Genomic DNA, 72,089 nt, shown 5'->3' with positions numbered 1-72,089 from the left:
CAAGACTTGATTTTAAACCTTACTTGATAATAGCATGGATTTAAAGGATGGTTATAATTGCATAAACCAAAGTGATGATGATATAAATGCAGATTTGAGTTTGAGGTAAATTTCTGAGATATATGATGCTAACTCGATTGGTTAGATGATCAACTATTTGGGGTCATATTGGGGGACCCAATAGACTGAACCATATTTCGAGGTCAATTAGAAAAAGAGAAATATCTCAGTTCCCCATTAAGCTGCATTTAAGAATGATTGAGGTAAGTAATATCTTGAATTGAAATTTTGCATAGTATAAATTAATATGGATGATATGATTTACGTATTCGAGGTTTAAAGAATTAAAGAGTACTTTCTACTTTATACATAGAAAGGATTAGCCCGGATTTATGTTAAATGATTTTCTAATGGAATGAAACTTCGGATTAACTACGGACAGTCTTTTAATTGAGATGTTGGACTTGGAATAAGATTTTTCCCTAGGTTTGGGAGGTGGAATTTCAATAACATAAGATGAAATGTTAACAATAGAAGATAAGATGAAATTCCAGTATATTACTTGAGGTATTTGAAAATAAAATGATCTAATCAGGTACTGCTAACACGGATGAACAAAGTAGATGAAGGTCTACGATAAGAGCAGACCTTTACATTGAAGCAAAGAAATGGAAATGGAAATCATGTGGATAGTGAAAGTCAAATAGAAGATCATATAAGTTAAGGTGTTATAGCAAGATTATAGAAAGAAAATATACATTATTTTCCTATGTCATTAGACTTAGGATTTAGTAATCTTAAATCTTCCCTTAATATAAACTTTGTGCGATATAAGTTTTATGAATTTCGAATTCCGTTAAGGGGGGAGGGATGTAATACCCCGTATTTTAAGATATTGAATAAAATATCTTAAATTATGATTGCAGGCCTAATAATAGGAATAACATACATATGAATATTTGTGGAATAAATATTTATCAAGATAGGTATATATATATTTAAGAGATTAAATATTTATTAGAAATATATGTATAAGTGTATTGGAGTTAAAATAGATTAGAAATTAGACCAAGTCTAAATCGATCGATCGATTGTTTAATGTATTAAAATAGATTGTGCGATTAAGAAATCAAACCCTTATTAGAAGCCGAAATCAATGGATTAATTTAAATAATTGATCGAGCGATTTAGTTATATAGGTGCTAAAACGGATGAAAATTTGGCTAAGTATAATAGATCGATCGATTATTTTATAGTGTAAAAAAATATCGATCGACATACTGTTCAAGTAGATCGATTGACTTAGAGATCAATCGATCAACTTTCTGCAGAAAACATATTCATGTACTGGATCACCTGAAATCCAATTTTTAATACCAAATCTAACCGAATCTTCGTCCCAACCTTTGGATACGATTATTTTATAGTGATCTAAGCCGTCCATTTTAGTATATAAGGAACCCACCCCTCCCTTCAATTGGACAACATCTCCCTCTCAAATTCTCTCCCAATCTCTCTAAAATTATGTCTCTCTCTCAGTTTTGGGTCCAGCAGCAAAGGCAAAAGAAATCCGAAGCTCTCTCTCTCCCGTGGGTAATTCTCTCTTTCTCTCGTTCTTCATCTCTCTATTTCGTGGGTACCTGCAGTAGATCAAAGTGAAGAAGGAAGAAAAATAAGGTAGAAGAAGAAGGAAAAATAAGAGAAGAAGAAAAGAAAAAGAAAAAGAAAAAGAAAACAAAATGATATTTAGTTTAATAAAGTTTTGTTTTAATATTGTAATTTTTATGAGTTGTTTGTTAAAGTAAATCTAACGTTTTTAAGTTATATTTTAAACAGGATATTCAAAACGGAGTTATTAAATATAAAAATACGCCGTTATAATGCCCGAATAAAAAGAAACTATTTTATGAAAGTGCCATTACGCTGTCCAAATACTTTAAAGTATTTTTATGCATTCAATATATTAATGCCGTTATTCTGCCCCAATTTTATAAAAGGATAAAATAAGGATTATTTTATAACTATGACAATTAGTTATATTAATTGCTATGTCTAAAAAGAAATATTATACTAATATGATTTAAAAGTAAAAATAATAACTTTTATTAAAGAGGGGTATTTTGATAAATGCTATTATAATGCCCGCATGAAATATGTGGCATTATAATTAATCCATTTTTATATGCCGTTATAATATCCAAAGGACATTATATTATTTAGAGATCAAAAGCGATAAAAAGAATATCAATATTTTATACCATTTTGCCGTCCATTTTTATTAAAATGAAAAGGGTTATGTTATCAGTTAGTACAAAACATAACAGTAATATTATATTTATATATATAACTGAAAATAATTATTGACTTCTAATTTAAACCAAGTGCGTGTTTGTGTGCAAACAAATATCTTAAATGCGGAATTTAAATGAGACAAGATACTTGTTACGAAGTGGAAACTCTATGAAGAGAAAAAACCACTCTGGGGCAGCCAAACCTAGGAAATCCACTATCCAAAAATAAAGCTAGTTACAAGACACTCGTACTCACATAACCCTATGCAGTAGTCATACCTTTAACTCTGGCGTATAACCCAACACGGACGCTTCCAACCAGATCTTCCACCTGAAGGGGTTTTTTATGGATTCCTTTACCCTAGGACCAACCCCTAAGATAGACTTCACACAAACAACAAGCACACACTGGCATCAGCTTGAGAGCTAGTGGATCTTCGATTCTCCCTAAACATCCTCTCAAAGCACTATGGAGTTCACCACCAAATTCTGTACAAAAGACATACCTAGAGCCCCCTATTTATAGGCTTAAAGAGACCTCAAAAGCTGCTGAGATTCGGACTCTGTCTGTTAAACGTCCGGACGGAAGTTAGCCACGTTCGGACAGTTTTCTGCGATATACTTCAGAAACAGCGCCCTAAATCTGCTCAAAATTGGACTCTGACTGCGGACCGTCCGGACGGAAGTTAGCCTCGTCCAGAAGGTCTTCTACGACCGCCTTTCAGAAACAGCACAATTCTCGAGGCCGTCTTGATACTATTCTCTTTCTGTCCGGATGTGTAAGTTGTAGGATTTCCCTTAGCTTTCCAACGACACCAATTTCGTCTCAATCCGATACTCGAGCAAAGAGTTATGGTAAAAACACTGAGACGTGCGCAGAAAACTTCTTGGAAGCCTGAAATACGTCTGGACAGTGTTGCCCTTTCGTCCGAACCGTTGCTGTTTCCTGATCCGTGTCTAACATGAAATCCAACTCCGTGTAGAAACTGGAGAAGCTTGACCTAGCGTCCGGACAGTGTTGCCCTTCGGTCCGGGCGTCTTCAACGCTGAAGCTTCTAGACACTGTAGGGAGTCCGGACGCCTTCAAAGGCCCGTCTAGACGGTTGCATAGGAAACGACTGTTTTGACTTGGAAATTTCATGGACTCTTCATGGACATCTTCTTAGAAACTTTTGACCATACACTTGGCATGAAATGAGACACTGTCCATATTACTTGAAGACTCTGAATAGAACTGATAATCCTGTTAAAAAGCAATCGTTACATAAAGTGTTTTTGTCAACGAGAATGTTGCCAATATAAAATACTAACAAACTCCCCCTTTGGCCATTCTGGGACAAAAAAACACTTGACCTGTTTGGAAATACATTCCCGATCCAAAACAAAAAATACTCCCCCTTTTTGTCTCAAAAGGGCAAAAGGTAAACAGAGTATAAGAGAAAACCACAATTACTAAAATTCAAAACAACAAGAATAATAGTAAAGTGTTTCATCAAAAGCTCAAATCAACAAGAGAAAACCAAAACCTCAAGATATCATATTTCCTAAAATTTGAGCCACTTAGGCTTCTTACTCCTGAAGCCGGGAAACCATAGACTAAAAATTTTCAGTCACTTGAGTCTTCTAGCTTGAAACTGATCATCCGCAGAAAGAAATCCTCTAGACAAGTGGTCTGCAAGATAAGAAGATTCACCACTGAATCTCTAGTTGGTGCAGATCTTAGAGGAAAAGGTTACGGAAGACTCTGTATGAGCAGGGGGAATGAGCTCATTTAAAATTTGAGATCTCTGGAACATATGATTTCAACACTAGTCTGTTTTCCAAAGAGCCCTCTGTCTGACATTATGCTAGAAGCCACCAGACAACATATTCCTGAAAATATTTAAATAGAAATCAATCCAAAAATAACACCACAAGGAAATATTAGATCCTGTTAGTTTCAAAAAGAATGTGGTATTATGATGGCTATGAATTGGATGCATAAAGAATTACAAAAGTAGATATAGCAATCCAAAAGACACAGATTAGTAATATCCATCCAGTATAAAGACAGAAAAAGATATTCATGCACAATCTCTCAAATCATAATCAATTAAAGATTTCAATATTCTAAAAAGAACCAAAGCTCAAGAGAAAAAGGAAAGTCAAAGGTAATACTTGGGAATGAGAAAAGATGTGCAGAGAATGCCAAAATCTCGGGATCAGTCCCAAAGAAAACACACACAACACAACACAACATGATAGAACAGGCAAAAAGTAGTGTGTGTGTTTGGCAGAGAAAGCAAAAAGCTCACTTCTGGACATGGCACATACTCGTCCGGACGGCATGCAGTCAGATAAGAGATCAACAGAGCCGAGCACGTCCAGATGCAAGAACATGTCCTTCCGGACGCTTTACACTAGAAGCTGAAAAGTAGAGGGAAATATGCATAACAAAAATTTCCTAACGTTAGCTTTAGAACACGCATGTATAAATAACTGATAAAACAGTCAAATAGCATTTCAAAAATATATCAAGATATAATTGAGAGTTAAGAGTCAATAAGCACAAAAATTTCCCTGCAGATGGAAATTTTTCAATAGTAAACTTAACTCATGCAATGCATGTGTGTGTGAAAGCTTTCTCAATAAGGTATGAAGTTCACTGATATGACTTAAAGCAATCAGATTTTCAAAATAAGAGAGAAAATCAATATTTGATCAGTCAAAAGTCAAACCTTATTTTACTAGGGCCTAGCCACCCTCTTCTGATATACTCCCCCTAAGCTGCAACACTTTTCTTTTACTTCGTCCTTTAGTGACCGTCTATTTCCGCAATGATTTGGTCACTGATTGTTTCTATAGGGACAAGTTCAAGAACAAATTTATAGCACAAAAGCAGTGGATCTTTTTATTTATCCATATTTATTCAGTTTTGAATGCTTTTTATCATGTTGTGCTGTAACCTAGAAAGAATGCCAGAATTTATGGGTTCTAGGTTCAACTAGCCAGTTGGTCAATTTGACCATCTTAGCAAAAAAATTTCTCATTTAAAATTTCCAGAAGCTAAAAGTCAAAGGAGAGAAAAAAATACCTTAGGGGAGCTTTGGATAGTGCACAATTTTTCATCGTATGAGAAAAGCAACTATCTAGCATTTAGATGCACAGGAAAACTTAGCAGATATCAGACATAAACTTTCAATCTTATATAAGCATATTCAATTAATGCACAATGAACTGAGATATCATGCAAAAACACATACAATATCTGAAAAGCTATCAAAAATAAAATAAAATTCTGCATCTTCTCACCCAATTATTTTTTTTTTGGTTGAAAAATAAAAGACAAAAACAACAAAGACATGCTTAATAAGGAAAAGAACATATGTCTACACAAAGCATGTAGGTAAGAGCAAACATGTCCTCAGGGAGAGAGGTTTGACTATACCAAGATAGAAAAGCAGTGACATGCTTTCTCTGTCATCCCTAGAAAGTACCTGCAGAAAATTCTCAAAGCAACCAAGAGAAAATCTAGGGATAGAAAAAAAATTGTTCCATTGCATCCACAAGATATGACAATAGAAAAGATGCAATGCAAGTGTACCAGACATGCACTAGGATTTAGGAACCACAATCCTAGGCATGGGAGACCTCACCTACTAGGTGAGTCCACTCCCTTTCAAGGGGTGAATGGTCTCATCCTTCCTTTCCCATACCTGCTTGACCCATGGCGGTGGTTTGCAGGTCTTGTTCATGCTGTCCATTCTTCTTAGCATACATTGCATTAGGCTCAGCAACCCTTCATAGCCATGGTTGCTAATGGACTTTTACGGCTTTCTCTTGTAGTGCCTTGATTTGTTCTTCTTTGAGTTGCCACTCTGATTGGCAGAAACAAACTTCAGTTGTCGCTACTAATGCCGTGGAGCCTGAAATGCAGTCGGAGGTAGAGTGCCTGATGTAGCTCTTATGGGCAGCTCCTTCTGAACCTTCGACTTATGAGCCTGAAGATGTGGACATTTGGGTCTGATGTGACCAGTGATGCTGCAGTGATGACAGGTGGGTAGGCTTCTTTTGTTGGAATGCTGTTTGACTTTCTCTGCAAAAATATGGTTAGCATTCTTACAAACAATATTGCTTTTACCTTTTATATGTCTCCTATGCGGAGGGACATATTTTGATAAGAAAGAATCTTCAACTTTACTTTTTCTCAGAGCATCCTGTTTAATCCAAGGCCTGTGGGATTTCAACAACTAACAATTTGGCCTAATATGACCAATCTTCCCACAATTATGACACTTAGGAATAAACTCACCTTGTATTACTGATTCCTTGGAGTTAGGCATCACATGATTAGTTAAGCAAGAATTATCTAAACAAGTTGTATCTTCTATTACAGGCTTAAAATCAATAGAATCTAATTTAGAATCAGAAGCATGTGAAGTAGAAGTACTTAAATTATTAAGAATTAAATCACTCTTATTAGAAATATATGTATGAATACAAAGCATGCTTTTCAAATTATTACTAGAGAATTTTTTCAAGATATCCTCAGATTCTTTTAATTTATTTTCTAGTGCATCAACAATATCAAAAAGCACGGTATTCTCAGATTTCAAAGAGTCAATCAAAACATGTGATTCAGATAATTGTAAAATCAAAGACTCTTTTTCTTGCTTAATCTTCTTGAGTTCTTTATTGGATTTCTTAAAGAGTTTACCTATCAAAAGGGTATCTTTAGAGAAATCATAAAAATCATCTTCAGAGAACTCAGGAAGATTTATGTTAGAAGAAGTCATGGATCACACTTAAGAAATAAATCTAAAACACAAGTGTAACCTGCTCTGATACCAATTGAAAATAATTATGGACTTCTAATTTAAACCAAGTGTGTGTTTGTGTGCAAACAAATATCTTAAATGCGGAATTTAAATGAGAAATATATTTTTTACAAAGTGGAAACTCTATGAAGAGAAAAAACCACTCCGAGGCAGCCAAACCCAGGAAATCCACTATCCAAAAACAAATCTAGTTACAAGATACTCGTACTCACATAACCCTATGCAGTAGTCATACCTTTAACTCTGATGTGTAACCCAACGCGAACGTTTCCCAAGCAGATCTTCCACTTGAAGGGATTTTTTATGGATTCCTTTACCTTAGGGCCGACCCCTAAGATAGACTTCAAACAAACAACGAGCACACATTGGCACCGGCTTGAGAGCTAGCGGATCTTCGATTCTCCCTAAACACCCTCTCAAAGCACTATGGAATTCACCACCGAATTCTGTACAAAACACAGACTTAGAGCCCCATATTTATAGGCTTAAAGAGACCTCAAAAGCTGCTGAGATTTGGACTCTGTCTGTCGAGTGTTCGGACGGAAGTTAGCCACGTCCGGATGGTTTTCTGCGATATACTTCAGAAACAGCACCCTAAATCTGCTCAAAATTGGACTCTGACTGCGGACCATCCGGACGGAAGTTAGCCTCGTCTGGACGGTCTTCTGCGACCGCCTTTCAGAAACAGCACAATTCTGGTGGCCTTCTGTGCTTTAAAGTTGTATGATTTTTCCTTAGCTTTCCAATGACACCAATTTTGTCTCAATCCGATATTCGAGCAGAAAGTTATGATAAAAACACTGAGACGTGCGCAGAAAACTTCCTAGAAACCTAAAATGCGTCCGGACGGTGTTGCCCTTCCGTCCAGACGGTTGCTGTTTCCCGATTCATGTCTAACATGAAATCAAACTCCATGTAGAAATTGGAAAAGCTTGACCTAGCGTCCGGACGGTGTTGCTCTTCTATCCAGACGTCTTTAACGCTAAAGCTTATAGACACTATAGGGAGTCCGGACACCTTCAAAGGCCCGTCCGGACGGTTGCATAGGAATCGACTGTTCTGATTTGGAAATTTCATGAAATCTTCATGGACATCTTCTTAGAAATTTGTGACCATACACATGGCATGAAATGAGACACTATCCATATTACTTGAAGACTCTGAATATAACCGATAATCCTATTAAAAAGTAACCGTTACATAAAGTGTTTTTGTCAACCAGAATGTTGCCAATATAAAATACTAACAATAATAATAATATTTTAGGTGTAGCCGATGTAATAAGGAATGATCTCTTAATAAAAATAAAGAGTAGGTAAATTCACCTAGTATTATTTGCTAATCTATTAATGCATGGATATAATTATGCAGTTTCTGTGGATAATCTTTGAAGCGTAAACTGTAAGTATCTCTATACTTACTGAGGGTGAAGCTGGTGGATTTTTCCTATAATATTGTGTCTACTGCTTTATTTACTTGTTTACGCATGTGACTTTGTATATTTTATTATTTTAATAATCTGTTTAATAACAAGCTGGGGCTCTAGATCCACAGTTGGTACATGGGGCTTCACTAGAGTTCCTAGGTTCTCGATGAATGAAGAAGTACCCAAAAAGAGAATAATAAATACAAAAATTGGTGTACCTAGGTCACCAGGGAAGACCCAGGTTTCTAGGAGCCTAGGCTCCCAAAGATTATAATTAAAAGTTAAATGTGAGGAGGCCTAGGATTTAAATAAGACGCTAACCGTGCTTAGGCCAACAGAGGAGTGGAAAAAGGGAAATACCTAAAACTATTCATTTAAAACTGTCATATTATTGCTTTATGGTTATGTTTATATTCAATCTATGACAATGATTAGCTACCATGGATCATATATTGCGTATACATGTGATTATAAAGTCATATTTGCATTATATTGCATTTATTAAATAAATCAGCATTCATATTATTATTGGAAACAGCAGACTCACTTAGGTATATTATTTTTGTGTTACTTTTTCTCTCTATATTATTTATTAATGTAGGTATAAGAAGGAGGAGTATCAGGATTAACTAGACTCTTAGGTGGATCCTGATGACAGTGTTTGAGGCTAGGTTGCCTCCCTTTTTGTGGACTACTATGTTATGGTTCTTTATGTTAATATTCAGAAACAATATTTATATTTCTATTGGTTTGTAATAATGGTACTAGAAATATGTTAGCTATAGATTATCTATGTTTTATGTGGCACAAGTACTACTTTCTGTGTAATTATTCATTTACACTCTTTAATCCATTTCGAGGTATTTCAATTAGAAGCTCTGATGTGTTATTTAATTCCAAGTCTGTTGGATATATTTATATTCCGCTGCCAAATCTTAACTGTGATAATGTCGTAATGTCACGTGAAAATTTGTAATTTTTACTTACACCTTTTTGTAAAAGGCGAGGCGTTTCAGTTAGTTACTTGATGCTAAAATGAAAGGATGGAGACTAAAAGGTTAAACTTAAAAATGTACTGCAATATGTATTGGTTTTGAAACTTTTAATGGTCTGTAAGTTTGAACTTAAATGTGCTCGCCTTCTAAAAAAAAATGTATCTTTAAAAAGGGGTACAACATGGTCACACTAGTCATATAATCAGACCGTGTGCAATAAACAAGCTTCTATCTGCTGCATCAATGTCCCATGTAGGTCTTTGTGTTTCATAGAAATCTTTTTGAAGACATGATTTAAAAGAGAGAGAGGCAATTCAATATCCATGATTCCCATTAAACCAGTCCCTCATACATATAAAAGATCTTTTTTATTTTTTATTTATTTAGCTCATCAAACAGTAGTAGAAAAAAAAATATAAGCAAACATTTTGGTGAGGTTTACGAGCTATTAACCCCAGCCACATGTCATGACACATTGTATTCTGGTATGTCCCCATGAAACTTGCGCTTGCTTGTGATTGATGAGGTCGTTGTCCAGGTGATACATACAATACTCCTAGCATATCAACGCATTGTGAGACATTGATCCAAGATTCATCATACATCTCTTGTAGAGCATGTCTAAATAATGGATCATTGTCTCCACAATTGTTGCGGATTAAGTTATGGATTGTGCAACATGCAATCACAATTAAGCGTTGGTTTGAGATATCGTATGGTGGCATATTTTCCAAAATCGGGAACTAATTCTTCCAAATCCCGAAAGTTCGTTCCACCACTAATCGCAGTGAATAGTGTCTATGGTTAAACATCTCTTTCCTACTCTGAGGTTGGGCTTGACTACCATGAAAGTTTTCCAATTGGTATCATTCGTTGTGATACGGGGGCATGAACCCCTTGTAGCAACCTTATCTAGAATCCACTAAATAAAAATAATCTACAAAATTAGACACTATTGAATCTAAATATCTCATTCTATAAAGAGTACACTTGTATATAATCAAAAACATGATCGTCGTTGTAATAGTATGTTCGGCCGATGTTGGGAAGCGTATCCCAAGATCGTTTATAGTCTCAATAAAAATTTGTGGATCGTTCGCACTGCCCTCCGACCCATTACAAACATACATGAAGCAAAGGTCAAAGTCTATCACACACATAACATTCTGTGTCAGGATTGATTTGCGACCCCGATAAGTTTGCGCGTTGTGATTGGTCACACGTTCCTTTATATGTGTGCCATCAATGGCACCTATGTAGTTTTGAAATAATTTAAAAGTGAAAATATGAATAATATAATGACAAGCATATATAAATATATATTTACCAAGAGTAATAACAAAGTGGCCTACCTTAAACCACGGGTAATATCACCTATCACGGGTGATGTAGGGGTGAGGTATCTCTATGGCACACGGTTGTATGAGCATCTTTCCCAATCTATAAATGGCTCTGCACACGATTTGAACATATATGCTAATAGTGTGAGTCGATCGTTGCAGCCTGTCAGCCACACTCCTCTGTGAGTCGGCCTGTGCAACAACTAAGCAAAAGGCTACTACCTGCTATGTGTTCTTAACAAAGCGGCTACTTCCCAGATAGCTATTATTTTTTAATGTGCTGCATAGTTTCAGGAAGGTGCCGGGAAACATTTGAAAGCGCTCGTAACATGTATTGGGGTTAGGATTCATCAACACCCAATGGATCCATATCCTACCGATAAATATCGATGTACATTAAATTGAATGTCTTCAAGCACTCTAAACAGTCTCTCTAGTAGCGTCAAAACAGACTCATCACAGGTCGGATTTGTGTTCGTTTCCTCATCGCCCTCAGTGTCGAGCACCTCATAGTCAAAATCTTGATAGCTATCAATAATATCAACCCAGTTTACAAAGTTAGAGTTAGAATCAAACGTTCCAGTGCCATCCATGTTGAGTACAATAAATGAATAATATCACCTGCATAAGGGTTTTAAAAACCAATTACAATGGAAAAAAAGATCGTTGCAATGCAAATACCGATATAAAATATCCTCCATGAAAACACGATCAGTTTGGGCATATCTAAATTACACACATATATAAATTTAAAGATGTCTAGTGAACTTGCAACATAAACACAATCAAGGGTTTCAATTGGACTCAGAAGCAAGGAAAGCCAAGAGCCAGTCTCTCTGACAAGCATCAGTCATGTGGATGAACACATTCGCCGTATTGGCGGTTGTCATGGCTCCACATGCTTTACACTGCGCACGAACAGGCAATGCCATCTCACCGGCTATTGTTTTTATTATGCCAATTGCCTCGATTACCTAATCTCGAGGATGGCCGGTGTTGGGACATACGTTCCCCACGGACATGGATGTTCCGCTCTTGATCATCATACGATCTAGTTGGTTCCTAACCTTGTAGTAATCTTTTGTTAGTTCTTCAAAAATCTCATCCCCTTTGGACGACCGGTTGCTGGCCTATGGCGATTGGCTTGTTGGGGAAGATAGCCTCTTACCTTTATTCTTGTGAATCCGCGGGGGAGGACATTGTGGCTCTGTCAGGTCAATTATTGTCAGTGCGTTATTGAGGTCCAACCCAGCAAGGACATCGCTGTCATCGTCCGGGTGGTCCTGTGTGCTAGCATGCCTATACTGCCCCGCTGCGCGTGACCCCGTGAAGATGAAATGCAAGTTGGCATAGTTTGGAGGTCCACCCTTTTTTAATCTGAAATATTTTTTTGGCCTGAATTGCTGCAAAACATTATAAATGAGGTTGTGAATGATTCAATTTGTCAAAGACATACTATTGACGTATAAAATATTGTTGAGAGATCTACCGATTTCAGTTGTTCCCATTGACGTTCATGTAGTGAGACCATATTGTTCACATCGTCCCAACCCACCCAGTTGACAATGTGGCCGTCGAGGATGTTAGTATTTTATTGGCTACATTCTGGATAAAACAAAAACACTTTATGTAATAGTTGCGTTTTAACAGGATGGTCAGTTTTTCAATTCAGAATCAGACAATGATTAAATCAAAGACAATAACTTATCACAAGCTGCTAAAAGATGTCCATGAAGAATCCTTGCAAAATCGAAGACAAAAACAATAGGTTCCTGTGCAACCGTCCGGACGGGCCTTTGAAGGCGTCTAGACGCCCTGCAGTGTCTCACAGATAAACGTTGCAGACGTCCGGACGTCAGAGCAACACCGTCCGGACGCTAGGTCAATTAGTATTCAACAAGGAGTCTGATTTCAGAAGTCGACATTGTTTAGGAAGTCTCTGCAAGCCGGCCGGACGACGTGGCAACACGTCCGGACAATGTCCAGTAGTTCAGAATATTCCAGAGTTCCGTTCGAACGTGGAAAGGATTTTAGCGAAGACCATCCCGACCCTCGGTCAAGCCGTCCGGACGTGAACCTAATAAAGATAAAATTGCGCTGTTTCTGGAAGGATATCGCATAAAACCGTCAGGACGAGGCTATTTTCCATCCAGACGCTCGCCAGCCAGAGTCCGAATCTCAGCAGTTTTTGTGGTCTCTTAAAGCCTATAAATAGGGGGCTCTAGGCTAGTGTTTTGTACAGAATTCGGTGGTGAATTTCATAGTGCTTTGAAAGGGTGTTTAGGGGGAATCGAAGATCCTCTAGCTCTCATGCTGGTGCCAGTGTGTGCTCAAGTGTTCGTGTGAAGTCTATCTTAGGGGTCGGCCCTAGGGTAAAGGAATCCATCAATAACCCCTTCAGGTGAAAGATCTGGTTGGGAAGCGTTCGTGTTGGATTACATGTTAGACTTAAAGGTATGACTACTACATAGGGTTATGTGAGTACGAGTGTCTTGTAACTAGCTTTGTTTTTGGATAATGGATTTCCTGGGTTTGCTTGCCCCGGAGTGGTTTTTTCTCTTCATAGAGTTTCCACTTCGTAACAAATATCTTGTCTTATTTAAATTTGGCATTTAAGATATTTGTTTGCACACAAACACACACACTTGATTTAAATTAGAAGTCAATAATTGTTTTCAATTGGTATCAGAGCAGGTTACACTTGTGTTTTAGATTTATTTCTTTAGTGTAATCCATGACTTCTTCTAACATAAATCTTCATGAGTTCTCAGAAGATGATTTTTATGATTTCTCTAAAAAAATTCTTTTTCGTTGCCAAACAGACCATTAAGTTTAAGTCTTGATCATTAAGCTCTTAAACTTTTTTGTTTGTTTCCTTATACCAAGGCTAAGGGATAAGATATCCCTAGGCCAACCACTAAGTGACAAGTGACCTTTCTAGTTTTAAGGTCAAATCTCTTATAAATTAATCTATATCCCCACCAACTATTAAATCTATCTTTTATTATTTGATCCCATCTATTTAAATTCAACTATAACTTATCCTTACATTTAATCGTTTATTACCCTATGACTTATTATTAGTATTTTAACATTCTAATTCCTTTACTTCACTTTAAAAACATTTTGTTACAATTGTATAAATATAATCACTCAAAATCTAATATAGGTTCCATCTAATTTAATAAATATAATTTACTAATGCTTAATTCCTTATTTACTTTATTGGGCATTACAAAAAACACATTTACTGTCCAAATTCTGTGATGACACATTTTTTTTTTTTTTGAAAACATACAAATAAGTCATCACAGTGGTATGACTACGTGCCACTGAGCCAACTCACAGTACACATTCCTTAACATGTACCCGATATATCAGAGTAATAGAATTCAAGCAATGGAATACAAAATCTAACTACGGAAGTCAACATCATAAATATAAACTGTTCATTTACACAAAAGAGCCAATTAATGTCTATCTATTTAAGGCTTATGCATAGATTATTCATAACAAAAGAATGGCTACCATCAAAGTGTTACAAGTCACACCAGCCATATACAAAATATATATCAAAAGAGACTATTCAAGTCTGACCCCCCTACGATTCAAGCAACAAGCTTTAGTCGTAGTACTCCAAGTAGTTTGCAACGGAGTCATCCTTTGCATCACCAATACCTGCATCCGAAGAATATCCATCTATACAGTTGTGGTGATAGCCACATCCGTATAGGTGAAAGTGTGAGTTCACTGCCTCAATAAAAATTATTGAGGCCTTAGTGGTTTAAGACTCACTAAATAAACAATGCACACAAATATATATGCATGCAAGATTCAATAATGTTATTCTCAAATCGTTAAGTCCACACAATAACACATCATCAATTACAAGTCACACCGTTCATCACACTCTTATACATTATCACAATTTCCAATAACAATATATCACACATTCCATAAGCAATACCTCAGACTTACCAACACTGCAGCTAGGAACAACAACCCTAGGCTTACGCATAGAACTCAAGAATATGAACACACATATGCTAGAGCTACGACTCTAGGCTTCCCATTAACACCGCCCGTAAAGCTATAACCCGCAGGGCACACATCTCACGAGTGCTAGAGCTACGAGTCTAGGCTTACTATTAACACCGCCCGTAAAGCTACAACCCACAGGGCACACATCTCACGAGTGCTAGAGCTACGAGTCTAGGCTTACCATTAACACTGCCCGTAAAGCTACAACCCGCAGGGCACACATCCCAGCCAAGAGCTACAACCCTCTGGCCTACCAACTCACAAATGCTAGGAGCTACAACTCTAGACTTACCTTGTCACACCCGTAAGGCTACAACCCCAGGGCACACCATTCAACCAAGAGCCACAACTCTATGGTCTACCACTGTACCAGATGCTACAACACTGGATTCACCCTCTATCAACTACCGAGTTCTCATTATACCAAAGTAGCCACATTATATCGATATTATTACACATGTATTCCCAAACATCTTTCTTTCAAAACATACCACATTCCACAACAAAATCACATTTAACACATAATCTCATACTACTCAACCCATCAATCCAACTTCATGTTATTCAACCCCAAGCAATTTCAAGCATATCAATATAAACTTATCATCACAAATTCTCCAACCAATATCTCACAACACAATCACATATATTTTATCAATAATTTCCACAATTATAAATATAACCAAATATCATCAACATCAACTTATCATCACAAATTCTCCAACCGATATCTGACAACATAATCACATATATTTTATCAACAATTTCCATAATTATAAATATAACCAAATATTATCAAAATGTAAATCTATGTTCCTAGGGTTCCTCAGTGGGTAGAATACTCACCTTCTTGCAAGATCCGCGGCTTTATGGGAATATCCTCACCCAAGGTTGCGCAATGTATAGCTGCATTAGATTGTACCTTACATTAGTACTCATACTCCTAAACTCATGCTTCCCTTTATACATGTTCAAAAGTTGAGCCCATAAAGTTTTAAGGTTTCATTTAACATTTTATTATCTACAATTACTAACACATAAAATTATAGAGCTTACTTTATTACCCATTAATTAATTAAACCTATACATAGAAATATTCTTAGGTTTATAATTAAAATTTCCAATTTATACAAATTACTAACAATAGGACCTAACCCCATAAATACCTATTTTTTATGGAAGCCATAGATAATTTGGGATTAATCAACACTCTAAGTGCAATTAATTCACAAATTAACAATCTAGGGTTTAAGCACCTAAAAATCTCAAATTTAATTCAACCCATCAAATTTAAGGTTCCTTACCTACACTTCAACAACCCTAAAATTGAAGTTTAGTCCAACAAAAAATCAACCCAAAGCTTGAATTTTATGTAGGAATTTATTGTAAATAAAGACCCCATGCCAATTCCAAGAATTTCATTACTTTTCCAAAATTAACCTAACTTTAAGAAATATTAGGGTTTTGAAATTACCTTGGAATAATCGGTAGATGGGAGGTCTTAATACCCAAAAATCGTTACCCAAAGCTCAAAAATGATGGAGGACTTGATTTGAAGCAAAACGTAAGCCAAACCTATGATTTACACTCAAAAGGGTGTGAGAGAGAGGGCTGGAAATTCCAAAAATTACTGCCCTAGTGCTCAGTAATATGTGCCTCCATGGTTAATATAGAGTGTGCAATTTCATTCTCAAATCCCAACCCATGTGAAAGAGAATGAGAGTGAAGAGAGTTTGAGATCATTACCTAAGATTTCAACCCTTCAAACCCTTGTTCTTTGCCTTCTCCACAAAATCCAGCCTATACCCATGCCAAGCCAAACATCCACCGTGAAGGTGAGAAGAGAGGAGAGAGCAAGGGAGGAGAAAAGAAGAAAATGGAAGTGTAGACTGCTGTTTTGGTGGAGACCGATTATGTATGTGTGGGGAGAGGAGAGGAAAATCTGAATGGGGAAGGAGTGTGCCGTGAGCCACACATGAGGGATAAGGTGCTTTTAAGTGTAAAATTCCAGAAATTCCCTTCCACTTAAGTGATTTTTAGGGCTTTAGTGGAAATTCCTAGTTTGGGCCTAAAAGACATCATTCTTTTTCTCTTTTCTTGGGGTACCATTTACAAGTTCATAGAATAAAAATAAAACACTTTGTTTTATTTTACCACACTAAATAGACTTATTTTTATTTAATCCTAATAAACCCATTAAATAATTTCTTGGAAATTAAAAAATTTATAAATAAAATGTCAACAAAAAGTGTCATTTGGTAACCAGATAGTCAACTTTAAGTCTAAAAAGTCAAGTAGTTGATTTTTTATAAAAATCACATGATAGATATTTCTACTGTGAGTATAATGGGCTTTGAATTGACTAAATCAGAGTTCGTTTGACCTGTTTTTGGTCCAGTCAAAGTTTTATGTTGAAATGTCAACTTTAAGTTTTTAATGCTATTTTTGGATGCAAGCAGAAAAAGTTTTCAAGTTGCTATAGTGTTCGGATTTCTTTGAAAATTCAGAAGGTCTCACATGTCATATATCAGTCCGAATAAATGATTGTGCTTTTCCATTCAAAAAAAATAAAATAAAATAAATACTTGCTTTTGCAGGTTCAAGCGTTAGTCATTAGACGTGTGAACCTTGAGTGAAAACGGAGAGTGTAAAACAATCACACCCAAACAGAAAAATGTCGGAGATCGCACTGTTGGGCAAATGGTTGGTACATGCATTCCCATCTAAACCGTCATTTTCAGTTGTACAGGTTACATGTTCCCACACCCAAGAAATTCATAATAGCATGGTAAACCAGGCAGTCAGATTTAGATTTTGGTTGTGTGCTGTGTGTACATAATGTAAAGGTCAAACTCCAAGGACAACCATTGGATGAAACTTTTCTCTGATCCAAAGGTTGTTGATGGACAAAATCAATCAAAAGACTGAGCTTACCGTCAGCAGCGTGCACTAGATTATTTGGTTGTACATATTTTTATTTTTATTTTCAACTTTCCCACCAAGACCCACACAGAACCCAAAAAACAATTATATACAATAAAAAATCAGAAAAACGATATCAAAAATTCACGAAAATTCGGCAAAAAAAAAAAAAAGAAATAGAAAGAAATGTTTGTTTGAAGGTTGGTGGTAGATTTTGGTTTATTAGTTACACATGTTATAATATTATATAATATAATAATAAGATACCACAAAACAATGGTTGAAATGCCAAAAAAAATTAATTTTTTTTTTAATAAAAACGTATTTATCTTGGATTAAAAAAACAGATTTATTTATATTAAACAATAAATTAAATATTTATAATTGATTCATATTAATTATTATTAAACAAAAATTGTTTCAATCATTATTCCATCCTAATTTTCATAACTCCAATCATTCTACACAACTTTTCATACCCCCAATTATTTCATACCATGGTTTTTCGTGAAAAAAATACTCTCATACTACTATCACCCAAACAACTTACTCAAATGCCCTATTTGAAATTCCCCTTCACCTCATATTGGGCGAGAAATTTTTTTTGAGTGATTGTAAAATATGATTGATGTGATATAAAGTTGAAATAGTTTAAATCAAAAAATGAAAAAAAAAAAAATTATATTGTAGTGGGTTTTTTATTTAAATAGTAATAAAAAGGTGTTGATGTCATATAAAAAGTAAAAAGAGTTAATAATGTTTTGATGTTGATTTTTTTGGGAGAAGTGAAAATAGGGGAAGGGGTGGGGAAGGTGTAACGCCTCCAACCTGCTAAGGGTTAGGTTCGTCCTTGGACTTACTCCAAGGAACAAAGAATCATAAGGTCTGCCAAACACGCAACTAACATGCAGGATTTCTAAAGTGAACAGAATAGTTTAATTTAAAAAAAAAAACTTTAATACATGCGGAAAATCAAAGAGATAACGTTCAAGTTTGGTAACATGAATAAAGCCCAAACATAAGTTACTGCTAGAGCACTAATGATAACAAAAGTCATGCAATGCTCCTATTGCTAGCCTAATCCCCATCCCGGCTGCCTAGGCATCACTGCTCAAAACCTGAAAACAAAAAACAAGGTAAGGGTGAGCGAGAAATGCTCAGTCAGGGAATCCTCAACTATGAAATGGTTGAATTAAATTCATTTTCTTTAAAAACCTTTACTTAAAACAATGAATTTCTTAAAAACCCTTCCAGAACTTCTTTGTCTCACATCGCTAATTAAGTACAATACAATTCTTAATAAAACTAAGTTAAAGCATATGCAATTCTTAATAAGACTAAGTTAAAGCATATTCTCTTTTCTGGAACATATAATTATACTAATATGTTCAAAACTAATTTCTCATAATACACTATTATGCCCTGTGTTCGTAGGGTTGCGCGGTCTTTGCTATGACCATGGCAAGTAATTGTGGCCGCAGGCCTGCTTCGTCAGCTAATTAATCAAAGTGCACTTAGCATGACCTAGAGACGGATTTCTGTCGTCTCAACATACTTCAGCGGGTGCGCTTCCATCTCAAGCAAGGGTATCGTGCTAAATCCTCTGTGAATATCTCTGGGGCCAAAATAATAGTCTCCGCCACACACGTGCCTCATTTATAAAAAAAATCTTTCTCCTTCTTATGATGTATTCTTATTCTTTCACTATGCTTGGTAACTCCTAAGACAACGTATGGGAGGGGTTTTTACACTTCTCTTTCCATTACTTTCGAAAGTAGCGACTTCCCATCTCGGGAGTAAAATAAGCAATTTTCTATAATTGGAAAGTCCTTTAGAACTGAGGTTTTCTCAAAATCGCTGCTTTCAAAAATATCATTTCCACCAAATAATTTTCACATCAAAACTAATTTAAAACAATCTTTCATGCATCAAAATAAATTTAAACACATAATGAGAAAAAAATATTCACAAATATGCTAGAATAAATGGATAAAAATATGACATAAAATAATTTTAGAAGGGGTAAAGGGTTCCCTTACATCTCTAAACGCCACTACTAAAATTTCTGGCAGCTAGCTAGCCACCTAAGTACAGGTTCAAACAATCATTATTACAAGCTCGTCACTAGACAACATACTGACATACCTATAGTTTGGTTTGCTAGCCTATTGAGAATGGATTCCAAGATATATATATGTTGTTGCCTATTTAATGGTTTGAATATTATTTCGTTATATAACGAAATTTGGTGAGGTTAGTCAAATAAGAAAAGAGGCTATAGAGAAGGAAAAGAAACAAAAGAAATAATAGATGGGTCCCATGTATTGCTGACCAATAAATAAAGAGATGAGAAGACAAGGAACATGAAGGGTCCACAAGGCTACAGCTAAAGGCAGAGGGAAGAGAAAAAACAAAGAAAAAAGAAACAAACTAATATTTCTGAAATTGACAGTCGAACGGTCCAACAAGAAAAATAAAAGAAAAAAAAATAAAAAGGTGAATAACCAAAAGGTCCAGCAAGAAAAGAAAAAGTAAAGAAACAAAAACAATAAAAAAAAAATAAAAAAACCCAAGGCAAATCTCGGTTCAGACAAAAGCAAAGGAGAAGAATTAATGCAGGCCTTCAAGTACATCATGAAAGAATGAGATAGAAAAATATAATATAAAAAGCAAGAAGTAAAGTTTGAAATGTAGGTCTCTTTTCTCGTACAACAAAAGGAGAGGAAAAGAATAACAAGCATCAAAAAGTAAAGAAGGGTCCCACGTTGAATTAATAAATGGGATGATCAGAAAACAATAAATTATACACCAAATAATGACCGAAAATGAAGGAAGAAAAAGTGAAGAGAACAAGTCATGGGTACGGTGCATATAAGTCCAGATCTGCACTTGAAGAAGAAGACAACAAGAAAAAAAAAAAAAAAGTTATAAGGAATGCTCCACAATCGGGACAGGAAATTTTAAAATAAAGGAGAGACACAACCAAAAGTAAAAGTACTGCAAGGTGAGTAAAACAATAAGGCAGGGAAAACAAAATCAGTAGCAGAGGACAAGGAAGTACCCGGTCACACACAATTGTACAACAGACCAAAAAGGAATGAACCTAAAAAGGAAAACAATAAGACCATTAAATAATATCATTTCTGTAGCAAAAGAAAAAGTCTAGGTATATAAGGAAAAGGAAAAAAAAAATATGTAAAGATGGTTCCTGAATGTCAACTAGTAAAATAAGGAAAGAAAGAGACAATGGATTACTTTCTTGTCTGCAGGTACCAAAAGTTTAGCAAGGGGAGTGTGGCGTGTGGCTGGTAGGGTTGTGAAAGGGAGGATGGGTTGACTAAAGTACATATTTATAGGGGTAGGGTTTTATAGACCACAATAGTTGATAGAGCTTATAGACCAAACAGCTGATAGGGTTTATAAAATAAATAAATGAAATATAGGCATTTTAGTAGTAAATAAAAATATCATTAAAATAAAGTATCTGTTATTTGAAAATATTAAACCCCCCCCCCCCTTTTTTAACCGATTCTCATTGCTAAGTCAAACCTACAATTTACTAACTTATCCCCAAAGGGAGGTCTAGGTTATTACAGGAGGAGAATTTCAAAAAGAGCCAAATATAATTTAAACTCTATCAATCATCCAAACATCTTTATTTGCCTTGGAATTCGTGCACCAAATAATAGTTTAATTCAGATTTAAAAAATTGAACACCCAAACAAACTCTAAGGGTTTTAAGTATTAATCATTAAGCTCTTACATTTTTTTGTTTGTTTCCTTATACCAAAGTTAAGGGATAAGATAATATCCCATAAGCCAACCACAAAGTGACAAGTAGCAATGGATAAGATCCCTTTTTATTTTAAGATCTAATATCTTATAAATTACTCTATAACCCCACCACCTGCTAATTCTATCTATTGTTATTTAACCCTATCTATTTAAATTCAACTACATTTTGTCCTTACATTTAATCATATATTACCTTAGGACTTATTAAGACAAAAATTTCCTACAAACCGGTTTATAGGAAATTTCCTACAATCCACATATAAAAGTAACAAGTGTCCTTTAAGCATGTGGAAATCACATGGTTTTTATTAATGCTATTAAAAAAGCATGTGAGAAGTACATGTTATTAAAAAAACATGTGATTCTCACATGCTTAAAGGACATATGTCATTTTTATATGTGGGCTGTAGGAAATTTCCTACAAACCGGTTTGTAGGAAATTTCTGTCCGACTTATTATTAGTATTTTATCATTCTAATTCCATTACTCTACTATAAACCCATTTTATTACAATTCCATAATTATAATCAATCAAAATCTAATATATGTTCCATCTTATTTAATAAATATAATTTTCTAATGCTAAATTCTTTATTTAATTTATTAAACGTTACAAAAAACATATTTATTATGTCCAAATTTAGGCCTTGTTTGAAACCCTCTTCCCCTTCCCCCAATTTTTCCCTCCTTTTTTCTCCCTCTCCCGGGCCCACTCAACAGTCCTTGCCAGAAAAAATCTGGACAATTTTTGCCGGAAAATGATAGAGAGGGGACATTCATCCGTCTCCTCTCTCCCTTTTATTATTAAAAGTAAAATTGTTTTTAATTTTTTTTCTATTGAAATTGGTTTTTTTAATAATAAAAGGGACAGAGGGGACGGATGAATGTCCCCTCTCTATCATTTCCCATTTTTGCCCACTCAAAGAAAAGTTGGATGCACAAGTAAAGGGGCAAAAAATGTCCAAATTTTTTCTGGCAAGGTCTCTTGAGTGGGCCCGGAAGAGGGGGAAAAAAGGAGGAAAAAATTGGGGGAGGGGGAAGGGGGTTTTCAAACAAGGCCTTAAAAATAAAACGTCAGCATCAGCAAAAAGTTTCATTTGGTAAATAGATAGTCAACTCTAAGTCTAAAAAGTCAACCAGTGGACTTTTCACAAAAATTCACCATTTGATAGATATTTCTATTGTGAGTATAATGGGCTTTGATTTGACTAAATTTGAGTTCGTTTGACCTGTTTTTGGTCCAGTCAAAGTTTTAAACTCAAATGTCTACTTTAAGTTTTTAATGGTCCGTCTGAGTGTTCAATTTTTTAAATCAAAATTGAATTCCTATTTGGTTTGCAAATTTCGAGGAAAAGAAAATGCGTTTGGGTAATGAATAGAATTTAAATTCTGGCCCTGTTTGGAAATTCCCCCACCCACTTCTTGCCCTCCTCGTGCATTGTGCACTATCCTTGTGCACAGTGCGTAGGTAAAAAAAGTACAACTCTAGAAAAAATAAAATTTTCACTTTTTAGTTTTACCTTAAGCAAGAAAAAAATGGAAATCGTTGAAGTTAAGAAATATGCGTCTTGCTAGGGGTAAAAAATGAAAAAAAAAAGAAAAAAAAAAAAAGAAAAAAAAAAAGAAAAGAATATCATACATTTCTGACCTGTACAGTGCCCAGGGAGGGGGAGAAGTGGGTGGAGGAATTTTCAAACAGGGCCTCTATTTGAAATTTTGTTTGGGTGAGAGTTGTTTGAGATTGTTTTCTCGCGAATAACATGGTAGGAAATGATTGGAGGTATGAAAAGTTTTGTATAATGAAAAGTAGTATGGAATAATGATTGAAATAATAGTTATATATTATAATATATATATATATATATATGAAAAATTATTATTTAATTTAAATAATTATTTTACAATTATTAATGGTTTGAATGATTGTACACATGGATTGCTTTTGCAATCGATGTTTCTCAGTGCGTCAGTCCAAGTGGGTCCCCCTTGGAGTCCTGTAGTTTTTGAAATAAGAGGGGTATCTGGATTGAAACTGGATTGTTATTCAAATATCTGGTTTTGAAAAAAAAAAAAAAAAAAAAAACCGGATAGAAAACAAATTCTTTTTCGCTACCAAACGGACCATAAAGGTTTAAGTCTTGATCATTAAGCTCTTAAAATTTTTTGTTTGTTTCCTTATACCAATGCTAAGGGAGAAGATATCCCTAAGCCAAGCACTAAGTGACAAGTGACCCATTATGTTTTAAGGTCAAATCTCTTATAAATTACTTTATAACCCCACAGCCGTTTAAATCTATCTTTTATTATTTGACCCCATCTATTTAAATTCAACTACAACTTATCCTTATATTTAATCATTTATTACCCTAGCACTTATTATTACTAGTTTATCATTCTAATTCATTTACTCTACTTTAAACACATTTTGTTACAATTGTATAAATATAATCACTCAAAATCTAATATATGTTCCATCTAATTTAATAAGTATAATTTACTAATGCTAAATTCCTTATTTTCTTTATTAGGCATTACAAAAAACATATTTATTATGTCCAAATTTAAAAATAAAATGTCAACAAAATGTGTCAATTGGTAACAGATAGTCAACTTTAAGTCTAAAAAGTCAACTAGTGGACTTTTCACAAAAATTCCTCATATGATAGATATTTCTACTGTGAGTATCATGGACTTTGATTTGATTAAATTTGAGTTCGTTTAACCTGTTTTTGGTCCAGTCAAAGTTTTAAACTCAAATGTCAAATTTAAGTTTTTAACGGTCAATTTGGATGCAAGCCAAAAAAGTTTTCAAGTTGCTATAGTGTTCAAGTTTTTTTTGAAAATTTGGATACTTGAATACAATTCTGATTTAATCTATGTTTAACCCGAATTCACCCTCAATTCACGCTTTAAATTTTGAACTCCTACACTCATAATTCGTCAGTCAGAATCGGTCCCACACATTATATATCAGTCCGAATAAATGCTTGTGCTTTTCCATTCAAAAAATAATAATAATAATTGCTTGCTTTTGCAGGTTTAGGCGTCAGTCATTAGACGCGTGAACCTTGAGTGAAAACAAAGGGTGTAAAACATTCACTCCCAAACTGAAAAATGTAGAAGATTGTACTGTTGGGAAAATGTTCGGTACATGCGTTCCCATCTACACTATCGAGTTCATTTGTACAGGTTACATGTTTTTACACCCAGTAAATTCATAATAGCACGGTAAACCAGGCGGTCAAATTTTGATTTTGGTTGTGTGTTGTGTGTAATTATTAAACAAAAATTATTTCAATCATTTTTCCACACTAATTTTCATAACTCCAATCATTCTACACACTTTTCATACTTCCAATCATTTCCTACCATGGTTTTCCATGAAAAAAATACTCTCGTACATCTATCACCCAAACAACTTATTCAAATGCTTGTTTGAAATTCCCCTTCCCCTCATATTGGGGGATGAATGTTTTTTGAGTGATTGTAAAATATGATTGATGTGATATAAAGTTGAAATAATTTCTATGGAAAAACGAAAAAAATAAAATTGTATTGTAGTAGGTTTTTTATTTAAATAGTAGTATAAAAATATAGATATCAAATAAAAAGTGAAAAAAGTTAAGAATGTTTTGATGTTGATGTTTTTTGGGAGAAGTGAAAATAAGGGAAGGGGTGGGGAAGGGGAATTTCAAACAAGGCCAAATATAATTTAAACTCTATCAATCATCCAAACATCTTTAATTGCCTTGGAATTCGTCCACTAAATAATAGTATAATTCAGATTCAAAAAATCGAACACCCAAACAAACTCTAAGGGTTTAAGTCTTGATCATTAAGCTCTTACATTTTTTTGTTTCTTTTCTTATACCAAAGATAAGTGTTAGTTTTTTAATTGGCTACATTCTGGATAAAACAAAAACACTTTATGTAATGATTGCGTTTTAACAGGATGGTCGGTTTTCAATTCAGAATCTTCATGTATTCAGACAATGTATTTGATCACAAGCTTCTAAAAAGATTTCCGTCAAGAGTCCTTGAAAAATCCAAGACAAAACAGTCGGTTCCTGTGCAACCATCCGAACGGGCATTTGAAGGCGTCTGGACGCCCTTCAGTGTCCACTAGATAATGATGAAGACGTCTGGACGTCAGAGCAACACCGTCCGGACGCTAGGTCAATCAATATTCAACAAGGAGTTGAATTTCAGAAGTCAACACTGTTTAGGAAGTCTCTGCAACAACGTCCGGACGATGTCCAATATTTCAAAATATTCCAAAGTTCTGTTGGAACATGGAAAGGATTTTAGCGAAGACCGTCAGGATGGTCGGTCAAGCCATCCGGACGTAAACCTATTAAAGATAGAATTGCGCTGTTTCTGAAAGGACATCGTAGAAAACCGTTCGGACGAGGCTGACTTCCATTCGGATGCTCGCCAACCAGAGCCCCGATCTCAGTAGTTTTAGGTTTCCTGTAAGCCTATAAATAGAGGGCCTTAGGCTTTTGTTTTGTACAGAATTCGAAAGTGAATTCCATAGTGCTTAGAGAGGGTGTTTAGGGAGAATTGAAGATCCGCTAGCTCTCAAGCCGTTGCCGGTGTGTGCTCAACTGTTCGTGTGAAGTCTATCTTAGGGGTTGACCCTAAGGTAAAGGAATCCATCAAAAACCCCTTTTAGGTGGAAAATCTGGTTGGGAAGCGTTCACGATGGGCTTCGTGTCAGACTTAAAGGTATGACTACTGCATAGGGTTATGTGAGTACGGGTGTCTTGTAACTAGCTTTGTTTTTGGATAGTGGATTTCTTGAGTTTGGCTGCCCCGGAGTGGTTTTTCTCTTCACAGAGTTTCCACTTCGTAACAAATATCTTGTCTTATTTAAATTCTACTTTTAAGATATAAGTTTGCACACAAACACACACATTTGGTTTAAATTATGAGTCAATAATTATTTTCAATTGGTATCAGAGCTTAGTACACTCTGGTTAAGATTTATTTCTCGAGTGTGATCTTTTATTGACTTCTTTGTTTCTAATGGTAAAATCTTGTGATATGAGTAATAATAATACTACTTCTTCTTCACATACTATGCCTACTCATAGAACTAAGTTTGTTAAGCCTGGCATGTCTACTCATTATTTGTCTAGTAGGAATCGAAATAAAAGGTACAAATCTATCCCTACTTGTCATTATTCTGGTATTATTGGTCATTATTGTCCTAACTGCTTTCAAATATGCTCTCAGAAGCCATGGGTTAAAAAGCATGTTCTTAGGGATAATGAGCCTGGTATTAGAAATCAGATCAATAATCTGTGTGATTAAGTAAAACTCATTAGTGAAAAATTAGAGAATCCTACCCTTTTTAAGAAAAATTCTGTTATGTCTAAAAAGGAAAAAGATGTCTCAAATAAACATGTTTGGGTTAAGAAAAGTGACAATCTATGTTTAGTTTCTCATACTGCTTTAAAAGTCCTAGATACTTGCTTGTGGTATTTGGATAGTGCTTGCTCCAAACATATGACAGGTGACAGGGCACTCCTCAAAGATATTCAAATGGCCAGAGGAGGAAGAATTACTTTTGGAGATGGAAGCTAGGCCAAAGTGATTGGAAATGGGCAGATTAACATTCCAGGGATAGAAGTATCTCAAAAAGCCCTATATGTGGAAGGTCTCAAGGAAAATCTTCTCAATATCAGCCAATTGTGTGATGATGACGTGTTGTCCAATTCTCTAAAAAGGAATGCAAAATCTTTGACAGCAATTGAAAGTCGCTAATGGGAGCAGAGAGGACTAGTGACAACTGTTATGGCATTCCAAATCTCTCTTCAGATTCTCAAATCATCTGCAATAAAGCTACCATTGATGAAAGTGAGCTATGGCATCAACGGTTGGGTCATTTAAACTTCACCAACATGTTCAAAATTGCAAGCAAGGAAGTTGTCAAAGATCTTCCTAAAATGAAAGATACTGGGAAAGGAGTTTGTGGTCCATGCCAGCTTGGAAAATAGACTCGTACTGCTCATAAGAAGACATCAGGTATCGTTACTTCCCGTAATTTAGAATTGTTGCATATGGATCTCATGGGTCCCACCCGAATCTTTAGTCTTAGTGGGAAGAAATGTATTCTTGTTATTGTAGATGACTATTCCCGGTACACTTGGGTTCTTCTTCTTAAGGAAAAATCTAATGCCTTTGAAGCCGCTCTGCAGTTGTTCAAAAAAATTCAGATAGAGCAAAATTGTCCTATCATGAGGATTCGCAATGACCATGGCAAAGAATTTGAGAATGCTAGGTTTGAAGAATATTGTCACTCATATGGCATTCAGCAGGAGTTTTCTTCTCCTATTTCTCCTCAACAAAATGGGGTTGTAGAGCGGAAAAAATAGAGCATTACAAGAAATGGCTCGAGTAATGATTTACTCTCCAAATCTTGCTCAACATTTTTGGGGAGAAGCTATCAATACTGCATGTCATATCATCAATAGAGTCTACCTGAGGCTAGAAACTAGCAAGACTCCATACGAGATTTGGTGAGGTAAGAAACCCACTGTTAAATATTTCTGGACTTTTGGTAGTATATGCTATATTCTATGAGACAGTTAAAATCTGGGAAAGTTTGATCCCAAAAGTGATGAAGGCATATTCTTGGGATACTCCACCAACAGTCGTGCCTATAGAGTCTATAACACCAGAACAAAAACAGTGATGGAGTCCATAAATGTGGTCATTGATTATGAGATTAGGGCACATAGCAAGGGGGAGATTTCTCAGTCCACCCTAAAGACACAACCTTCTCTTACAGGTAATGTAAGTGAGACTTCCTCTGTAGCAGTAGAGCTTGTATCTATTCGTCCTATCTTTCCTACAGCAGTAGATGTTCTTCCTGACTCAACTGATGTTGTACGTATTGAGGAAACTGATCCTACATCAGATCAAGATTCAAAGTCGATAAATCCTCCGATTGAACCCGAATCTTGGGTCAAGCTCAATCATCCTTCCAGGCAGCTTCTTGGGAATCTCAATGAAGGTAGACGGTTGAGAAGCAGAATAATCAACCCCTTTACTGAGGTTGCTGAAAAATGAAATTGACTTCTAAAATAAAGCAAATGTGTGTGTTCACAATGTGTTAACAAAATAATGTGGAAAATAAATAACACAAGATTTTTGTTAACAAAGTGGAAACTCAAGATGAGAAAAACCACTCCGAGGTAGCCAAACTCAGGATATCCACTATTCAGAAGACAAGACTAGTTACAAGATAGTAGCACTCACATACCCCTGATGCAGTGGTCGTACCTTGCACTCTAACGTGTAGCCTAACACGAACGCCTCCCAACCAGGTCTCTTACCTGAAAGGGTCTTCAATAGAATCCTTTACCTTAGGGCCGACCCCTAAGATAGACTTCAGTTTAAGCGCAACAACAGCACACACAGCAACGGCTTTAGAGAGAACAATTCAGCTCAATAACCTCACAAAATAACTCTCTAAGCACTAGTGGAATTCAATACCGAATTCTTGCAATTCTCAAGCACAGGGGCCTCTATTTATAGGCTGAGGGCTCAAATAAGCGTCTGGCTTGATAAAGCTGGGCGGCGTCCGGACGGTGGTCATAGGCCGTCCGGACGGACAACTGTACGACCGAAATTCCAAAAATTTCACTGAAGATCCTTCCTATTTGAGAGACGCATCCGGACGGTGAGGTACTGTCGTCCGAACGGTTGCACATCCGCTACAAGTAATTTCCTTATAAAGGCTTCATGCATCCAGACCAAGAGGATGGCCATTCGGACGGGTGATCTGCTGCACGCAATTTCCATATCTATCATACGCATGTCTAACCATGGTAGATTGGCGTCTGAACGGTTGAGTTTGAATTGCGAACTTGCCTTAAGGGGTAGCGCGTCCAAACAGGAATCCACGTCGTCCAGACGGTTGCGGCAATCTTCCCGTATCTGATTTTGGAAAGAAAATCTGAAGCTTGGTCGAACATTGAGAGTCGTTCGGACGGGCTGCTGAAACGTCTAGATGGATGCAAGCTGGAGCAGTTCAAAGCTTCTCAACACAGGGGAAGGTCTGGATGGGAATCCACGTCGTCCGGACGGATGATGCTTTTGTCTGAAGAGCATACGGACGGTTTGTCATGTCGTCTGAACGGCTGATGCATTGGACAGCTGGGCATCCGGACGGTATGACACGTCGTCCGGACGGCTGGCAGGGAACCAAATTTTCTGACTGGTAAAATGTGCAGAATCTTCTAGAACACTTCTGAATAGCGGAATCCCTGATAAAAAGCATCTTTACAATGAGGTGATTTTGTCCAACAGAATGCGGCCAATTACAAACTAACAGTTGCTAATAAAGTGACTTACAATTGCTATCTGGCTTAATTTGAACCAAAGAAAGTGGAGGAAGCCTTACAAGATGACAGCTGGGTTACTACTATGCATGATAAGTTGCATCAGTTCTCTCGTAATGATGTTTGGACCCTGGTTTCCAGACCATTTGATCAAAATATCATCGGCACAAAGTGGATTTTCAAGAACAAATCAGACGAACATGGCACGGTAATCTAAAATAAAGAACGGCTTGTTGCTCAAGGGTACACTTAGATTGAAGGGGTAGATTTTGATGAAACCGTTGCTCTAGTTGCCCGCCTTGAATCTATCTTGTCATCTAGGCTTCATGCTTTATCAAATGGATGTCAAGAGTGCTTTTCTGAATGGCATTCTTCAGGAAGAAGTTTATGTAGAGCAACCAAAAGGATTTATGGATCCTCACTATCCTCAACATGTCTACAAACTGAAGAAATCCTTGTATGGTTTCAAACAAGCTCCACAAGCATGGTATGAGAGATTAACCACTTATCTTCTGGAAAAATGGTTCACAAGAGGACAGGCAGATCGGACCCTCTTCATCAGAAATCAAGGAAATCTCAAACTCATTGCACAAATCTATGTAGATGATATCATCTTCGGTGCAACCTTAAATTCTCAAGCTCATGAGTTTGCTAAAGAAATGAAACAAGAATTTGAGATGAGTATGATAGGTGAGTTGACCTATTTTCTGGGGATGCAAGTCAAACAAACTTCTGAAGGGATATTTGTTTCTCAAGCTAAATATGCAAAAGATCTGGTGAAACGGTTCGGTCTGGATCGAAAAAGCCATGCTCGTATTCCCATGAGCACAAATGTCAAGATTAGTGCTGATCTAACAAGTAAACAAGTAGATCCTGCTCTTTACAGAAGTATGATTGGTAGTCTTCTCTATCTTATGGCAAGCCGACCAGATATTGCTTTCAGTGTCGGAGTTTGTGCTCGATTTCAAGCCAATCCTAAGGAATCTCATCTTACTGCTGTCAAGAGTATCATTAGGTACGTAAATGCCACTGTTAATTATGGTATATGTTTTTCAAGAGAAACAAATCTTGTGCTTGCAAGATACTTTGATGCAGATTGGGCTGGAAATGCTGATGATAGAAGAAGCACCTCTGGTGGTTGTTTTTATGTTGGTACAAATCTGATAGCTTGGATGAGTAGGAAACATGCCTCAATTTCTCTTTCCACTGCAGAAGCTGAGTATATTGCTGCTGGAAGTTGTTGTAACCAGTTATTGTGGTTGAAGAAATTACTCTGTGATTATGGCTTCACTCAAGACACTATGGTCATTCACTGTGACAATACCAGTGCCATAAATATTTCAAAGAATCTAGTTCAGCATTCTCGGACCAAGCACATCGACATCCAGCATCGTTTCATCTGTGACCTTGTCGAATCCAAGGAAGTAGCTCTTATGTTTATTCCCACAAAAAATCAATTGGCTGATATCCTCACCAAACCTCTTGATGGAAGCAGTTTGAATATCTTAGAAAAGCCATTGGTATTTGTGACATGTCCTAGACATGTCTTTGATTCATGCTCGGATAAGACTCTTCTTTTCCTCTTAGTCTCTTATGTAGGTTGCATGATATTTTTTTTATTATAAATAAAATAAAATAAAAAAATTTGGGGGAATTTGGTGCAAGGGTTCTACTACAACATCTTTCAGCTATCTCATGTATATTTATCTGTGTTGACAATTCACTGTGCTTTGATAAAATATAAATTCATATGGTTAAGTTTCTAAATCTCTGAATTTTCCTGCTGCATCTTTACTAGATTAGTTGCTTTTCTCATGCGATAAAAACTGTGCACTATCCAAGGCTCCCCTAAGATATTTTTTTTCTCTCCTCTGACTTCTAGCTTCTGGATATTTTTAATGAGAGAGATTTTTTTTGTTAAGAGGGTCAAATTAACCAACTCACTAGTTGAACCTAGAACCCATAAATTCTGGCATTCTCTCTAGGTTGCAGTACCAAGTGATAAAAGGCATTCAAAACTGAATAAAAATGGATCAATAAAAAGATCCACCGCTTATGCTGTAAATCTGTTCTTGATCTTGTCCCTAAAGAAACAGTCAGTGACCACATCATTGCGGAAATAGACGGTCACAAAAGGACGATGTAAAAGAAACTATGTTGCAGCTTAAGGAAAGTGTATCAGATGAGGGTAGTCAGGCCCTAGTAAAATAAGGTTTGACTTTTGACTGATCTAACATTGATTTTCTCTCTTGTTTAGAATATTTGGGTGTTTTTAGATAATATCAATGAACTTCATACCTTCTTGAGAAAGCTTTCACACACACACGCATTACATGAGTTAAGTTTACTGTTGAAAAAGTTCTGTCTGCAGAAAATTTTTGCTTATGGATTACTTAACTCTTTTCTATATGGTTGCATATTTTTTACTGGCTCTCTGACTGTTTTCCCAGGTTTTGTTCCATGTGTGTGCTGATTTCTCGTTGACGACCTAACCTTGTTCTTTTCTCCAATTTTTGTTTTTGGTTATGGTTTTAACTAATACTCTGTTTACCCTTTGTCATTGTGTGACAAAAAGGGGGAGTATTTTTTGGTTTTTAGACCGCAAATGTATTTCCAAACCAGTCAAGTGTTTTTATCCCAAAATGGCCAAAGGGGGAGTTTGTTAGTTTTTTAATTGGCTACATTCTGGATAAAACAAAAACACTTTATGTAATGGTTGCGTTTTAACAGGATGGTCGGTTTTCAATTCAGAATCTTCATGTATTTGATCACAAGCTTCTAAAAAGATGTCCATGAAGAGTCCTTCCAAAATCCAAGACAAAACAGTTGGTTCCTGTGCAACCGTCCGGACGGGCCTTTGAAGGCGTCCGGACGCCCCTCAGTGTCCAGCAGATAACAATGAAGACGTCCGGATGTCAGAACAAGACCATCTGGATGCTAGATCAATCAGTATTCAACAAGGAGTTGGATTTCAAAAGTCGACACAGTTTGGGAAGTCTATGCAAGACGTCCGGACGACGTAGCAACACGTCTGGACGATGTCCAATAATTTAGAATATTCTAGAGTTCCGTTGGAATGCAGAAAGGATTTTAGCGAAGACCGTCCGGACACTCGGTCAAGCCGTCCGGACGTGAACCTGATAGAGATAGAATTGCACTATTTCTGAAAGGATATCGCAAAAAACCATCCGGATTTGGCTAACTTCCGTCTGGACGCTCGCTAGCCAGAGCCTGAATCTCAGCAGTTTTAGGTTTCCCGTAAGCCTATAAATAGAGGGCCCTAGGCTTGTGTTCTGTACAGAATTCGACAGTGAATTCCATAGTACTTAAAGAGGATGTTTAGGGAGAATTGAAGATCCACTAGCTCTCAAGTCGTTGCTGGTGTGTGCTCAACTGTTCATGTGAAGTTTATCTTAGGGGTCGGCTATAATACCCGGGAAAAACACTATGCTTAAGATGTTGACGCATAAATAAATAAATAAAAATGTGCGTATGCATGCATAAGTATAAAGCTAAATTATTATTATGGTTAGTTTAAATAGAATTGTATATATGTATATAAGTAGAGAAATTGGATTAGTAAAGAAATTACTAACCAAAGTCGATCGAGCGACTCTACAGTCGATTGAGCGACTTTGGAAGCGAAGTCGATCGATCGGATATTAGAATCGATTGAGCGACTTAAAATTTGCAGGTAAATAGGATCGATCCAGTGACTTTATGGTCGATCGAGCGATTCTGGGTCGAAGTCGATCGAGGGACTTTATTATCCAGTGCTACGCAGTGTTCGTGTAAGCTATAAGTGGCAAATTTTCTAGCTTAGATTCTTGAACCCACACCATGTTCTCGGTTCCAGACGATCATAACCTCTTTTAGTTAGTCTAGTTTGTAAATTTTGGCTCCAAACCAACTAGATTTTTATAGATATTATATAATCATTACCTAAAGATGTGGAATAGTAGCCTAGGGGATTTGGGCTACGATTTTGGGTGATTGGTTGGCTCAAATCTGGCCATTGAAGTGTCTTTTTGCTGGCTTGATCTCAACCATCCAAGGTCATTATATAGAGTATGCACGGATGATCAATTTCCATGAAGAGAAGCCAAATTTCAGCTCAAACACTCTCTCTAGCATGCTGTCTTCTTCTTTGTTTTAGTGCAGCAACTTGGAGCACGAAAATATCCTTATTTTACCATGTTTTCAAGCTCCTTGTAAGCCAAAACTAAGCCTTAGATTGCTCCCCTTTTACCCCAAATCAGTAGAAATTAAGTTAGAACAAACTCCTACCTCTAGATCCAAAAACCAGCAAGCACAACTCACTTCTAGGAAGTTTATCTTGGACAGCAACTCTTCCTTCCTCCTTTGATTTGTCCAAAAGTTGGTGAGTAATCCTTTTTCTATTTTAAAACTATGATTTGTTCTTGCTTTGGTGAAATAATGATTATGTACTTATATATGTATATTGTGTAAGAGTTGTTGATATGTGTATATGGCTAACATGTTTGTGTGTGTTTACTACAAGAGGAAAATGAGTTGGAGTGAGTGAATTGTGTTTAAAGCGAATCAAGAAAATATAAGTGTAAGAATGTGTGTTGAGGTTTCGATATGTGATATATATATAGTAAGGAAATGGGTGTGTGACTTTGTAGGAATATATGTGTTTGGGTTTATTAACTTATAATATATAAATATATAGAGATTTATATCTGTGTGTTATATAGATGTGCAAATAATAAGTAGGGAAAACGAGATTGAAATAGAGAAGTAGAGTGATAGAAAGAAATATAATCATGTGGAGAGACAATGAACGTGTGTGAGATTTCAAAGAAAGTGGAATGTATGCGTGAGTATATCGTTTTACAAATATATATATATATATATATATATATATATATATATATGTATATATACGAGCTTTTTTAATTAATGGTTTATATATATAGAACTAACCTAATTATGATAATGATATTACATTACTATTTTAAATTGATAAGTGACATTCAATACCATAGTCAAAAGGACAAAATAGAAATCTCGTTATGACATTCACTTTTATATGGAAAATGATTTCCTAAGAATAAGAGTAGTGATAATAATAAAAAATATATTCGTGAGAGTCATTTTCACTAATTTAGTATTACTACATGATTGTAATTATGCAGTTGTAGAGGAAAACTTTAGAGGAGAAACTAGTAAGTATCTCTATACTTACTAAGGACGAAGCTGGTTGATTTTTCCTATAATATTATATTTACTTGTTTGCGCGTGTGGTTTTGCATGTTTTATTATTTTTAATAATCTGTCTAATAACAAGTTGTTGGATCAAGATCCATAGTGGGTACATGAGGCTTCACTTGAGTTCCTAGGTTCTCAGTGAATGAGGAGGTACCCGAAAAGAGAATGATAAATAAAAAAACTGGTGTACCACGGTCACCAGGGAAACCAAGGTTTTCAGGAGCCAAGGCTCCCAAAGAATATAATTAAAAGTTAAAGTGAGGAAGTCAAGGCTTCAAATAAAATGTTAACCGTGCCAAGGCCAACAGAGTAGTGGAAAAAAGGCAATACCTAAAACTCTGCACTTAAAACTGTCATTGCTTTATGATTATGTTTATGTTCATTTTATGTCTATGATTCGCGATCATAGATTACATTTTGCATATACATGTGACTATAAGGCCATTGCATTATGTTGCATCTATTAAATAAATCAGCACTCATATTACTATAGGAAACAGTGGACTCACTTTGGTATTTTATGTTGTTGTCTTCTCCTTGTATTGTGTGATAATTCAGGTTATGAAGAAGAAGAATATCAGGACTATCCAGACTCTTAGATGGTTCCTGATGCTGGTTTTGTGAGGCTATACTGCCTTTCTTTTTGGGAACTACCCTGTTGTAGTTCATTAGCCAAGCTCCAGACAATAATTATAATTCTACAATTATGTAGATATTTTGGCTTGTATGACTATCTTGCCCTGTGAGGCATGACTACTACTGCTTTGTATAATTATACTGACTGGCTTACTATATCTATTTTAATGTATTTCAGTAGAAGCTCTGAAGTGTCATTCCCAAGTCTTTATTATATTTATATATAATCCGTTTCCAATAATTAACTCTGATAAGTTAGTAATGTCACGTGAAAATTAAAAAAAAAATTACTTACGCTTTTGTAAAAGCGGGGCGTTACATCGGCCCTAAGGTAAAGAATCCATCAAAATCCCCTTCAGGTGGAAGATCTGGTTGGGAAGCGTTCACGATGGACTTTGTGTCAGAGTTAAAGGTATGACTACTGCATAGGGTTATATGAGTACGAGTGTCTTGTAACTAGCTTTGTTTTTTGATAGTGGATTTCTAGGGTTTGGCTGCCCCAGAGTGGTTTTTCTCTTCTCAGAGTTTCCACTTCAAAACAAATATCTTGTCTTATTTAAATTTCGCATTTAAGATATTTGTTTGCACACAAACACACACACTTGGTTTAAATTAGAAGTCAATAATTATTTTCAATAAGGAATAAGATATCCCATAAGCCAACCACAAAGTGACAAGTGACAATGGATAAGATCTCTTTTTATTTTAAGGTTCAATCTCTTATAAATTACTCTATAACCCCACCACTTATTAATTTTATCTATTGTTATTTGACCCCATCTATTTAAATTCAACTACATTTTATCCTCATATTTAACCATTTATTACCGTAGGACTTATTATTAGTATTTTATCATTCTAATTCCAGTACTCTACTTTAAACCCATTTTATTACAATTGTATAATTATAATCAATCAAAATCTAATATATGTTCCATCTTATTTAATAAATATAATTTTCTAATGCTAAATTATTTATTTAATTTATTGGGTGCTACAAAAAACATATTTATGATGTACAAATTTAAAAATAAAATGTCAGTAATAAGTGTCATTTGGTAAATAGATAGTCAACTCTAAGTCTAAAAAGTCAACTAGTGAACTTTTTGCAAAAATTCACAATATGATAGATATTTCTATTATGAGTATAATGGGCTTTGATTTGACTAAATTTGAGTTCGTTTGACCTATTTTTAGTCCAGTCAAAGTTTTAAGCTCAAATGTTAACTTTAAGTTTTTAATGGTCCGTTTGAGTGTTCGATTTTTGAAATCAGAATTGAATTCTTATTTCGTTTGCGAATTTCGAGGCAAAGAAAATGTGTTTGGGTAGGTAGTAGAGTTTAAATTCTATTTGAAATTGTGTTTAGGTGGGAGTTGTATGAGATTATTTTCTCGCGGATAACCATGGTAGGAAATGATTAGAGATATGAAAAGTTTTGTGTAATGATTGGTGTTACGAAAAGTAGTGTGGAATAATTATTGAAATAATAGTTATATATTATTAAAAAAAATTGAAAAAGTATTATTTAATTTAAATAATTATTAATGGGTTGAATGATTGTACACAAGGGTTGCTTTTGCAATCAATGTTTCTCCGTAAGTCAGCCCAAGTAGGTCCCCCTTGGAGTCCTATAGTTTTTTGAAATAAGAGGGGTATCCGGGTTGAAACTGGGTTGTTGTTCAAAAACTTGGTTTTTAAAAAAAAAAACCCGGATAGAAAACAAATTCTTTTTCGTTGCCAAACGGGCCTTAAAGGTTTAAGTCTTGATCATTAAATTCTTAAACTTTTTTGTTTATTTTCTTATACCAAGGCTAAGGGATAAGATATCCCTAAGCCAAGGACTAAGTGACAAGTGACCCTTTTTGTTTTAAGGTCAAATCTCTTATAAATTACTCTATAACCCCACCGCCTATTAAATCTATCTTTTATTATTTGACCCCATCTATTTAAATTCAACTACAACTTATCCTTATATTTAATCATTTATTACTGTAGCACTTATTATTATTATTTTGTCATTCTAATTCATTTACACTACTTTAAACACATTTTGTTACAATTGTATAAATATAATCACTCAAAATCTAATATATGTTCCATCTAATTTAATAAGTATAATTTACTAATGCTAAATTCCTTATTTACTTTATTGAGCATTACAAAAAACATATTTATTATGTCCAAATTTAGAAATAAAACTTCAACAAAAAGTTTCATTTGGTAAATAGATAGTCAACTCTAATTCTAAAATGTCAACTAATGGACTTTTTACAAAAATTCACCATATGATAGATATTTCCATTGTGAATATAATGGGCTATAATTTGACTAAATTTGAGTTCGTTTGGCCTGTTTTTTTATCCAGTCAAATTTTTAAGCTGAAAAGTCAACTTTAAGTTTTTAATAGTTTGTTTGGACGCAAGCAGAAAAAATTTTCAAATTGCTATAGTTTTCGGGTTTTTTTAAAAATTCGAATGCTTGAATACAATTCTGATTTAATCTGTGTTTAACCCGAATTTACCTTTAATTCACGCTTGAAATTCTGTATTCCTACACTGATAATATGTAAGTCAGAATCGGTCCCACGCGTCATATATCAGTCCCAATAAATGCTTGTGCTTTTCCATTCAAAAATAAAATAAAATAATTGCTTGCTTTTGCAGGTTCAGGTGTCAGTCATCAGATACGTGAACCTTGAGTGAAAACGAAGGGTGTAAAACATTCACTCCCAAACTGAAAAATGTAGAAGATTGCACCGTTGGGCAAATGGTCAGTACATGCGTTCCCATCTACACTGTCGATTTCATTTGTACAGGTTACATTTTCTCACACCCAATAAATTCATAATAGCATGGTAAACCAGGCGGTCAGATTTGGGTTTTGGTTGTGTGTTGTGTTTAATTATTAAACAAAAATTGTTTCAATCATTATTCCACACTAATTTTCATAACTCCAATCATTCTACTTACTTTTCATACTTCCAATCATTTCCTACTATGGTTTCCGTGAAAAAAATACTCTCATACAACTATTACCGAAACAACTCATTCAAAGGCCTATTTGAAATTTCCCTTCCCCTCATATTGGGGGAGGAATTTGTTTTGAGTTATTGTAAAATATGATTGATGTGATATAAAGTTGAAATAATTTATATGGAAAAAGGAAAAATAAAATAAAATAAAATTGTATTTTAGTGGGTTTTTTATTTAAATAGTAATAAAAAAATGTAGATGTCATATAAAAAGTGAAAAAAGTTAAGAATGTTTTGATGTTGATGCTTATTGGGAGAAGTAAAAATGAGAGAAGGGGTGGTGCAGGAGAATTTTAAACAGGACCAAATATAATTTAAACTCTGTCAATCATCCAAACATCTTTATTTGCCTTGGAACTCGAGCACCAAATAATAGTATAATTCAGATTAAAAAAATCGAACATCCAAACGAACTCTAAGGGTTTAAGTCTTGATCATTAAATTTTTACACTTTTTTGTTTGTTTCCTTATGCCAAAGCTAAGGGATAAGATATCCCCTAAGCCAAAAATAAAGTGACAAGTGGCAATGGATAAGATCTCTTTTTATTTTAAGGTCCAATCTCTTATAAATTACTCTATAACCCCACCACTTATTAAATCTATCAATTGTTATTTTACCCCATCTATTTAAATTCAACTACATTTTATCCTTATATTTAATCATTTATTACCCTAGGACTTGTTATTAGTATTTTATCATTCTAATTTCATTACTCTACTTTAAACCCGTTTTTATTACAATTGTATAATTATAATCAATCAAAATCTAATGTATGTTCCAACTTATTTAATAAATATAATTTACTAATGCTAAATTCCTTATTTAATTTATTGGGCGTTACAAAAAACATATTTATCATGTCCAAATTTAGAAATAAAACGGTAGCAAAAAGTACCATTTGGTAAATAGATAGTCAACTCTAATTCTAAAAAGTTAACTTGTGGACTTTTTACAATAATTCACCATATGATATATATTTCCATTGTGAGTATAATGGGCTTTGACTTGACTAAATTTGAGTTCGTTTGACCTGTATTTGGTCCAGTCAAAATTTTAATCTCAAATGTCAATTTTAAGTTTTTAATGGTCCATTTGGGTATTCGATTTTTTAAATCAAAATTGAATTATTATTTGGTTTGCGAATTTCAAGGCAAATAAAATATGTTCGGGTGATGAGTAGAATTTAATTCTATTTGAAATTGTAGGAAATGATAAGAAGTATGAAAAGTTGTGTATAATGATTGGTGTTATGAAAAGTAGTGTGGAATAATGATTGAAATAATAATTATTTATTATTAAAAAGTAATAAAAATTATTATTTATTTTAAATAATTATTATTTAATTATTAATGGGTTGAATGATTGTCCACATGGGTTGCTTTCACAACCGATATTTCTCCGTGCGTTAGCTCAAGTGGGTCCTCCCTGGAGTCTGGTAGTTTTTGAAGTAAGAAGGGTATCCGGATATTTTTTTTCTCAGGTTGAAACCGGGTTGTTATTCAAAGGAGGGTGTTAGAAAAACACCTGGTGCACACCCCCCTCTCACATGGAATATGTGAGTATGTTTGGATGAAAGCAGAAAAGGCTTTGAAGTTGTTATAGTGTTTGGGTTTTTTTGGAAATTCGGATACTTGAATACAATTCTGATTTAACCCGTGTTCAATCCGAATTCACCCTCAATTCACGTTTGAAATTTTGAATTCCAACACTCATAGTACGTCAGTCAGAATCGGTCCCACGCTTCATATATCAGTCCAAATAAATGCATGCTTTTGGAGGTTCAAGAGTCAATCATCAGACGCATGAGCCTTGAGTGAAAACAAAGGGTGTAAAACATTCAATCCCAAACTGAAAAATGTCGAAGACAGTACCGTTGGGCCAATGGCAGGTACATGCGTTCCCATCTACACTGTCGATTTCATTTGTACAAGTTACATGTTCCCACACCCAATAAATTCATAATAGAATGGTAAACCAGGCGGTCAAATTTTTGGATTTTGGTTGTGTTGTGTGTACATCGGATTGTTGATGGACAAAATTTGACTGCCGAGTTTACCGTCAGCAAAACGTGTAAGAGCTTAATGATCAAGACGTAAACCCTTAGAGTTTGTTTGGTTGTTCGACTTTTGAAATCTAAATTCAACTATTATTTGGTGCGCAAACCTAAAGTTGTTTTGAAAACTAAAAGATCAAACCTTAAAACCCTTAAAGCCTAAAAGTAACATTTAAGCTTTAAACTTTGACGAAACCAACAATAGGTCAAACAGACTCAGCTTTAGTTGATTCAAAGACCGTTGTACTCACAGTAGAAAGATCTATCATATGGAAAATAATTTGTAAAAAGTCTACCGATTGACTTTTGACTTTGAAAATTGACTATTTAGTGACAAGTGGCACTGTTTGTTAAAGTTTGACCTCTAAATTTAGACATGATAAATATATTTTTAACGCTTATAATTACTCAGTATAGTATATATACAGTTAATACTTGAATTCTATGAAATTAGATGTAATACCCGAGAAAGACAACCCACTTAAGTTATCAAATTATGTGCATAAATATAAGACTTAAGAATTGCTCTTAGTCTAATTGAGTTATATAGTTATGCATGTAGAGAGTTGGATCAGTAAAGTGAAGTTGATCGAGCGACTTCCTGGTCGATCGAGCGATTATAGGTCGAAGTCGATCGAGCGACTTTATTTTCGATCGAGCACAATTGTGGGGTTAACCATCCGCACAGGTGAAATTATGAGTTCACCATCTCAATATATAATATCGTGACCTCAGTAGTATAAGACTCACTGGTTTTCACAAAGAACCAACTTTTCCTTTGTCTTACGTTCACAATAACAGCACCCATTATTATAAACTTCTGTTTCTTGAAAACACATGTAGCTGATAAAGTAAACACCAACTTTTAAGAAAACATTAAAGTATACTATGCAGTTGAGAACATATATAGAAGTTCCAATCTTTTGGAAGCATCTACATATAGACCCATCAACGATAATACTTTTAATGGGTGGCTCAAACATACATGCATGCTATCACTCCATTATGGGCTCACGCATACACGTAGGCCTTAAGCTAGAAAACAGTGGCATCTTGCTTAACTATACAAAGACCCCAGCATTTCCAATTCTGGACAATGTGACCATCTATGTACATCTAGGCTCAATGCTTTTAAATCAGTTATGCAAACTATTATGAAAACAACTATAGGAAACCCATAAAAGCAAACTCTATAATGCACCCAATAAAATACATGAATATTATTGAATACAACAAAGATGCCGGTCAGGGATGCAAGTCCAATGGTCTTCAACCAAGTTGTGCCATAGGGGATGCAAGCCCATTGGTCTTCAACCAAAGTTTTGCCATTGGCGATGCAAACCCATTGGTCTTCAAAGTCGTGCCATAGGGGATACAAGCCCATTGGTCTTCAAAGCCGTGCGATAGGGGATACGTACCCATTAGTCTATAAAGCTGTGCCATAGCAGATACAAGCCCATTGGTCTTTAAAGTTGTGTCATAGGGGATACAAGCCCATTGGTCTTTAACCAAGCCATGCCAAAGGGGATGCCAACGCAAAGGTCATTCACAAACAATGCTTTATGCTCAAAACACTATATTTTGCCCAATTTCATGATCAAGCTTTTGACAAATAATATTCTCTAAAATCCGTAAACAAATCTGAAAAATAAAGAGACTTCCAATTTTAACAAGTGTGTGTGAACAATGTGCAATAAAATATTAAATGCGGAATTAAAGGAGACAAATATTTTGTTGACGAAGTGGAAACTCAATTAAGAGAAAAACCACTCTGGGGCAGCCAAACCCAGGATATCCACTATTCAGAAGACAAGACTAGATACAAAGTAGTAACACTCACATACCCCTGATGCAGTGGTCATACCTTGCTCTCTAACGTGTAACCCAACACGAACGCCTCCCAACCAGGTCTCCTACCTGAAGGGCTCTTCAATGGAATCCTTTACCTTAGGGCCAACCCCTAAGATAGACTTTGCAGCTGATCAAATCACACACTGGCAAAAGCTAGAGAGCTAGCAGATCTTCAATATCTCCCTCAACAACCTCTCTAAGCTGTAAGGGATTCACCACCGAATTCTGTGTAGAATGCATGCCTAGAACCCCTTATTTATAGGCTTTAGAAGGCCTAAATGGAGTCTGAGGCACGCGCGTCTGGACGGGAGCCTTGGCCGTCCGGACGGGCAACTTTTTCCTTGTCTAGAAAGTAATTCTAGAATTTTTACAAGGCCGTCCGGACACTTCTATTGTCCATCTGGATGCTCAATTTACAGCATTTTTTTCTAAGCTTTCCAACGACGCCAATTTTGTCCCAATCCGATATTTGAGTAAAAGGTTATGACCAAAATACCGGAGGGTGTCCGGACAGCTTAACCGAGCGTCCAGACGGTCAACTGCAACCGCCTTTTCGAAGTACCACTGAAAGCTTCCCTAACAAGGCCGCGTCTGGACGGTGTTGCCCTAGCGTCCAGACGGTTGCACTTTGGCTGCATGTAATTACCATAATAAGGCTTTGAGCGTCCGGACCCTAAAGGCTGACGTCCGAACGGTTGAACTGGTGCACGCAATTTCCATATATGAAGCTTGATCGTCTGGACCATGAAGACTGTCGTCCGAACGGTTGAACTTTGTATTCACGTCTTCCCTTATAGAGAACATCGTCAGGACGGTTGCAGCCGTCTTCCCATAACTGTGTCTTGAGGCAGAAACCCTAATACTTGTCAAACACTAAATGGCGTCCGGACGGTATTGCCACATCGTTCGGACGGATGCACTTGAACACGGGGATCTTCTCGAACTCTGAAGAGCGTTCGGACGATTTACCATTACGTCTGGATGGATGCAACCTTGAATTGTTCGAAGCTTCTAGACACTGATGGGCGTCCAGACAGAAAGATCTCGTCGTCCACACGGATGTTGCTGACTAATGAGCCTCCGGACGAAATACCATGTCGTCCGGACAGCTGATAGGGAACCGAAATAAACTTCCTTGAAAACTTCACAGAATCTTCATGAAGGCCATAGCTCAAGAGTAGACTTTGGATAAAGCAGCATCCCTGTGAAAGCAGCAACATTACATAGAAGTGATTTTGTCCAACAGAATGCAGCCAACACAAAAACAAATAAAATTAAAAATCGAAATTTGACTTCTAAAAATAAAGTGTGTGCAACAAGTGTCAACAAAAATTAAGCACAGTGGAAAGTAAAAGACAAACAGATTTTTGTTGACGAAGTGGAAACTCAGTTAAGAGAAAAACCACTTCGGGGCAGCCAAACCCAGGAATTCCACTATTCAGAAGACGAAGCTAGATACAAGATAGTAACACTCACATGTACCGATGCAGTGGTCGTACCTTGCTCTCTGAGGTGTAACCCAACACGAACGCTTCCCAACCAGGTCTCCTACCTGAAGAGGTCTTCAATGGAATTCCTTACCTTAGAGCCGACCTCTAAGATAGACTTCAGATGTAGCACAACACACTTGAAACAGCTTCAGAGGATCTTGAACTTCTCTGAGCTCTTGTGGAATTCAATACCGAATTCTTGCAGTTCTCAATGCCCAGGGGCCTCTATTTATAGCCTGAGGTGCAGAATGGGCGACTGCTGTAATATGTACGGATGCCGTCTGGTAGGTGAACTTGGGCCGTCCGGACGGACAACTGTGAGACAGGATTTTCCGAAAATTTGCTGAAAATCTTTCCTGTTTAAAAGCCGCGTCAGGGCGGTGAGACACTGACGTCTGGACGGTCGCACTTCCACTGTAAGTAATATCCATATAAGGCTTAGCGTGTCTGGACCAAGGGGGATGAACGTCCGGACGGAAATTCTTCAACACGCAATTTCCATATCTTCTATGCGTGCGTCCGGACCAAGAGAGGCAGACATCCGGACGGTTGAAGTCGAATCGGCAATTTCCTTAACTGATGAGCGCGCATCCGTACCAAGGCTAACTGACGTCCGTACGTTGATATTTGAATTGCAATTCTTGCCTTAAGGAGAGGCGCGTTCGGACGGGATACCACATCGTCAGGACGGTTGATCGATCTTCCCTTTATTGGAACTTGGAAAGAATCTGAGACTATTCAAGTATTGATAGGCGTCCGGACGGACTGCTGCGATGTCCGGACGGATGCAAGCTAGAACAGAAGCTTCTTGATACAGTGTAGGGTCCAAACGGAAAATTAACGACGTCCTGACAGATGATGCTGGTCTGTCTGGCATCCGGTCGGGATGATCACGTCGTCCGGACGGATGGATTAGTGGATAGATGGGCATCCAGACGGGATGACACGTCGTCCGGACGGCTGACAGGGAATCTGAAATCTTCTATCTTTTTTGCAGTGCAGAATCTTCTGAAAATGCTCTGACAAGTGGAATCCCTTTTTACAGCATCTTTATACGTAAGTGATTTTGTCCAAACATAGAATGAGGCAAAAATACTAACAAACTCCCCCTTTGGCCATTTTGGGACAAAAATCACTTGACCGGTTTGGAAATACATTCCCGGTCCAAATCGAAAATTACTCCCCTTTTTTGTCACAAAGGGACAAAGGGTAAAATAGAGTAATGAGAAAACCACACAACAATTACTCCCCCTCAAAGTCTCAAAAGTACAAGGGTAAACAGAGTAATAATATCCACAAACAAAAAACTTTCTAAAATCCAAAACAATAGGAAAATAGTGAAAAGTTTCCAAGTGGCTCAAAATAGAGGAACATAAATCCTCCAAGTACCAAATCCTGTTGATCCATTGAAATCAAGTAACAGAGAGAAATCCGTAAAAGCTGGATTTGTACTACTTCGGCTTCAGGAAGCCCGTAACCATGAACTGAAAATCCTTCAATCTCTTGATTTTGCAAAGCCTAAAACTGGTTATCCGCAGAATGACATCCTCTAAGCAACTGGTCTGCAAGATAACTGAGGAGAGTCACCACTGAACCTCAAACTGATGCAGATCTAAGGGAATGCTACGGAATGCTCTAGATGAACTAGGGGGAAAATCTCATCTTAATCCTGAGACCTTTGGAATTTGAACATCCAACTTCAACAACAGTCAGTTTTCCAAAGGATCCATCTTGTTAGTATTTTGGCCTCATTCTGTGTTTGGACAAAATCACTTATATGTAAGGATGCTGCAAACAGGGATTCCACTATTCAGAGTGAAGTCAGAAGAATTTCAAAGTTCCCTGTCAGCCATCCGGATGATGTGTCATCCCTTCCAGACGCCCATCTGTCTACTGCTCCATCTGTCCGGACGATGTGTCATACCGTCCCGACTCCAAACACTCCAGCATCATCCGTTCGGACGACGTGCTTCTTCTGTCCGGACACTTCACTGTATCGAGAAGCTTCTGTGCCAGCTTGCTCCGTCCGGACGTTTCAGCAGCACGTCCGGACTCCTATCATTTCTCGAACGGTTCACTGATTCTTTCCAAGTTCCAAGAAAGGGAAGATCAATCAACCATCCGGACGATGTGGTATACCGTCCGGATGTGTATCTCAGTAAGGCAAGAATCACAGTTCAAAATGAACCGTCCAGACATCTGGCAGCTGTGGTCCGAACACTGGTGCATCGTATATGGTAACTGACGATTCGACTTCAACCGTCCGGACATCTCCCCCTTATGGTCTGGACGCACACGCATCAAATATGGAAATTGCGTTTTGAAGTTTAGCCGTCCGGACGCTCCTGCCCCTTGGTCCGGACGCGCGAAGCCTGTTATGGAAATTACTTGCAGCCGACGTGCGTCCGTCTAGACGATCGAGCCATCACATTCGAATGATGTTCTTATACAGGAAAGATTTCTCAGCGGAATTTTCGGAAAACCCTGTCGCACAGTTGTCCGTCCGGACGGTCATGGTCCACCGTCCGGACGGCTCACAGGCTTATTTTGCCTGACGCCCATTCTGACCCCCAGACTATAAATAGGGGTTCTTGGGAACTTAGAGCTGCAAGAATTCAGTGTGAATTCCATTAAAGCTTATAGACGTGTTATTTCCTCTAGAGCCATTTTTCAAGTGTGCTGGGCTATAAATCGAAGTCTATCTTAGAGGTCGGCTCTAAGGTAAGGAGTTTCATTGAAGACCCCTTCAGGTAGGTGAACCTGGTTGGGAAGCGTTCGTGTTGGATTACACGTCAGAGATCAAGGTACGACCACTGCATCGGTACATGTGAGTGTTACTATCTTGTATCTAGCTTTGTCTTCTGAATAGTGGAATTCCTGGGTTTGGCTGCCCCGGAGTGGTTTTTCTCTTAACTGAGTTTCCACTTCGTCAACAAAAATATCTGTGTCATTTACTTTCCGCTGTGCTTTCATTTTTGTTGACACTTATGCACACACTTTGTTTTTAGAAGTCAATTCAATTTTTCAATTGGTATCAGAGCTTGGTACACTCTGAGAAGATTAATTTCTTGAGTGTTTTTATATTTGACTTCTATCTTTATTATGTCTCAAACTCTTAATTCTGTTCCTGCCTTTGATGGCTCGAACTATGGCTATTGGAAGGCATGTATGCGGTTCTTTTTGAAATCTATTGACTGTTGGGGTATTGTTGAGACTGGTTGGACTAAACCAGAGGATACAACACTTGAACTAGTCCCTCAAAAGAACGCTCGTCTTTCAAATGACAAAGCCCTCCATGCTCTATGCCAAGCACTTTCTCCATCTGAATTCGCCAAAATTTCAAATTGCGAATCAGCCAAAGCAGCATGGCAAATTTTGGAAACAACATATGAAGGCACAAAACTTGTAAAATCTGCCAAACTTCAGATGTTGATTTCAAAATTTGAAGAAATTAAGATGTTAGAGGAAGAGACATTTGGAGAGTTTTACTCCAAAATAAGTGACCTAAGGAACCATGGTGAGTCTTCGGAAAACTATCTTGGATGTAAAACTCATCCAAAAAATTCTCAGATCTTTGCCCGAGCGTTTCAGGATTAAGGTAACGACTATTGAGGAAAGCAAGGATCTTGAAGAAATGAAGATTGAAGAGCTGGTTGGATCTTTTGAAACATACGAGCTGTCTCTGCCCCCGGTCAAGAAATTAAAGACCATTGCTCTTAATTCTTCCAAGAAGAGGGTAGAAGCCTCCTCCGAAGAAGAATCTGAGGATGAAGAAAAAGCTGTGGCAATGCTTGCCAAAAATTTCAGAAGACTAATGAAAGATGATCGGTTCAAGAAGAAGTTTTCTGAAAAAGCCAAGCAACCTCTCAGAGAAGCTGAACCAGAGGATGAGAAAGATCCCAGAGGACCCCGATGTTTTGAATGCTCAGGCTATGGGCATATCAAGGCCGATTGCGGGAATCTCAAGAAGGGCAAGGGGAAGGCTTACAATGTGACTCTCAGTGATGAGTCCGAAGAAGATGCTCCAGAGTCTGACAAATTTCTGGCTTTTATGGCCCCTTATGTTGAAGAAGAAGACTCATATTATTCGGAGCATAGTGAGAATGAGGTAGAGCTCAAGGAAGCATACAAAACTCTCTACAAAGAGTTTGAGAAGCTGAGGGAAGGCCGAAAGTAGCAAGTTAATGATCTAAACAGTCTGCATACTGAGAAGAGCTCACTGCTGCTCAAGATACAGGAGCTAGAGGAAAAGCTACTTGAGACACAGCTCCAGCTAGAGAGAGTCACTGATGAGAAGTTGACTCGTATGCTGTCCATCCAGAAGAGCCCACATGACAAGACTGGTCTCGGGTATGTATCTTCCTCTTCTGATATTCCTTCTTCCTCGAAGACTGTGTTTGTGCCTCCTACAGTCCCAGAGCTTCCTCCAGTTATTGAAGATAAACAGAAGGAAAAGGTCAATGATGATGTTCCAGGCACTCAGCAGCCTCATTCCATCAGAAGACCTCCTATTTGCCATCACTGCGGTCTCAGTGGGCATGTACGGCCTCAGTGCTCCCTCTTGAAAGCACAAAAGGCCAAAGCCAAGAAAGAAGTGCCTAGACAAGTTCAGTATGGCACTGTACCTGTAATTCAACATCAGACTCCTTGGCATCAAGCACCATGGGGACAAGCACCAAGACATCAGTTCCAAGCCTCTTGGTCTCATGCTCCTCAGCATCAGCGGCCTCAACAGCGGTTTGTACCAGCCAATCAGAGTGGCACTTACAAGAGCAAACCCAGGCATTTGAGAAGCCCTCAAGAGCAATACATCTGTGAGCCTCCTGTTTGGATGCAAAACATGATGGAGTGGATGATGCAGTCTTGTCAGCCACCACCCACTAGAAGGCAGACTTGGGCTGAGAAGGACAGTTACCCCAGGAGGGGGAATAGGCGCACCTAGCAGATTCAGGTGTTCATGCCTAGGATTTGGTTCCTAATCCTAAGGCATCAGGTTTGATTACTAGCATATTTTCCTTGTCATATTTATGTGCTAGTTATCTAGGAACCAGTTGGTTGTGACCCCTTGTGTTTTTCTTGAAAAAACTTTGCAGGTATTTTTGGGGAAGACAGAAAAAGCAGGTCGAGCGACTGTTTTTCTGTAGTGGCATCTCTGAGCACACACAAGTTTGATTGTACCTTAGCATATGATGTCATTCTCCATATTGCTTGTTATGTTGGTTTATTTCTTTTATTAAAAAAAAATAAAAAATAAAAAAATAAAATTTTTGGGGAGAATTTGCAGGATATTATTTCTCTTGGCTTATTAGATATTGCATGCATTCTTGCCTAATATCTCAATTCGGTATGCATTGATTAAATACGCTTAGATATAATTGAGAGTTTTGACTATGCTAGCCAAGTGTTTTTCCTGTTTATGCAAAAAGTAGGATAGCTTCTTTCCTCATGCGATGAAAAAGTGCACTATCCCAGGCTCCCCTAAAGGTACATCTTTCCTTCTCTGACTCTTTACTTTTGGAAATTTTGGATAAGAGAAGAAGTCCTTGATTAGATGGCCAAATTGACCACAGGCTAGTTGAACCTAGCATCTATAAATTCTGGCACTCCCTTCAGTTTGCAGTACCATAAGATTCGAGCAGCAATTCATAAAAAGTTATGTGCTTTAAATTTTTTTAATCACTGCTTATGTGCTTAAATTTACGTTGCCCTCTATGAGCAAGTAAAAAATTATATGTGCTGTATCTTAGGGGGAGTGTATCAGATGAGGGTGTCTAGGCCCTAGCAAGCTATAAGGTTTGACTTTTGGCTAATCTGTCTCGGATTTTCTCTCATGTCTAGAAAATCTAGTTGCATTATGTCATGTCTTGGATAGTCTTACCTTGTGGGAAAAGAGTGTCCACACACACACACGCATTGCTTGAGTTGAGTTGCCTATTTGATTTTTATATGATCAGGAAAAATTATGTGTGCTAATTGAAATCTCAACTTCCTTTTATATCTCTGTGTATTTCTGAGATGCTCTCTGATTGTGTTATTAGTTGATTATGCATGCGTATTCTGACATTGACTTGAGAAAATTTGATCTCTGTAAATTCTTCTCAGCTTTTATGGTGTTTCAGTGTGGAGCGTCCGGACGGTCTACATTGATGTCCGGACGGACTGGTGGTCCGAACGGTTCTCCCTTGGAGTCCAGACGGAGATGGAGCCCACATGTCCGGACAGGACCTGACGGAGTCCGGACGCGTGCTGTCATCATTGTCCGAACGGTCTCTTTATATCGTCCGGACGTGCGCGACCTTTCTGCTCCTTTCCGAGGCAGCGAGCGTCCAGACGTCATCAATCCACCATCCGGACGGGGACCCCACAGCGGCTATAAAATGCCCAGATCGCCGATTTCTCTTCATACCCCACAAAATCAGAAGTTTTGGCTATTTGTGAGTAAGGTTGGCTTTAAGTTTTTGGTTTTTTGCATATATCTCTCATATTTTAGGTATTTTTCTAGTCTTTCTCTCTTCAGTTTTCTTTAAACCTGTTAGAATGTTATTTATTTTTGGAATATGAGATGCATATATCTGCCATGCTGAAATTTCTTGGACTTAGTTGATATTATTTTTGAAGTCCTTTTACTACTGTTATTCTGCCAAATTTGTGTTATCCTAACAAGAATATTTTTTGGAATATTTTTCTTTGGAAATTCTTGTTGGATCTTGTGCAGAATCATGTCTGGCGGCAGTCCACCCCGCAGGGTCCGTTAGAGGCTTGTGGAAGATAGGGCTGCAATCCAGGCCAAAATTATGGACCGCTTTTCCATTGTTGAGCAAAACGTGCTTCGGGCTGATATCATGGTGCCACCACTAGACAACATACTTGACATCATTCAGACCTACAACTGGGGATATCTCCACAGCTGTTCTTGTGTGGTGTACACTAGATTGGTCAAGCTGTTCTACGCCAACCTGGAGGTGGTACAGGATGATGATCGTGGAGTAGTACTTCAGTCCTCCGTTGCAGGCCATCTCATCACTATTGATCCTCAGGTCATCAGTCACATCATCCGAGTCCCAGTGCTCGAGATTTTAGCCAGCCCCTACAATGAGGTAGTGCTTCCTCCATCCCTGGATGATCTCAGGGAATTCTTCCGTGCCGTTCCCCAAGGTGAGGAGCGATCTACTGCCATTAGGATTGGTGCCCTTTCATCCTCCCACCGCATGTTGGCCAAGATCGTTCAGCAGAATATTTGGCCGGTTGCCCGGCGCAGTGATCTGATCCTGAAACGGGCCCAATTTTTCTATGCTATTCACCTCTGCTTGCCTTTCTGCCTATGCAAGCACATTTTGGGGGTTATATTAGAAGCCCGTGATGAGAGCACTGCTGGTCTCCCTTTTGGCCGCCTCCTTACTCAGATTATTCTTCAGTCGGGCATCAATGTCAATGGCGAACCGCTGATGAAAATCCAGCAGCCCATCAGCAAGCGGACTTTGGTGAAGTCTAATGAGCAGCTGCGGAGAGATGACTCCGATGATGAGGCGCCTCCACCTGTTGCTATGCCAGTCAGCTTTCCAGATATGGCTTCATCCTCACATACTGTACCGCCATCTGAGCCAGATCAATCATGCTCAGATTATGGAGGCTCTTGCTGCACTTCAGGGAGGGATGAGCAGCTTGCAAGTGTCTATGTCCTCCATGCAGCAGTCTATGAGTTCCATGCAGCTTGCTGTGCACTCCATCGACTGGTGCATGGAGCAGAACCAGCTGGACCCTCAGGAGTGCCTGAAGTATCATCACCCTAGCAGCAGTGATGATGAGGATGGTGCAGATGGGATTTTACCCATGACTGAGGATGTTTGATTCCCTCTTATGTTTTTTGTAGTTTTTTTGTTAATTTTGAGACAATTTCTGTTTGTGGTTAAAGCTTTTTGGATATATATTACTCTGTTTCCTGGGTCCTTCTGAGACCGTTAGGGGGAGTAATTTTTATGACAGTTAGTTTTTATTACTCTGTTTTCCCTTTGTCCCTTTGTGACAAAAAGGGGGAGTAATTTTTATTTTTGACCGGGAATGTATTTCCAAACCGGTCAAGTGATTTATGTCCCAGAATGGCCAAAGGGGGAGTTTGTTAGTATTTTGGCCTCATTCTATGTTTGGACAAAATCACTTATATGTAAGGATGCTGCAAACAGGGATTCCACTGTTTAGAGTGAAGTCAGAAGAATTTCAAAGTTCCCTGTCAGCCGTCCGGACAATGTATCATCCCGTCCGGACGCCCATCTGTCTACTGCTCCATCCGTCCGGACGATGTGTCATACCGTCCGGACACCAAACAGTCTAGCATCACCCGTCCGGACGATGTGCTTCTTCTGTCCAGACACTTCACTGTATCGAGAAGCTTCTGTGCCAGCTTGCTCCGTCCGGACGTTTCAGCAGCACGTCCGGACGCCTATCAGTTTTCGAACGATTCACTGATTCTTTCCAAGTTCCAAGAAAGGGAAGATCAATCAACCGTTCGGACGATGTGGTATACCGTCCGGATGCGTATCTCCGTAAGGCAAGAATCGCAGTTCAAAATGAACCATCTGGACATATGACAGCTGTGGTCCGGACAAGACCTGCAAGCTACTGCCACAAGTCAAGCAGGTATGGGTCAAGAAGGATGAGACCATTCACCTCTTGAGGGGAAGTGGACTCACCTAGTAAAGGTGAAGTCTTCCCATGCCTAGGATTTTGGTTCCTAAATCCTAGTGCATGTCAGGTATGTTTGCATTGCATCGTTTATCATGTCATATCTTATTCATGCCTTGCATTCTATTTGAGGAACCTTTTTATTCTATCCCTATATTTTCTCTGGTTTTCTTGAGAAACATCTGCAGATATTTTTTTGGGGATGACAGTTAAAGCACGTCGGGCGGCTGCTTTTCTGTCTTGGTATTTCTAAACCTCTCTCCATGAGGACAGGTTTGGTTTTACCTTACATGTTGGGATTAGATATCATTTCCTTTTCCATAAGCATGTCTTTGTTGTTTTTTTTTTCTGTCTCACTTCTCAACAAAAAAAAAAAAAAAAAAATTTGGGAGAAGATGCGGAACTTTATTTCTTTCTTTTGATAGCTTTTCAGATATTGCATGTGTTTTTGCCTGATATCTCCGTTCATTGTGCATTAATTAAATATGCTTATATATGATTGAGAGTTTATGCATGATATCTGCTAAGTTTTCCTCTTGCATCTTAATGATAGATAGTTACTTTCCTCATGCGATGAAAATGTGCACTATCTAAGACTCCCCTAAGGTACATCTTTTCCTTCTCTGACTATTTGCTTCTAGAAATTCTAGATAAGAGAAGAGGTCTTTGATTAAGATGGTCAAATTGACCACATGCTAGTTGAACCTAGAGCCTAAAAATTCTGGCACTCTTTAGGTTGCAACACCATAAGAATCAAGCAGTAAATAATATGCATTATGCGCTTTTAAATTGTATATTCATGCTTATGTGCTGAATTTGCTATATGCCTTGCCCTCTACGTGCAAGTAAAAAAAATTTACTATCCTTCATGGTACAAGTAAAACAATTAGGTGTTGCATCTTAACTTTTGGCTGATCTTTCATTGATTTTCTCTCTTGTTTGGAAAATCTGGTTGTTTTTTTGTCATATCAGTGATTTCATACCTTATTGAGAAAGTCTTCACACACACACGCATTGCATGAGTTAAGTAATCTATTTAAAATTTCTATCTGCAGGGAAATTTGTGCTTATTGAATACTTAACTCTCATTTATATTTTTGCATATTTTTGCAATGCTATTTGACTGCTTTATCAGTTGATTATACATACGTGTTCTGAAGCTAACTTTTGTAAAAAATATTTTTCTGCATATTTTCCTCAAGTTTTAGATTTTCAAGTGTGAAGCATTCAAACAGATCTATTCTTCGTTCGGACAAGTGCAGTCTTACCATATGTTGACCTAGCAGTTGCCATCCGGATGGTTAAGTGACACATCCGGACCGGATCTCTACAAGTTTAAGACTTGCGTCTCTTTCTCTACCATACACACATCTTTGCATTTTTATTGATTTATCATGGCATCTTGTGTGTTTTTCTCGTGGATTTCTCCCGAGATTTTGGCATTTTTCGCACATCTCTTTTCATCCCATGATCTTCATTGTGTCTTCCGTTATTCATTTAAGTCTTTGTGCTTTTAGAATATTGAAATATTTGTTGGGATATTTTCTTGAGATAGTGTGCATGAAAATCCTTCTCTGTTTGTGTGTTGGGCTGATCTTGATATATTTATGCCTTATGAGTAGCTGCATTGCTTATATTTCTCTTTGGCATCCATTTGACAGCCGTCTTAAATACCACATTATTTTTGGAACTAATAGGATCTAATGGTATTTTTGGAGGTATTTCTAGTTGGTTTTGATTCAGGAATATGACATCCAGCTGCTCCCAGTACAATGTTTGACAGATGTGAAAAATTGAATTGACTTCTAAAAATAAAGTGTGTGCATAAGTGTCAACAAAAATTAAAGCACAGCGGAAAGTAAATGACACAGATATTTTTGTTGACGAAGTGGAAACTCAGTTAAGAGAAAAATCACTCTGGGGCAGCCAAACCCAGGAATTCCACTATTCAGAAGACAAAGCTAGATACAAGATAGTAACACTCACATGTACCGATGCAGTGGTCGTACCTTGCTCTCTGACGTGTAACCCAACACGAGCGCTTCCCAACCAGGTCTCCTACCTGAAGGGGTCTTCAATGGAATTCCTTACCTTAGAGCCGACCTCTAAGATAGACTTTAGTTGTAGCGCAACACACTTGAAACGGCTTCAGAGGGACGGAATATTTTTCTGCAAATTTTTCACCAGTTTCAGATTTTCAGTGTGAAGCGTCCGAACGGACCTATTTTTACGTCCGGACGAGCGCAGTCTTGCCGTAAGCTAACCTTACAGTAACCGTCCGGACGGTTAAGTGACAAGTCCGGACGGGATCTCTACAGGTTTAAGACTTGCGTCTCTTTCTCTGCCACACACACATCTCTGCATTTTTATTAATTTATCATGTCATGTTGTGTGTTTGTCTCGCGAATTTCTCCCAAGATTTTGGCATTCTCTGCACATTTCTTCTCATTCCATGGTATTTGCTGTATCTTCCTTTGTTCTTTTAAGTTTTTGTGCTTTTTAGAATATTGGAATATTTGGTGATTGGAATATTTTCTTGAGATATTGTGCATGAAAATCCTATTATGTTTGTGTGTTGGGCATCCAATTAACAATGTCATAATACCACTTTCTTTTTGGGACAAACAGGATCTAATATTTCTTTGTGGTGTTATTTTTGGAAATATTTATGTTTAAATCTTTTCAGGAATATGTCATCCAACAGCTTCCAGCACAATATCTGACAGATGGATCCTTTGGAAAAATGACTGTTATTGAAGTAGGATGCTCAAATTCCAAAAGTCTCAGGATTAAGATGAGCTTTTTCCCCCTAGCTCATGTAGAGCCTTCCGTAGCATTCCCTCAGATTTGTATCAAGTAGAGGTGCAGTGGTGAATCTTCTCATTTATCTTGCAGACCAGTTGCTTAGAGGATGTCAATCTGCGGATAACCAGTTTCAAGCTTTGCAAAATCAAGAGACTTAAGGTTTTTCAGTCCATGGTTCCCGACTTCCGGAACTAGAAGCTGAAGTAGTACAAATTTCTCACCGTTACTTGATTTCAGTGGATCAACAGGATTTGGTACTTGGAGGATTTTTGTTGGTCCACTTGCAGACTCTTCTCTATTTTCCTAGTGTTTTGGATTTTAGAACGTCTTTGTTTGTGGATTCTGTGTAATATGTTTACCCTTGTTCTGTTGAGACATCAAGAGGGAGTATTTTATTACTGTGGTCTTTCTATACTCTGTTTACCCTTTGTCCCTTTGAGACAAAAAAGGGGGAGTATATGTTAGTGTTGGACTGGGAATGTATTTTTAACCCGGTCAAGTATTTTTTGTCCCAGAATGGCCAAAGGGGGAGTTTGTTAGTTTTTGTGTTGGCTGCATTCTGTTGGACAAAATCACTTCTATGTAATGTTGCTGCTTTCACAGGGATGCCGTATATTTTAGAGTCTTCAGATATTCAGAGTTTATTTCTTTGATGAGGGAAGAGCCTTATTATGACAAGTTGCAAGTGTCACAAGTTTCAAGAAGGCTATTACAGTATTCAAGAAAAATTCTGTGCCGATTCCTACTCAAAGAAGTCGGATCCCATGTTTCCATCAAGACGACCCAATCTAAGAGTCCAGACACTCATCAGTCAGCAACTTAAGTCCGCACGAGCTGGCAAAACCGTCTGGACGCCCATCAGTGTCTAGAAACTTTGAACTATTCAAGGTTGCATTCGTCCGGACGTAATAGCAAATCGTCTGACCGCTATTTGAAGTTCGAGAAGATTTTACCATTCCAGTGCATCCGTTCGGACGACGTGTCGTACAGTCCGGACTCTCAACTGTGTAAACATCATCCATCTAGATGACAAGAACTTTCCATCCGGACCTTCCCCTATGTCGAGAATCTTCGAACTGCTCCATCTTGCATTCGTCCGAATGTCTCAGCAGCACGTCCGAACTCCACTCAATGTTCGATCAGCTATGGGATTTCTTTTCAAAACACAGATATGGGAAGGCCACTGTAACCGTCTGGACGATGTGGATTCCCGTTCGGACGCGCTCATTCATAAGGCAAGTCGTGCATTCAAAATCAAGATGTCTGAACGTTAGTTTTCACGGTCCGGACGCTCAAGCTTCATATATGGAAATTGCGTGCATCAGATCAACCGTCCGGACGATAGATTCTATGGTCCGGGACCACCAAGCCTTGATATGAAAATTGCATGCAACTAAAGTACGACCGTCCAAACGACAGTTCAACACCGTCCGGGTGCGGCTCAATTCAGGAAAGAATTTTAGCGAAATTGGGAAAGCCGATTGCACAGTTGTCCGTCCAGACGCCTTATGTCTACTGTCCGAACGGCGCCTAGGTATATCAAGCCAGACGCTCATTTGAACTTACAGCCTATAAATATAGGGCCCTAGACTTGAGAATTGTAAGAATTCGATATTGAATTCAGTAATGCTTAGAGAGTTATATTTTAGAGTTATTGTGTTGAGTTAGTCTCTCTCAAGTCGTTGCCAAGTCCTGTTGCTGTGCTGAAACTGAAGTCTATCTTAGGGGTTGGCCCTAAGGTAAAGGATTCCATTGAAGACCCCTTCAAGTAGGTGACTTGGTTGGGAGACGTTCGTGTTGGGTTACACATTAGAGTTCAAGGTACAACCACTGCATAAGGGTATGTGAGTGCTACTGCTTTGTCTTCTGAATATTTGATATCCTAGGTTTGGCTTCCCCGGAGTGGTTTTTTTCTTAATTGAGTTTCCACTTCGTCAACAAAATATCTGTCTTTTTATTTTCTGCATTGTGATATTTTGTTGCACACTATTGCACACACTTGATAAATTAGAAGTCCAATAATTTTCAATAAGCAATAATGACTGGAAGAATGTTATCTGTCTCTAAAAATGAAATTTTTCGATTACTTGGAATACGAACTCGGGGTTCATATGGGGTCTCCATAATAAGAGTGGATGATGAAGGAGCCTCGGTGCTCACTTTCTCGCCTTTTGCTAGGTGTAAAGCTTTTGGGGCCTCAATTTCCTCCTCCTTCCTATTTTCCACGTGAGTTTCGACCACTTCTCCATTTTTCATTGTGGTGATGGCTTGCACATGATAAGAAGTACTCTCATCCACCATGTAGTGTCCATCAAGATTGGCCACCTGCTGACTTTGAAGCTCATCTTCTTCTCTATTGAGGTGGCTAATGATTTGTTCAACATGAGCTTCCATCTTGGCTTCTATCTCAGCGAAGAATTGAGGGGTATATTGTTCCATCTTGTTTATAAATTTCAACAGCTAATCTTGAAGGTCAAAATCCAAATGAGGAGATGGTATGGCTTGAGACTGCTGTTGTGGAGACCGGTATGTGGAAGAACGCTGCAGTTATCCTCAAATTCAACACAATATGGAGATGATTGCCATTGCTGGTGGGGAGGATTGAAGTTAGATGGTGGATAGACCGCTTAATTGTTGAACTGCGAATTGGCTTGATAGTGCAGTTCGTGACACTGTGGGGCTGAATTTCCTGTGGCTTGATCATGCCAAGAGAAATTATGATGGTTTCTCCATTCCGGGTCATAATAATCTGAGTAGGGGTTATTTGCCGGTCTAGAGAGAGCCTCTGGCTCTAAATCAATGTGATCACCCAAAGTGAGTTTGATAACCTTCATAGGGGTCCCTAGCCATGCGCTCTTTGCAGTGCAGTAGCTTCAGTACTACTGATCTGGGAAGGTGCGCTCGATCGCAGACTGCTGGATGCGTTGGACCTGCGTGAGAAAAACTAAGAGAAAAAGAAAAAAAAAAAACTAAAACCAAAATTAGAAACTGAAATTAAGAAAAAAGTAAATAAAAAGAAACAAGAAATAATTAAGCTAGATTTAATCTTTGAACCTTGAAAAAATGACGACTTGTAATTTAACCGTGTGTGTGTGCACAATGTATAACAAAATAATGTAAAAGCAGAATTTAAATGACACAATTATTTTGTTAACGAAGTGGAAACTCAGTTAAGAGAAAAACCACTCCGGGGCAGCCAAACCTAAGAAATCCAATATCAAAAGACAAAGCTAGTACATAGACAGTAACACTTACATACCCGATGCAGCGATTGTATCTAGCACTCTAACACATAACCCAACGTGAACGCCTCACAACCAAGTCTCCTACTTGAAGGGGTCTTCTATGGATTCCTTTGCCTTAGGGCTCCTCTCAAACATAGACTTCAATTAATGAGCATAGCAACAGCACACAACAGCAACGGCTTGAGAGCAAACGGATCAGCACAATATCTCCAAAAATATACTCTCTAAGCAATAAAGAATTTGAAAAATAAATATATGACTTCTAAATACCAAGTGTGTATTCGTGTGCAACAAAATATCTTAAATGCGGAAAATAAAAGAGACAATATATTTGTTGACGAAGTGGAGACTCTGTGAAGAGAAAAACCACTCCAGGACAGCCAAACTCAGGAGATCCGCTATCCAAAGACAAAGCAAGTTAAAAAGTACTCGTACTCACAAAACCTATTGCAGTATTCATACCTTTAACTATAACATGAAGCCCATAATGAACGCTTCCCAACCAAGTCTCCTACTTGAAGGGGTCTTTGATGGAATCCCTTACCTTAGGGCCGACCCCTAAGATAGACTTCACACGAACTGTTGAGCACACACCGGCAATGGCTAGAGAGCTAGCGAATCTTCAATTCTCCCTAAACACCCTATCTAAGCACTATTGAATTCTATAATGAATTCTTCCAAATAACAAGCCGAGAGCCCTCTTTATATAGGCTTTACAAATCCTATTTCAACTCAAATTCGGACTCTAACAAGTTGGCGTCCGGACAGAAGATAGCCTCGTCCGGACAGTCTTCTGCGACTGCCTTTCTAGAATAGCTCGATTCTTCCCATAACAGATCCACGTCCAGATGGCTTGGCCGAGCGTCCGGATAGTCTTCACTGTCACTCCTTTCTACATCCGTAAAGAAAACCTGAAATATTCTGGAACGCTAGGTAGCGTAAGGACATGTTGCCACGTCGTCTAGACGTCTTGCAGAAACCTCCCAAATAAGTGTCGACTGAAATCCAACTCTGTGTAGAAATTGGAGAAGCTTGACCTAGCGTCCGGACGGTGTTTCCCTGACGTCCGAACATCTTCAACGCTAAAGCTTCTAGACACTGCAGGGCGTCCGGACGGTTGCACCAGAACTGGTTGATCTGATGTGGAAATTGCATGGAATCTTCATGGACATCTTCTAGAAACTTGTGACTAGTCACATGGCTTGAAACGAACACTGTCCATATAACTTGAAGACATTGAATAAAACCGATAAACCTGTTTAAAATGCAACTGTTACATAAAGTGTTTTTGTCAACCAAAATGTTGCCAACATAAAATACTAACAAACTCCCCCTTTGGCCATTCTGGGAAAAAAAAAATTGACCGGTTTGGAAATACATTCCCGGTCCAATATTTCCCCTTTTTGCCACAAAAGGACAAAAGGTAAACAGAGTATAAGAGAAAAACCATAACCAAAAATCAAAACAAAAACAAGAGAATAGAACAAGGTTAGGTCTTCAATAAGAAATCAAGACACACATGTATCTTAACCTGTGAAAACAGTCAAATAGCTGGTCAAAAATACACAAGCATATGGAAAAGAGTTAAGCACTTAATAAGCATAAATTTCCCACATGTAGAAATATTTCAATAGTCAACTTAACTCAAGCAATGCGTGTGTGTGTGTGTGAAGACTTTCTCAATAAGATATGATCTTCGCTGATAAGATTTAAAGCAACTGAATTTTCTAAAAAGAGAATTTCACAGTTAGATCAGTCAAAAGTCAAACCTTATCTTACTAGGGCCTAGTCACCCTCATCTGATACTCTCCCCCTAAGAAGCAGTCTATTTTGAATTTTACTTGCACCATGAAGGACAAGATATATAGCTGAATCAGCACAGAAGCAATGAAATTATTCATGTAACAATAAGCTCAGAAGTATAACTGCTTTTTTCTTTGAGGTGCTGCAACTTAGAGAGGAAGCCAGAATTTCTAGGGCTAGGTTCAACTAGCGAGTTGGTCAATTTGACAATCTTAGCACATAAAAAATATCTCTAAAAGAATTTCCAGAAGCAGAAAATCAAAGATGAAAAAAAATGTACCTTAGGGGAGCCTTGGATAGTGCACATTTTCATCACATGAGGAAAGCAACTATATAGTAAAGATGCAGCAGGAAAACTCAGCTCATATCCGACTTAGAAACTTAAGCATATAAATGTATATTCTATCAAAGCACAGAGAACTGTTAAAATATATAAATATCCATGAGAAAGCTGAAACCTTTAGAAGAAACCTTGCCTCAAATCCCCCCATTTTTTTAATTTTTATTTTTTGAAAATAAAAGCAGAAAAACAACATGCGTAGAAAATAAAAGACAATTAGTCGAAGCGTGTAGGGTAAAGGCAAACCTGACCTCAGGGAGAGAGGTTTACCTATACCAAGATATAAAATGAGTCGCCCAACGTGCTTTTTCTGTCATTCCTATGAAATACTTGCAGAATTTTCTCAAGACAACAAGAGAAATTATATAGGGTAAAAAATGGTTCCATAACAAACATGCAAAGCATGTACAGGATATGACAATATAAAAGATGCAATGCAAGTGTACCTGACATGCACTAGGATTTAGGAACCACAATCCTAGGCATGTGTGACCTCACTTACTAGGTGGGTACGCTCCCCCTTGGGAAGTGAGTGTGCCTATCCTGTCCTCCATCCTTCGGCTGCAGTTCTATATATCTGATCGAACTCCACATAAAGCTGCTAGCAATGGGCAATTCTTAATAGGATGGATCCTTTTTAGGCGTCTATGGCTTTTCCTTATGATGCTGAGATTTGTTCTTCTTTTACAACCAAGCCTGTTTTATAGGAATAAACCTTTGTTGTTGTCGTTGATGCCTTGGAGCAGGATATCTTGCATGAGGTCCAGACTTTCTAGGTGGGTCCTTTTGAAGCTGAGGACCCCTGGGTTTGACATGACTATTAACTCTACATTGGTGACATATGGGAGTTTTGTGCATTGGTGGAGCATACCTTGATAGTTTCTTCTGAGCCTGATGCTTCCTAGGAGGTCTGGTTCTAGTAAAATCTTTCTTTGGCAACTCCTTCTTCACTTTAGACCTTTGAACAAGTACGTGTGGGCACTTGGGTCGAATGTGACTGCTCAACCCACAGTGATGGCAAATAGGGACAAACTTTTGAATGAGTTGTCTCCTATGTGGAGGAACATATTTTGTCTTGGAATGTTCTTCAACATCTTTTTCCTTCGTAGGAGCATTCATCTTATTCCAAGTTCTTGGGAATTTTAACTTAACACAATTTGGTCTAATATGTCCCACCATCCCACAATGTTGACATGTAGGTAGGCTTCTCTCTGTAGAATGCTTAGATTTCGCAGGTGTAGTATTATCATTCTCATAAGAAACTATAATAGCCTTACCTTTGTCAATCTAAGGCTCTGAACCTGAGGGCCTCACAAACACAGTTCTGGAAGTAGAGGCAATGTTGGAGGAATTAGTAGCTACATACCCGAGACCAGTTTTGTCAAATGATCACTTCTGACCTGTCAACATCTGAGCTATCTTGTTGTCTAAGAACTTCTCCAACTGTAACTGTGCATCCATCAGTTTATCTTCCAAGTCTGTGATCTTCTTAAGTAATGTGTCTCTTTCTGTTTTCATAGCGTTCATTTGCATCACCTTCTTTTCATTGGACTCTCTCATCTTTATGAGTTCCATGTACAAGACACAATATTCCTTTTTCAATTTTTCGTCACTGTGCTCAGAGTAGTGAAGATCGTTTTGGTCTTTATGTGGAGCCACACAGGCTAGAAAATTCTTAGTAGATTCTTCTTCTTTCTCAGACTCATCACTGAGAGTTGCAATGTAGGCCTTCCCCTTAGCCTGCTTAAGATTTGCACATTCAATTCTCATGTGCCCAAAGCTAGAGCACTCACAACATCTATGACCTCTAGGATCCTCCTTATCTTCTTCTTCTGGCTCAGCTTCACTGGGAGTTTCCCTCAGTCCTTCAATGAATTTATCAGTCTTCATCAATTTATTGATCCTGTTGACGATCATGGCTAATTCATCTTCTTCTTCATTGTCTGAGTCTTCATCTAATGAGACTTTACTTTTAGTTGCTTTGAAGGCCATCCCCTTTGCTTTTTTGACTGAGGGTAGGGAATACTCATAAGTTTGAAGAGATCCCACCAACTCTTCAATCTTCATAGAATCTAAGTTCTTGCTTTCTTCAATAGAAGTCACTCTAATCCTAAAACGCTCTGGCAAAGACCTTAGAATCTTTTTTATGAGTTTTACATCAGGCACCCTCTTCCCAAGAATCACCATCAAGTTTCTCAAGTCATTGATCCTAGTGTAAAACTCATCGAATGTCTTATTCTCTAACATCTTAATTTCTTCAAATCTAGAAATCAACATCTGGAGCTTGGTAGATTTAACAAGTTTGGTGCCCTCATATGTTGTTTCTAAGATTTGCCATGCTTCTTTAGCGGATTCACAATTTGAAATTCTTGCGAATGCAGATGGGGAAAGCGCTTGACATAGAGCATGGATGGCTTTATCATTGGAAAGTCGCGCACTATTTTGAGCCACAGATAGTTCAGTAGTTGTAGCTTCTGGTTTAATCCAACCAGTTTCTACAATTTGCCAAACATCAATAGATTTTAAAAAGAAGCACATACGAGCTTTCCAATACCCATAATTCGTGCCATCATAGGCAGGAATGCAATGAAGAGATTGAGACATTATAAAAAATAGAAGTCAAAAAGATCACACTCAAGAAATAAATCTTAAACAGAGTGTACCAAGCTCTGATACCAATTGAAAATAAATAATGACTTCTAAATTACCAAGTGTGTGTTCGTGTGCAACAAAATATCTTAAGTGCGGAAAATAAAAGAGCCAAGATATTTGTTGACGAAGTGAAAACTCTGTGAAAAGACAAACCACTCCAGGGCAGCCAAACCCAAGAAATCCACCATCCAAAGACAAAGCAAGTTACAAAGCACTCGTACTCACAAAACCTATTGCAGTAGTCATACCTTTAACAATAACACGAAGCCCATTGTGAACGCTTCCCAACCAAGTCTCCTACTTGAAGTGGTCTTTGATGAAATCCTTTACCTTAGGGCCAACCCCTAAGATAGACTTCACACGAACTGTTGAGCACACATCGGCCACGGCTAGAGAGTTAGCGAATCTTCAATTCTCCCTAAACACCCTCTCTAAGCACTATTGAATTCTATACTGAATTCTCCCAAATAACAAGCCTAGAGCCTCTTTATATAGGCTTTACAAATCCTATTTCAACTCAAATTCGGACTCTAACAAGTTGGAGTCTGAACGGATGATAGCCTCATCTGGACGGTCTTCTACGACCGCCTTTCCAAAATAGCTCGATTCTTCCCATAATAGGTCCACGTCCAGACGGCTTGGCTGAGCGTCTGGACGGTCTTCACTGTCACTCATTTCCATGTCCGTAAAGGAAACCTAGAATATTCTGGAACACTGGGTAGTGCCCGGACGTGTTGCCACGTCATTTGGACGTCTTGCAAATACTTCTGAAATAAGTGTCGACTGAAATCCAACTCCGTGTAGAAATTGGAGAAGCTTGACCTAGCGTCCGGATGGTGTTGCCCTGACATCCGGACGCCTTCAACGCTGAAGATTCTAGACACTACGAGGCGTCCGGACGCCTTCAAAGGCTCATCCAGAAGGTTGCACCGAAAATGGTTGATCTGACTTGAAAATTACGTGGAATCTTCATGGACATCTTCTAAAAACTTGTGACTAGTCACAGGGCTTGAAATGAACACTGTCCATATAACTTGAAGACATTGAATAAAACCAACAAACCTGTTTAAAATGCAACCGTTACATAAAGTGTTTTTGTCAACCAAAATGTTGCCAGCATAAAATACTAACACAACCCAACAACAGAGAATATGAGCAATAGAACACATATTAACTCACATAAATCCAAAAATAATTAATCCCTAAAAATCTATTATTTTAAGCATAAAAACATAAAAGGAATCAGTAAAAGGTTAGAGAAACATACCTAGGGTGGAGAGAAATTACAAAAAGACAAGAACACGTGAGAGAAGCATGTGAAAAGACAAAAACAATCGTACAAACTGACTAAAAAATCAAAAGAGAGGAAGAGAATGTCGTACGGCGTAGGGGGAATGCGATTTAACCCTCAAGGGTCCCCGTCCGGACGTATTACTAATGTCGTCCGGATGTAGTGCCACATAAGAGATCGCACTAAAGCGCACGTCCGGACAAATCTGCCTCACCGTCCAGACATACAGAACCACCGTCCGGACGCTTCACACAAAAAGCTAAAAAAACAGAGGAAAAAGAGAAGAAAAATATTTGCGAAAAATAATTTTCAAAACATGCATGTATAAAAATCTGATAACGCATTTCAATAGCATTTTAACCCTGATGCCAAAATACAACAGAGAGTTAAGTAATTAGCTAGCGAAAAATTTCCCGGCAGAAGAATATTTTAAATAGTCTACTTAACTCATGCAATGCGTGTGTGTGTGAAGACTTTCTCAGTAAGGTATGATCTTCGATGATATAATTTAAAGCAACTAAATTTTCTAAAGAGAGAATTTTCATAGTTAGATAAGTCAAAAGCCAAACCTTGTCAAACTATGGCCTAGTAACCCTCATATGATACTCTCCCCCGAAGAAGCTGCTTTATTTTGATTTTTACTTGCACCATGAAGGACAAGATATATGGCTATAGTAGCATAGAAGTAGTGAAATTTATTCATGTAACAATAAGCTCAGAAGTATAACTTCTTGTTTCTTTTTGGTGCTGCAATTTAGGGAGGAAGCCATAATTTTTAGGCCTAGGTTTAACTAGCGAATTGGTGAATTTGACAATCCTAGCACATAAACAATCTTTCAAAAGAATTTTCAGAAGCAGAAAATCAGAGATAAAAAAAATAAAAAATAACTAAAAAAAAAAAAATGTACCTTAGGGGAGCCTTGGATAGTGTACATTTTCATCGCATGAGGAAAGCAACTATGAATCAAATAGATGCAACAGGGAAACTTTGCAGATATCAAGTATGAACTCTCAGTTATATAAATGCCAATTATAATTAATGCACCAAGAACTGAGAAACCAAGCCCATCGTGAACGCTTCCCAACCAAGTCTCCTACTTGAAGGGGTCTTTGATAGAATCCTTTACCTTAGGGCCGACCCCTAAGATAGACTTCACACGAACTGTTGAGCACACATCAGCAGTGGCTAGAGAGCTAGTGGATCTTCAATTCTCCCTAAACACCCTCTCTAAGCACTATGAAATTCTATACTGAATTCTTACAAATAACAAGCCTAAAACCATCTATTTATAGACTTCGAAAACCCTAATTCTAGACAAACCGAACGGAAGTTAGCCTCGTCCGGATGGTCTTCTGGGATCGCCTTTCCAGAATAGCACGATTCTTCCCATAATAGAACCACGTCCAAACGACTTGGCCAAGCGTCCTGACAGTCTTCACCGTCACTCCTTTTCGCATCTGTAAAGGAAACCCAGAATATTCTAGAACGCTGGATAACATCTGGACGTGTTGCCACATCTTGTAGAAACTTTCAAAATAGTGTCAACTAAAATCCAACTCCGTGTAGAAATTGGAGAAGCTTGACCTAGCGTTCGGGCGGTGTTGCTCTGATGTCTTCAACATTTAAGCTTCTAGACACTACGGGGTATCAAGATGCCTTCAAAGGCCCGTCCGGACGATTGCACAGGAACTAGTTGATCTAACTTGGAAAATACATGGAGTCTTCATGGACATCTTCTAGAACTTTGTGACCAGTCACATGGCTTGAAACGAACATTGTCCATATAACTTGAAGACTTTGAATATAACTGATAAAGTGTTTTTGTTATCTAGAATGTTGCCGACATAAAATACTAACAGAATTCAATACCAACTTCTGTAAATAATACATGCCTAGAGGCCTCTATTTATAGGCTGCAAAAGACCTAAATCTACTCTAATTCGATTTTCTCTAGGTGGCATCCGGATGCAAGCTGAGGTCATCCGAATGGTGTACTGTGCAATCGGCTTTCCCAAGAAATTCTTTCCTGAATAAGGCCGCCTCCGAATGGTGTTGCCCTAGCGTTTGGACGGTTGCACTTCAACGGCACACAATTTCCACAATAAAGACTGGCTTCCGGACGATTGCAATTCTTCTCCACATCTTGCCTTATCAAGGATAGTGTCCGGATAGTGTAGACCTGACGTCCGAACGGTTGCAGCTGTCTTCCCATATCTGTCTGTGAAGGAAATCCTTTTACTTGTCAAACACTGACGGGCGTCCGAACAATATTGCCACGTTGTCCGAACGGATTCATTTGAACACTAGATTCTTCTGGAACTCTGAAGAGCATCCAGACGTGTTGTTGAGATGTCCGGACGGATGCAAGCTTGAACGGTAGACACTGATGGGTGTCCGAATGCAAGTATGGGCCGTCCATCCAGAAGCTTGGGATCTAATTTCTTCTGACTTGGAAACTGCACAGAATCTTCTTTGAACTTTAAGAAGCACATTTTTGAGACGAAGACTCTGAAATAAATGGCATCCCTGATTATGTATCAACATTACATAAAAGTGATTTTGTCAACTAGAATGCAGCCAATCACAAACTAACAAACTCCCCCTTTGTTCATTCTGGGACAAAAATCACTTGACCAGTTTAGAAATACAATCCCGGTCCAAAACAAAAAATACTCCCCCTTTTGTCTCAAAAGGACAAAGGGTAAAATAGAGTATAGAAAAACAAGCTAAAAAAAATTACTCCCCCTTAATGTCTCAGCAAGACAAGGGTAAACAGAGTGAATAAAACCCAGAGTTATAAAAGTTTACAAATATCCAATAACCTGAAAAAATTGTCTCAAAATAAGGAACAACACAACAACAACAAAAATAAGTGAACAAATCACTCAATCATCCTCAAGATCCAGTTTCTTGAGGTAGCATCTGATATTGATATGATTTTGCTCAACACGAATACCCATAGTAGTGACCTCCCGCTAAATGGAAAGCATAGTATCAAGAATGCGGGAAAGCATAGCATCAGTGGTGGGAGGATGTGGAGCAATTTGAGAAGATGAGGCTGTAGCAATATCATCTTGAGCTGGAGGAGAAGCTCCTTCCTGTTGATCCTCAATTTGCAGCTGAGCATTAGATTTTAGCACTGCATGCTTCCCAAGAGTATCCTTAGTCTTTTCCTTCGGCTCCATAGTAGGAATGTCAGGAACAACCTAAAAGCTAATTCTCACGATTAAGCAAGCAAAGGGGAGACTTGTCTGATGCTCATCATGCATCCCAAGCATAGTGAGCACAATGTGATTGCAGAGACAAAAGGGAATCCGCTGAATCAAAGCATATAGAAATCTGGCTCTCTTGTAGACTAGCTCACTCCTCCGAGTTGTGGGCCATAAATTGTGCTGCATAATTTTTGTAAGAAGACGATGCAGTGAGGAAAAGATGCAAATCCTAATAGAGTGAGAGACTCTATCCTGTGCTTCTGAGGATCAAAAAACATGAATAGCTCCTCCATGGTAGGGGAAGCCACGAAATCTGGGAAAGGACAGCCCTAGAAAGGTACTGGATCAATCTTGATTGAAAAATAAAGTGACTTCTAATTTAATTTGCGTGTGTGTGTAACGTGTAACAAAATATTGTAAAAGTGAAATTTAAATGACACAAATATTTTGTTTGCAAAGTGGAAACTCAATTAAGAGAAAAACCACTCTGAGTTAGCCAAACCCAGGATATCCACTATTCAGAAGACAAAGCTAGTTACAAAGCAGTAGCACTCACATACCCTTAGGCAGTCGACGTACCTTGAACTCTTAAGTGTAACCCAACACGAACGCCAAATATTGTATATTTGGACCCCTTAATTTGCCTTTTTTAAAGCTTTAGGTTTACTATTTTTTAATTTCTTGGTTAGTTTTGGCGTTTCAGTGTTTTGCAGGACTTTGAGATAAAATGCAGTATTTCTGTGGTGTTAGTATTTTACATTGGCAACATTCTGGTTGATAAAAACTCTTTATGTAACGGTTGCATTTTAATAGGATGGTTGGTTTTCAATTCAGAATCTTTATGTATTCAGACAATGTTCAAATCAAAGACAAAAACTAATCACAAGCTTCTACAAAATGTCCATGAAGAGTCCTTGCAAAATCCAAGACATAACAGCCGGTTCCTGTGCAACCGTCAGGACGTGCCTTTGAAGGCTTCTGGACGCTCCTCAGTGTCCAGTAGATAACGATGAAGTTGTGTTGATGTCAGAGCAACACTGTCCGGATGCCAGGTCAATCAATATTCAACAAGGAGTTGGATTTTAGAAGTCAACACTGTTTGGGAAATCTCTGTAAGCCGTCTGGAAGACGTGGCAACACATCCGAACGATGTCCAGTATTCCAGAATATTCCAGAGTTCCGTTCGAACGCGGAAAGGATTTTAGTGAAAACCGTCCGGACGCTCGGTCAAGCCATCTGGATGTGGACCCAATAAAGATAGAATTATGCTGTTTCTGAAAAGATATCACAGAAAACCATCCGGACGTGGCTAACTTTCGTCCAGACGCTCACCAGCCAGAGTCTGAATCTCGGCAGTTTTTAAGGTCTCTTTAAGCCTATAAATAGGGGGCTCTAGGCTAGTGTTTTGTATAGAATTCGGTGGTGAATTCCACTGTACTTTGAGAGGGTACTTAGGGAGAATCAAAGATCCGCTAGCTCTCAAGCCGTTTCCGTTGTGTACTCAACTGTTCGTGTGAAGTCTATCTTAGAGGTTGGCCCTAAGGTAAAAGAATCCATCAAAAACCCCTTCAGGTGGAAGATCTGGTTGGGAAGCGTTCACGATGGGCTTCGTGTCAGAGTTAAAGGTATAACTACTGCATAGGGTTATGTGAGTACGAGTGTCTTGTAACTATCTTTGTTTTCGGATAGTGAATTTCCTGGGTTTGGCTGCCTCGGAGTGGTTTTTCTCTTCACAGAGTTTCCACTTCGTAACAAATATCTTGTCTTATTTAAATTTCGCATTTAAGATATTCGTTTGCACACAAACATACAAACTTGGTTTAAATAAGAAGTCAATAATTATTTTCAATTGGTATCAAAGCAGGCTACGCTTCTGTTTTAGATTTATTTCTTGAGTGTGATCCATGACTTCTTCTAACATAAATCTTCCTGAGTTCTTTGAAGATGATTTTTATGATTTCTCTAAAGATACCCTTTTGATAGGTAAACTCTTTAAGAAATCCAATAGAGAACTCAAGAAGATTAAGCAAGAAAAAGAGTCTTTGTTTTTATAATTATCTGAATCACATGTTTTGATTGACTCTTTGAAATCTTAGAATACAATGCTTTTTGATACTGTTGATGCACTAGAGAATAAATTAAAAGAATCAGAGGATCTCTTGAAAAAATACTCTACTAATAATTTGAAAAGCATGCTTTGTATTCATACAATTATTTCTAACAAGCCTGATTTAAATGTTAATGATTTAAGTACTTCTACTTCACATGCTTCTGATTCTGAATTAGATTTTGTTGATATTAAGCCTGTGATAGAAGATACGGCTTGTTTAGATAATTCTTGCTCTACTAATCTTGTGATGCCTAACTCCAAGGAATCAGGAATACAAGGTAAGTTTATTCCTAAGTGTCATAATTGTAGGAAGATTGGTCATATTAGGCCAAATTGTTGTTTGTTGAAATCTCACAGGCCTTGGATTAAGCGGGATGCTATGAGGAAAAGTGAAGATGAAGAGTCTTCCTCATCAAAATATTTCCCTCCGCATAGGAGACATATAAAAGGTAAGGGCAATATTGTTTGTAAGAATGATAAGCATATTTCTGCAGAGAAAGTTAAGCAGCATTCCAACAAAAGAAGCCTGCCCACCTGTCATCACTGCGGCATCACTGGTCACATCCGACCCAAATGTCCACAACTCCAAGCTCAAAAGAAGAAGGCACAGAGGAAGTTGCCTACTAAGACCACATCAGGTGCTATACCTTCGACGGGGCATCGGGTTCCATGGCATCAACGGCAACAACAACGGTTTGTTTCGAAGAACACATCAAGGCACTACGAGAAAAAGGCACAAAAGCCCGATAGCAACCATGCCTATGAAAGGTTGCTGAGCTTCTTACAAGGGATGCTGAGGAGAATGGATAGTACTAGCAATACCCGATCACATCTACCACGGGTACACCAGGGTTAGGTCAGAAAGGATGAGACCATTCTCCCCTTGAGGAGGAGTGGACTCACCTAGTATAGGTGTAGTCTCACCATGCCTAGGATTTTGGTTCTTAAATCCTAGTGCATACCAGGTATATTTGCATTGCATTGATTGTCATATCTTATATATCCTATTTTTTCCTTGCATTCTGTTTGAGGAACCACCTTTTCTATCCCTAGATTTTCTCTTGGTTGCTTTGAGAATTTTCTACAGGTAAATTCTAAGGATGACAGAGAAAGCACGTCACTGCTTTTCTATTTTGATATAGTCAAACCTCTCCCTGAGGTCAGGTTTGCTCTTATCTTACATGCTTGGACTAAACTGTCTTCTTCTCTGTGTAAGCATGTTTTTGTTGTTTTTCTATTTTATTGTTTTCAACAAAAAAAAAAAAAATTGGGGGAGAAGATGCAGAATTTTTATTTTTTTGAGAGTTGCTTTTCAGATATTGTATGTGTTTTTGCCTGATATCTTAGTTCATTGTGCATTAATTGAGTATGCTTATATATGATTCAGAGTTTTTGTCTGATATCTGCTAAGTTTTCCTATGCATCTTAATACTAGATAGTTGCTTTTCTCATGCGATGAAAAATTGTGCACTATCCAAAGCTCCCCTAAGGTACATTTTTTCTCTGTGACTTTTAGCTTCTGGAAATTCTAGTGAGAGAGATTTTTTTTTTGCTAAGATTGTCAAATTGACCAACTCGCTAGTTGAACCTAGAACCCATAAATTCTGGCATTCTTTCTAGGTTGTAGCACCAAGTGATAAAAAGCATTCAAAACTGAAAAAAAAAAAATAATATA

The 72,089-nt window shown here is 37.7% G+C and overlaps 1 protein-coding gene across 1 annotated transcript; it reads left to right on the top strand.

Moving 5' to 3' along the window:
• The first annotated feature begins 30,691 nt into the window (after positions 1-30,691).
• On the top strand, positions 30,692-58,536 carry LOC133871516 (secreted RxLR effector protein 161-like). The gene is made up of 3 exons (XM_062308955.1): positions 30,692-31,220; positions 58,221-58,286; positions 58,424-58,536. Exons 1-3 carry the CDS (start codon positions 30,692-30,694, stop codon positions 58,534-58,536), a joined length of 708 nt encoding a protein of 235 aa, XP_062164939.1.
• Positions 58,537-72,089: the final 13,553 nt, after the last annotated feature.

This window comes from Alnus glutinosa, chromosome 6 (genome assembly GCF_958979055.1).
Source record: "Alnus glutinosa chromosome 6, dhAlnGlut1.1, whole genome shotgun sequence".
Lineage (NCBI taxonomy): Eukaryota > Viridiplantae > Streptophyta > Magnoliopsida > Fagales > Betulaceae > Alnus > Alnus glutinosa.
The sequence above is the reverse complement of the archived record's forward strand: the minus strand, read 5'-3'. Positions and strand labels throughout refer to the sequence as shown.

Bases quoted from the DNA above. Each gene is read 5' to 3' on its own strand.
- LOC133871516 (XM_062308955.1), top strand. From the start codon at position 30,692: ATGCAAGTCAAACAAACTTCTGAAGGGATATTTGTTTCTCAAGCTAAA. The intron at 31,221-58,220 runs GTAACCAGTTAT...AAATTTCAACAG, and splicing joins TATTGCTGCTGGAAGTTGTT to CTAATCTTGAAGGTCAAAAT. The intron at 58,287-58,423 runs GTATGTGGAAGA...TTGATAGTGCAG, and splicing joins GACTGCTGTTGTGGAGACCG to TTCGTGACACTGTGGGGCTG.